Source organism: Myzus persicae, unplaced genomic scaffold (genome assembly GCF_001856785.1).
Source record: "Myzus persicae strain clone G006 unplaced genomic scaffold, MPER_G0061.0, whole genome shotgun sequence".
Taxonomy (NCBI): Eukaryota; Metazoa; Arthropoda; class Insecta; order Hemiptera; family Aphididae; genus Myzus; species Myzus persicae.
In genome coordinates this window covers 348440-420528 of record NW_019104067.1, presented here as the reverse complement: position 1 = coordinate 420528, position 72089 = coordinate 348440, and the positions used below count along the sequence as shown (strand labels likewise).

Below are 72089 nucleotides of genomic sequence, written 5' to 3'. Positions count from 1 at the left end.
CTAAAAAAATGAATGCAGTCATTGGGTTGTTCATTTAATTAAAATAAGTAAATATTATGATGTAATATATTTATTTTTCACATTTAAATATTTAAAATACATTAATATACCGTTTTAGTTACAACTTACGCTAATATATAAAATAAAATAATGTACCATCTTTAAGCACATGCTTGTGTTGGTGGTAGAGAGTCAAATTAGCATTATGAATAATTTAATTATACAATTGAAAAAACATAAAAAGTATACAAAACCCTGAATTTTAATAACATATTATGAACGATTTATTGTTACATATAATTAATCAATGTATTTCAAACATATATTTGTTAAATTGTAAATAAATTGAGAGTCTTAAAAATTGTTCAATTCATTGAAATATAAACATTCACATTCAATTTGAAAAAAAAACGAATGTTGGTTGCGTATCGTTCTCTAAGTATGAATTTGAGTTCCTGAAGGATATTTTTCCCTGATACTATTTATATTGTATTATAATCATAAATGAAATCTTAAAATATCAAATGGTTTTTAAAAATAAATTTTTACAATAAAATTTAATTTATGTGTGGGGGAAAGGCTTCCCTTATCCCCTTTTATCTTTAAAAAGTAATTTTGTTACAATTGCGTTACTTAAAGTTAAATGTAATGAAATTACTGCTGCGTTACTGAAAAAGTAATTGTGTTATAGTATATTGTAATTTGCGTTATGTTACTTCCCAACACTGCAGTTTTATAAAATTGTATGGCGGAAGAACTAAAATGTCTATTTTCCTTATGTAATAATAAATCTATATATACTTGAAAATTGTGCTGTACTAATGTATAGTTGTATGATTATTTTTTGTTAAGGCTTGCGGATTTGAAATATTGGTCAGTCAAGCAAAAACAACTGTCAAAGACGACACGCCTATAGATTTAACCTATGACAAACGTTGGCATCATTACAAATCTTCTTTAGCCGAAAAAGGATATTTTAAAGTAATAATTTATTTTATTTATTAGCTTATTTAACTTATTCAAATTAAACTCCACTATGGTGAAATTAGTTAAGTTAAATAATCTAAATAAAGTACCAATATTTATGTTTTTAATTTTCAATTTGGGGGACGAGGTGACCGAGTGGTCTGACGCGTCCGCTGCGATGCAGTCGGTCTCGGTTCGATCCTCGGCTACCGGGCGGCATTTTTCTCCGGACAAGTCGCGGTGACCGGAGAACAAGTGCTGCCATCCCCCACCCCCGGGTCATGGCAGAAACCTACGGGTGCCCCATTCGAAATTCTGCCAAATCAAACACACACATGTACCCCCTACCGTCCCAAAAACCTACAATACAAACCTTACAATACCTACTCTACAGCTAATGGCCACAGTTACCTGGCTCAAGATCAATAAAAAAAAAAATTTCACTTTATTTTTATTGATGCTTTGAAATAAAATTTGACCATTGATTCTAAGATATATCCTCTTATAATTATAAATATTTTAATATTAAGTTTCGTCTTGAAAGAAATTAGAGTTAAACAAAAAATATATTTTGTTTGATAAAATTAATTTAACATAGTGCAATTATTTAAACACTTAAATTAAAAATTTTCTCTAATTATTCTTGATTTACTAATCAAATACAATACTATGAGGTTGGAACTCAAAATTAATTTTTATTTTATAAAATTACCTCTTTTATCACAGATACAATAATCTCTTTAACACTATTCTTTATTTTTAATGAAGTAATTTTTCATTGAAGTCGTCTTACTAAAAAGTAAATACATATAAAAATGTAATTCCTATATTGTTATTAAACTCATTCAAAATATTTGCGAAACACAAAATTATTATAAAAAAAATGCCTCAAAAATCAAAATTACTTTATCCTTTCAGAAATATCTTGTTCCCTAAAGGCTTAAAATATAATTATAATTTAATGTTTGTTCAGTTTAGCTTATTATAATTGAATACTTATAGTCTAGCATTGAATATATATTATTATAAATGATTAAGCTATTAACACATTTGTTTACTAAAATCAGATTTATTTTAAACTATTATTAAATAATTCAGTATAAATTCAGTAAAAATTATTTCATAATAAATAACAATTGTTATGAATATTACAAATAAATAATAATATAACGAACAGAAAATAATAATATCTTTTATTGTGATTTTGTTTTTTGTTTATCTTTTAAAACTATCATAATAATTTATTTCTAACTGCATTTTTGTGCAATTATGTATGATGTAATTACATCCATTTTGGTTTTAAACTCTAAATGTATTGAGACTGTTAATTTTAACATCTATACGGCCTATTACTGGGGTTTTCCAACCTTTGGAATTGGATCCACGGCTTTACCAATTTTGAAAACAATTTAAATAGATCCCATAAAAATGATGATAATAATAAAATAAATAAATTTACAATTGTTTACTGCAGACAATTCTCTTAATAATAGTGCCGAAGTTACAAATATTTGCACCCTGAGCAAAACTTTATAATTGTATCTCCCTCTCAAGAATAACCAAATTAAATTTTGCTGAGGACTCAACCTTATTGTAGGTGGCGCCTGGTCACCCACCCTTAACGCTGGCCCTGTTTGATGATAACCAAATGCCTAATACCATTGACCCCGGGTATATTCATTCATTTAAGTATACACATTTACACTTTAAAAAAAAAACTGACAATTTCTTAGGTAAATTAGTTTAGCTTAAATTAAATATTTTTTAGGCATATTTTGAAATGGCAGATTTTAAATTTAAAAACTACACCTGTAACATACCTCAATCCTGGTTTCTTAAGAGGAAGTGTGTGCACCTGTATGTATTGTCATCATCCTACAAATGTACAATATAGAAAAAACTGTTTTGTGTGGGATAAAACCACTCAGGCTGTAGTGATAGTTAAGACCCCAAATATTGATATACAATAGAGTTGACTACATTTTCTGTGAAATTGTTTCAAAATCCATTATTTTTGTGTTTTTCAAATTTGAGTACATTTTTTGTAGCTCCGGTATCAAAAAAATAAAAACAGTATTTCACATCCAATCCAAACTTTTTTCTTTTTATGTGATAAAAAGTTGTAAATTCATATTTTGTTATGTGTGTTACAGAATTTATACGAAGGTTCAAATGGATACAAATTGTTAGAAGATCAAGCTAAACAGTATTATCTATCAAATGTAGATGAATATTTATCATCTCCATCAATTAGTCAAAGAATTAAAAATATTTTAGATGGTGTTACTGAACAAGAATTAGAACAGCTGAAAAACGATACCTCAGATTTAGAACCAGCTGATGATGAAAAGTGGTTAGATGTATCACCATCTGATTTAGATCGTATTCTTGAACAAAAGTTTGGATTGAAAAATTCTGAACAATCCTCTGCATCAAATTTTGCTTCCTCTTTTACTGACAAGATTAGAAGCTTTTTGAACCAAGCATCTGATATTAATGGAGCAGATTTTTCTAAAAATCATCTTAGGCAAGTAGAGATTATGATGAAGTGGAATATTAATTATTAACTGTTTGCATTATCTGAATACTTAATATCTAGCTACTAATAGTACATATTTTATATACTTGTATTTAATGTTTAATATTCATTGTAAACTTAAAAAATATTGTTTAATTGATAATTTAATTGATACAACAGTGACGATTCTGATGATTCTGATGATCAAGATAAACCTGATGATGATAAACTTTCCAACTTATTAGTTTGTGGACCAGACGTTATGCGTCCGACAAATGATGATAAAGATGCGGTAGCTGTTAGATACAAGAAAAATAAAAATAAAATAAATGAAAAAGGTAGTGTGAATTTTGAACCTGAAAAATATGAAGCTGCACTCAGAAGTATTTTAGGTATGGTTTAAATTAAATTCATTAGAACTATTAAAATATAGTTTTTACAAATGTTCTTGGTTTTAGATTTTAAAATTCCTGAAGACAATTGGGATGAGTCAAACAGTTCTGACATGGATTCATATGGCAGTGATTGTGATGACATAATGTCAGGTAATAAAATAGTTATTAATATCATTTTTCTCAAACATATGTTCTTTATAATCATTTTCTGTACCTATATTGAATTGAATTATCTTATATACTTAAGAGTTCATTAAATTATTATAGTAATTCTTGAATGCAAAACTAAACTTTTTCTTATTATTGATTTATAGTTGTACATTTAAATATTAACAATCAGAGAGACAATACAGATTTTGTTTAATTTTGTAAATCTTACTTGATTGTGTTTTTTTCTTGATAATCTAAATTTATAGGATACATTTTGATTTGTTGGGAATGACATTGAATTTTATCGAGAAAAAAAACATTTTTAAAATATTGACTGCACTCTTCACGATTGTTAGAATCTATGTTCAATAATGTAATTTGAAAAATGTTTTCATTGGGGATATTTGTAGATATTTACATTCATATGATTTTTGTAAAATATTTTCTCCTTTGATTACTATTTAGCTACCCTGGACGGCTGGACTTATACATCAAATCATAGTTAGCCACTTGCATTGCATGTTAAATAATGAATACCTTATACTTAAATAATATACTTATAACTTATACATCACTTTAAAATTAAAATATCAGTAAGTCTAAGATATATCTTATACAATTAAAATTTTTTTTATAACACTAATAAGTAATAATATTTGAAATAATACACAATATTTCATACAAAATGTTTTTGTGTTAACACATCAATTGTAAATAATTATTCAGAGTATTATAAGCTCACAATATACCCTAGATATCCTTAACTTTAAATTTGATTATATATCAATTCACTGTTTTATTAAAATTAACGATACAAAATAAATTCTGCTGAAAACAAATTTGCTAATTTGAATGTTTGTAAGAGGACAACCTAGGTTAAGTGTCCTTTAAGTTAAATTATATACTAACAATTGAACAAAATTTTTCATTATTGATGTTTAGGAAGTCAGGCTGGTGCGAGCCTTTCTAGTTATATGGCTCAAATGGATAAAGAATTAGCATCAACATCTTTAGGAAGTAGCTTTGTGAAAAAACCTGCAAGTGACAAAAATAAATTAAAAGTATGTAATAGACATTGTGTCCTCAATTATTTTGTTTTATATTGTTCTTTTAATTTCTTTCTTACAGAAAACTGTAAGAATAGACCCTACAGTCCAATGTCAAGACAGCGAAGAAGATAATTTCTCTGATGTGGAAGATTTTGAACCTGTCGACATAGATGTGAATACTTTTCAACACATTCTCAAATCATATCAAGAACAGCTTGGTTTACCGGGACCTGCTGGCAACCTCTTAGGACCAGCTGGTCTAAATTTGGGCCAAGAACCTTCTAAATAATTTTTTAGTCATAAAGTACAAATCACATTCTTCTCTTTTAATATACAATTTTTTTTATACATGCATATATATATATATATATTTAATTTACTCTCTAGTTTTTACAAATTAAATAATTCCATTTATTTTATATCTTTTAATATAAGTAATTGTTTCATCTTAATTAAGTTTTACAGAAAGAATTACAAAAAAAAATCAACTTTTTACGTCAGGTAATGACTATTTTTTAAAAACATCCATGATAATGTTTATTTACTCTAGTCATTATTTGTTTGGTCGTATTATATATGAATAAAATCAACTAATTCTATATGAAGTCTCTAACGTGTTCTATTTAAATGAATCACCTTTTGGATTCTTTTTGCTTACAGGTTATACACCAGCTAATTATAATATTTATACTGTTCTACCAACCTCTAGTCTAAACTTTAAAGTCTGAGCACTTTGTGTGTGGATACTTTGCGGAAATCAACAATTCAACTTAAAAAAATTTGTTTGATTTTTTTTATGATTTTATTTACACAAACATGGTAGGTACTATAGAAGCAATTAAAAAAAATTGATTTTGGTTTTCAAAAATCCAAATAACATTTAAAGTTTCATAATAAATGTAAGAAGATAGGTAAATCAAAAATTGTGCAAAAAAATCCACTAACATAAGCCGTTAAAAAAAAAATTATTTCCTTTACGAATCACGCTGTTATGATGTGTGTTGACATTCATTGATTAAAAAAAAAACCAAAAAAAAATATTAATCCTTAATATAAACAGGATACATGAGTAATAAATAATGTAATTGTAATTATTATTAGTCAAACACATAACATTATGATATCTGTCGTACATATTATTATTACTAATCCCGTAGATCAGTTTCGATTTTTACCATATTATAAATTATCGCGACTACAGTATGGAATGTACTAACTTAAGGTATTCGTTAATAATATTCTAAATTTGATTTGTGTCGTTAAAATAAAATTATCGATAAATTACAGAGCGGAGAGCGTGGACAAAACGATTCTTAAGTGATGGGGACGGGCTTTAAAATATTAAATGGAATTTCGATAAAACCAACAGATGGGGTGACCCATCAGAGACGAAAGAGCGATCATGAAACTCTTACGAACAGGTAAATACGATATAACACATATAGGTAATAATAAATAAAAATTTGAATATATATATATATACTTAGTCCTTCGAGTGTGTTTATGCGATCGGCGTTAAAACTTAAAAGACGCTTCACTGATACGTGGAAACTACGCGGGCAAAGATCATCGGAAACAAAATATTATATTATGTGCGCCGATAAGCTTGATGGACCGAATGACTTATGTGTGTGTGTTAATTGATTCGGATAAATAATATAACCGATAATGTTACAAATCGCATAGAGAGGGCGGGTGGATGGGCGGGAATAAATTATTATTATTATTGTGATTTAGACGATTAGTATTTGGAGCAGACGAGCAGTATACCTATTAAGTTTATATTATTGTAATCACCGTTTCAGTTGGTCGGCAGTTGTGCGTGCGGTAGGTTTAGTATAATATAATATTATATTGGACATCGATTTGCCAGGGCCTGCGAATGGTTTTGTTTTAAACATTTTAAACCGATTTTTGCGCGCCATCACCCGATTATTTTGCATTCCGTCGCGGCCCTGGCGCAAACGATCGAAGACGAAACGACGACAATATATTATAATATAAAATATACCTATCATGGACTTGATAGAAGTGGCACTAGATCACAACGACAGTGCATTGGAAATTCAATACGATTTGGAAGACGAGCCAGATATTAGGAAGCGTGTCGATGTTTGTCTGGTATACGGCGTCAACGGAAAGCCGCCATCGTACCTCACACCGCTGTTGGCCGTACAGGTAAAAATATGCTAACATTAAGAAAATATATTATTTATTTAGAGCTCAATTTTTCGTACGATCTCGTGACTCCACTACTTTAAACGTGAAAGTACCCATTTAATTATCCCGCCGACAACGATGCCAGTATTTTAGATTCTAGTTTTACAACAATGTAGATATATCGTTTTCTCATATCTGAGATCATTTTAAATTTCTTTTTAGGGTAAAAACATTAATCCTTATACCCCTAGCGAATACTCAAATATAAATAGGAATATATTTTGAAAATAAACTTAGCATTTTTGCGGTTTTTATGCTGGTATATATTGAATAAAGTTCGTAATATTGAAACAAGCAAAGATTTTCAAATGTTAAATGTTAAAAATATTTAAAGGTATAAATTTACTTAATGGTATAGAAAAGTTTATTTTTTTAATTTTAATGTACTTTCACTATAAGTACATTTATTTTTAAACTAATTTTAATCTGTTAAAACCTTAAAACTTAAAACAGTAAAAATATTGACCACATTTTGTATAGTCAACAATAATTTTGGTACAATTTTTTTCAAATAATCTAATATTTAACACTTCTGCGATAGGGCGACTCGTTAACTAATTATAAATACCTGTATATACTTATGCCTTACTAGTTATTCCTGTAGTAAAATAGGTACATATATATATATATAATGTGTGAAAATATGAATTAAGCAAGGACACACAAAAAATATGTATGTATTGTTATTATTGTTGTAAATATTTTTCAGAACGTAGTTACCACTTTAAGTTGTTTGATCTTCGTGTATAATATTTTGGCCCCGAAACTGTGCATTTTGCCAGAAGACCCAGCACGTGCACACTTGCTGGCCACAGCCGTCATGATGGCCGGCATCGGAACCTTGATGCAGACAATTTTGGGTGTCAGGTGAGCATAAATATTTATTAATTAATTATTTTCACCGATCATGTAAATTTAGGCCTACTAATATATTGTCATAACATTCAAAGGTTAAGCAATATAATTAGCGACATATTTTAGATTTTTAGAGGAGCGATGAATGTATTCATTTTTTAAATTATTTTTATATTTATTAATTTAGTTGTGTCAATACACCAGGTATTTTTACAATGTTATATTAATTTTACAATGATTTGTGTTTTTCATTTTTATGAAACGAGAATTTTTTTGCAAAAACAGTTTTTCACAAAATCGAATTAGTTTTTTTGGTATAACTCACAAACGTATAACCGTATACGTTGTTGAGCTATTTATACGCATAAGAAAATTTTTTATTTTGAAATATTGTTGATAAAAAAATTCACTTGGTTAAAATACTTGAACATTTATTACGCATGGTTATTCATAGTTTTTTTTAGTGAAAAAATAAAAAAAAGTTGAATATAAATCACCAAAATTTTTTTTATGAACATCTGAAATTAGAATTTTTTAACGAAATTTGTCAAATTTACTCAAATTTTCAAATTAATTTGAGTTCGAAATTCATAAAAAAATTTGTATTTATAATTAAGATTTTAAAATTGAATCCAAGATTTCTCATTACTATTCTTACCTTTAACAAACAAAAAAGTCAAATAATTTTCTTTTATGAATGATTTTTAAATTGGAAACACCTGTAAATCAACTAATTTTGAGCTAATTATAGATTAAAATTGTTTTATTTCTTGCTTAAAAATTTAATAGAAGGTTACTTATAAGTTGTTTTAATAGCGTATATAAACTATGAAAGATTCATAATCATGAGTTCTAATGTTGACAAAATTTATCAAAGTATCGAGAACTTGAAAATTATTCTGTAGTTAAAAATGCATTAAATGTTCAACTTTTATACCTGAGGATTGAAATTTTAAAACAATAGGTTTCTCAGCTTTTATAAGTAGTTCATACTGTAACAAAAAAATCTAAATAATAAATAAACATTGTTTTTTTATAAATATTTTAAGTTTGAATTAGGCCGAATAAGTTTGATATATAACGGAGAATAACAATTTTAATTATTTTTTGTAAATTAAAAATAATATTTGGGATTCTTACATTTTTTAAAGTAGGTATATTGTTATAGATATTGAATACAAAATAACATTTTCAATACTTATTATAGTTAGAATAACCCCATATCAGAACTAACTGCTAATTGCATACTGACAATTTTTTTATTTGTTAATTATGGTTTCCATTTATAACAATAACGCCCCTTGCCCAAAATACATATTTTATAGCATCAGGACTGTAACACCCTCTAACAATATTAGAATCTAACTGAGAGGTAATAGATTATTTTATGAAATTTCATGTGTCCTGTGAGTTGCGATGAAAAAATTTGATTCGTATATTTGTTAATATTTATAGGTGACTATACCTATTATATTATGTCTCACGTGCTTTACTAATGTTTGTATAGCCTACTATTCTTATGGCACTTTTTAATAATATGATTACTCTAATAGTCATGCAGGTACTAGGTGTCGTTTCATTGGCAGACAGGAGAGTTAATACCAATGTAGTTTTTGAAAAAACTAGTGAATGGTCGCATTGATGCTCCCTCACTTCTTGCATTGGTCAATTTCAAGGTTCCTTCTCGCACTACTCGACTCCATGTCCCTTTTTTAGTTCCTGCGCACACTACCAATTATGGCAGAAATAATCCTATTGATCGCATGATGCGGCTGGTTAATGAGAGTACCATTTATCATCATATATTATAATTTAGAAAATTGTTGGACTACTATTGAATTATTATTACTTTATATTAAGTACCTATTATTTTTATTATTATTATTATTATTATTATTATTATTATTGAATTATTATCATGTTTAAACTTTTATATTGTATCTAAATTTTAATTGTTTTGTGTTAAATTGTTGTAAAGGGCTTCGCCCGTTAATATATATAAATAAATAAATAAATAAATAATATCAAATAGGCTTCCGATCGTGCAGACCAGTGGATTTGTGTACCTTTCTTGCACTCTACCCATATTGGATCTTCCGAAATGGCAGTGTAATAGCAACATCGATCTGTTCACTATGGGTCCCGAGGCCCGTACGCAAGTATGGAATCTCCGTGTTCAGAACATCCAAGGTGCTATGATCATCATCGGTCTCATACAAATGTTTTTGGGGTACTCTGGTAAGAATATAACTAAAAAATCCGGAAACCAAAATTGTAATAAATTATAATCTTATTAATGGTGAGGGGAAGAGGGTGACATGCTCGCTATAACAAAGTGATTCTTTTAAAGACACTCTTTGGAACACTGGAATACTGTGTATGGTATTATACATTTTGTACATTAAATACAAGCAAAATAATAAATTACCACCATACATAATATTATGTCTAAACATAGCCATCACACCGATCTTAACCTACATCAGCGTTTCTCAACCAGGGGGGTCGCAAACACCTTGACTTGGGGTCGCGTAGGTCAAAAATAATAAAACGCTGATTTACAAAATGACCTTTTTATTTAAATATTTAAGACTTTTTATTGAAAAACAAAAATTTAAATAATAATAATAAAATTATCCCTAAAGGATATACATAAATATGGTATTTATAAATTGATATTTAAAATGTTATATTTAGTTTGGTTATAATGATAGGATATTTTTATTGTTCAAATTTGTACCTAATATAGATGGAAGTCGGGTCGCGAAGTGATTGACCATATTTTGTACCTATTTTGGGGGGTCGCGACACTAAAAAGGTTGAGAAACGATAGCTTAGATGAAACAAAAAATCTATAAGTACTTCCAAGCTTTAGAACTTGCATGTTCTCCACTATCATCCTAAATCAAAAGCTCATCAACTAATGAAACACCTGGAAATCCTGCATGCTGCTTGAAGCTCAGATGATGTGAAGACTATTTGATAAACTAACATCTATCAGCTAATTTTTTTCAGCTCATGCTCTTATTTTACCGTCTTAACCAGATTAAATAAAAATAATAATAATAATTGAAAACTATGTTAACCATTATGTTGTCCACCCACACAAATATCCGCCTCAAGCTGCGTCTTTTAGTACTTACCTTTAATTGCATCATAAATTCAACTTTTAAAATACGTAAGCATAAATGGCCTGGCATAATTTGAGATATTTAGTATGTAGAACATCCAAATAAGTGTAATTTTTGTCTTAGTAATGTGAGTGTCTATTAAAAGGAAAAAAATAACCCTACAAAATACTGTCGGTTATTTCGAAAAATTTACCAATTTACCAATTTCACCAGTTGGTGCATTATAATTTGTTATTTTTTAGTATCGACTAAGCCTCATTGAGTATAAGCCGTTATTGTTAGTACAAATAAAACTGGGTAGACAACCCGAACATTTGACAGGCATCTTTTTAAATTTGTATCAAATTGGTGTGTTTAAATATAGATTTTCTCCATACAATAATTTTTTCTCTATTAAAAATAAATATTAATTACTAGATTATTATTTTTCTGTTGCCCTTTGGCCATTTCCGTCCCATTTAATTACATAAATAATTATTTGGTGTGATATTAGTCATCAGTTATTCTACTTATATACAGAAAACATTAAATTAATATTTAGATTTAATAGTTAATACCATTGATCGTCTTGACTTTTATATTTATTGAAACTATGATAATAGCAGTGTCCTATAACTCATGAATAAATTATTATTGTAAGTAGGTTTTTTTTTAATTTTAAGAAAAAATTGTTTTTGGACTGCAGAAAATGTTCGATTATTCCAAATTATAGGTGTAGCTGATGTTCCACTGTATAATTTATTTTGTATTATAATATTATAAATATATCGTAATCGAAAAACGGAAACCATTATTCGGACGTCAATAATATTATAAATATGTACTTAAGATTACATATTAATATAATATTATCAATATTCATAACAACAGCGTCCAAACGATTTTTTTTTTACCGATTTAGAAAATCGTCTATTTGTCCATACTTACTCTATGTGTTATATATTTATATGAGTTGAACTGATCGTTATATCATCATTGTCGGTAACACGTTGTACCTGCCTATATCCGCCTGTTACACGTTGTTATAGCAAACAATATTTTAATTGTGTGCCTTTGACAACCAATCTGCAGACATCCAGACAAGCTTAAGTATGGCGGCAACGATGTTATTAATAAAATATTATACGACCTCAGCAATGTGCGCATACGATAAAATATATTTATACACATATATATTATATTGCATTCAATATTAAACCTCTTTCCGGTCATTAGGAGACCTCACCCAATAAGCTAACCTGTGTCGCCAAACTAAATAACTAATATAATAATAGGCACGCGATTAGTGATGGGTGGGTGGTTAAAGGTTAAATAGACATCTTAATATTTGTGACATAAGAAAAATAATCTTTCATCAAAAGAACATAACTATATTTTTTTTATCCGAAACTAAAAATTTTAAAATTAATTATTTGTTACATATTACGACATTAAATCTTCAACGGTACCGACCACAGTCGCATTATTTAAAATAACCATAGGTACCTGAGTATCCTACACGAAGTAAAATGTTTATTTATTTTTTATTATTAAAAATTATGAAAATAATTTTAAATTACAATTTACAATAATGCACTAACGTAAAATATGACGATGGTCTGAATTTGAACTGCGGTTCGCCACTTGCCCACCCCTTCTATAAAGTAATAATAAAAAAAATTCACAATTTGTATGTGAATCTTAGACTTAGTTATTTGATAATGTGTAATTATGATTGGTAATGAGCTGTTCTCTTGTCTTCCATTATCATGAACTTTTTAAATTAAAATAAAGAATAATTGTACATGGGTGACCGGGGTGTGTATAAATAATACCATATTGATTAATGATTATAATTAATACCAATTTGCGACATTTATCCTACAATATTGTGTCCAGATTTCGAAAATGGACCTATTTCCGACGCCCTGTATACCTTTTTATGTACCTACCTATATTATATATTTTATAGACCACATAAATTACATCGATATTATAATCGTTGACTGTCATTTTTATATTTATCTTTATTACCTTTTAGGAATTGTCGGAAAATCGCTGAAATATATTACGCCACTGACCGTAGTTCCAACCATGTGCCTCATAGGGCTGTCGGTCATTGAAAAAGGAGTGTTTCTCATGTCGGGAAATTGGACTACGGCCATCATGTAAGTTATATTTTATACATAAATTATATTTTACCATGTTTAGTTACCTAAACTTACACGTTAGAAGTTGATCTCTACAAACTATACTTTCTGCTCGATAAAATATAAAATATCGGGTTATCGACAAATTGTGTGTCATATCAAACACAAAATCAAAATGTTCGTTTTTCAAATTTTAAAGTCTTTTTAATGATGTTTAATATAATCAAAATACCACGACTGCATGACGTCAAACCTCAATTAAAAATCGTTTGGGTAGGATTGTGATATTAATATATCATTCGTATTATAACATATTACAACCAATTACTTAGTGATAAAATTCATAATATGACTATTTTAATGTTTAAAATTAAACCATTATTTGTTTCCATTGAAAACTGTTATTATTCCATAAAAAAAGTTACAACTTTATTCCTCGCTTATTAAAATATTTGAGTTATTTTTTTGACGTTACTTTTACAATTGTGTACCTATTTAATACCTCTACCTAATTGAAAACTTATACCCCCCGGCCCCCACATTTTAATAGACATATCAAGGCTACTAGTTAGTAGGCCAAGTCGAAATTTTTGGTATCGTGTGTAAAAACCTTTTTTTAATCTCACTCCAGTTTCGTGGACAATATTTTCAAATATTTATTTTCTAATTTGAGGGCCAGACTAGAGGCAATTTGAATAGCCTAAATAAAAAATCTATAAATCTGACTCGATCATCTGATTTGTCCGAAAGTGATAACCTATACTGCCATTACAGGAATTTTTACATTATGTCCTATACATGTTTTCCATAACGTTAAGTTGCCAATAATTGTTTTACAATCCTTATCGGTGTTCGCTTATGAAGTTTTTAATTACTTATAAAATTGTTTTAAAAGTGTATAAAAAAACAATTATCAGATAAAACGAATGCATATACGAGACACATAGAAAATATTGTAATTATTTCTTAAAATTTCAATATCATATGAAAAATAAAATCTGTCTTATAGTGTTTTTATAATTAACTTCAACCTTGAGCATTTTTTTGAAAACTTTAATTGTGCGTTATCAAACTGTAATTATAATAATTTTGAGTATTATTAGGTCTATATTATAACATGCTTAAATTGTGCTCACAAAAAATGTATTATCATATGATAATTATGTATCACGCTGTGTCCAGTGTACTTTATAAGATAATGCTGTTTGGTTTGTGGTGATGAATAAGGAATAATATTATATGTAATAAACTAATAAACAAACAGTATTATAATAATTATTGGTATAACGTAACTTAATACAGCACTAAAAACGAATAATAAGAGTTATTTTTTTCAAGACTTTAACCGACGACCTCAAATAACTATAATCGTATTAATTCACATATTTTATTGTGTTTACAGGACACTATTTTTACTGACATTATTCTCGCAATATTTACGTAAAGTCGCCATTTCCTTGCCAGTCTACTCGTCTAAAGGTGGACTCTTCAGAGTGCGGTTGAAAATTTTCGCACTGTTTTCGGTAAGACGGAGATGAGCTTTCATGAACTTTGTTCTTTAACTATTAATTTAAATTTTATAACCAGATATTACTCAGCGTGGGTATTATGTGGATCGCGTGTGTTTACATGACTTCCAAGAATAATCTATTACCAACGGATCCGGCAAACACAGAATCGAAGGCTGGAGTATTGCGTAACGCACCGATATTCCGAATACCTTACCCGTGTAATAAAATATTATTGGGAATTCGTTTCAACATTTAAGAGCTCTGTGTAGAAATACAAAACGCGTTTCGGTTTTATTATGACAGGGGTATATAAAAAAAATTTAAACTTAATTTTATCTATGGCACATTAATTAATGAGCTGAAATGTATAAAATTTAGATGTCACACAGTCCACCTCCCTGATAGATCACTTGCAAATTTAGTTAAATTAACCATTACACCCTTAGCACGCCAATCGATAAGAAAAGAAAAATAACTCGAGCTCAAAATTTGTTGATGCGAGTTGTACTCGAACCTTTACGGCTACATTATTATGTCAATACTAATTACTATACCTGTTTTTATAGTTCAATGGGGTTGGCCGACAGTTAGTTTGACATCGATATGTGCCATGCTACCAGCGCTTTTTGCCAATATTGTAGAGTCTGTTGCCAATTATTACACGTGTGCGAGATTTGCCAGTAAGTATATTATTACATTTATTATCGATGATATACACGACAATTTTCAGCTTACTCCTCACGTATCCAACTAAGATTAATAACTACTGATTTTTTTTGAATTATGAACATTACCAGTCACATGCTATAAACTATAAAGCAATGGTGTGCATGGTATTTGAACAATGGTTGTTGAATTAAATAAATGTCAGCTGTTCACCGTTATTTGTAATAATTATTTAAACCGTATTTAACCACTATTAGGTTAATCCATTTTACCGAAATTTGACTAAAATATTTTACCATAGTTTATTATTTTCCGTCCAATTCAATAAACTATGAGTTGCGATTTACTTGTGTGGGCCCGAGGTTTATTTGTACAATTTGATATAGATTACATCCTTTCCCTCCTCCCCGTAACCGAAACCCTTGTGTTAGTCAATATTATGTTATGTATAGCATATATGGTAAATTAACTAATTAATGCCTAAAACGGTGTAAATAATTCATTTTTTAATTGTTATAAATAATTAATAAGTGGGTATGTTATACTATTTATACATATTCTCTTAGTATTTAATGTGCATTGGTGGTTTATATTGTTACAGATTTGACAAAACCTCCACCGAGTGCGGTGAATCGGGGTATCGGCATCCAAGGTATCAGTACGATTTTTGCCGGTTTCCTTGGTACAGGTTCCGGCGTTAGCTCATCCAGTGAAAATGTGGGAAATATTGGCATCACCCGAGTAAGTATACTATATATTAATAATAATAATATTTAATAACACGACATCATCCAAAACTCATGCAGTGTTATTTCATTATATTATCGTTTAAAATTAAAAATATACAATGGACAATGGACATCGGTGCAAATAGTGTTGGTCTTGGCCCTCCTGACGGATACGAAGTCTCCCTTAAACTACCAATGCAGCTAACTACATTGCTAACCAAGTCCGTCGACTGGAAACACATTATTCAAAGAATACAAATTATGTGCTTTAAAATATTTAAACTTACATAAGTATTTGGTATCATATAATAATATTATGTAGTATAATTACCAACAAATTACTAAATATGTAGGTACTAAACAATTTATTATGTTTACTCGTAATCCAAAAATGTTGTTGTTAGATTTTATTATCACTTATGAGTTGGTGTGGAGTAGGGGACGAAAGCCCTCGTGGAAGTCTTCTGTTAAAAAAAATCATATGCTCCAATCGGTCACATAGATTTACTTGGTCTTTTTGCTTATCTGACGGTCCAGAAAATAAATGTATTAGTCTTGAGTTTCATACTATACCATAGTATCATAAGAGCGTATTTATTGTGTGTCGTTATTTGTTGTATAGATATAAAATATAAACGTAATCTAAAATCACATGGAACGATGGAACTATACATTAATATCGTCCGACAAGCATATTATGCTTATGATATATAATAATATACAATTGTAACAATATCCATGTCAATGGTTATCGCTATATATTATTTAAATCCAGAATAACATAATACATACTGTTTTTTCGTGATATAGAGTACAATATTGAGGACCTCATATTGTATTTTTAATATAGTCAGAAACGTCATGTTTCAATAGCCACCTGCAACATAATCGATACAATAATAATTTCAATACTGATTTTTGTTTCGTTTGTTTGCTTTTAAGATGTTAGAGCATTTAGAATAATAATTAGATTTACGGTCATCATATTAAGCAAACGATTTTTTTTTCCTAAGACTCGGTTAAACAGGTCCATACATTTTTAATTCGCTAATTTACCAGTGCTCAGTGCTGCAGGTTTTAGTCAACTTTAAAAGGTAACACATATGTTTTTTTCAAACATTGTTACAATCGGTGTATAAATAATATTATCATATATATACAACAAACAACACAATTTATTTAGTCAAATAAATAATGACTGAATTCTTTAATGTGTGTGATAATATATCTATTCGTGCTTCACAGTGGTCCTTAGTTCACGTCAAGCGATAATATTTTATCGTCAAATAGGTCAACGTTTATCACATATAACTTTGCAAAAATAATAGATTGTGGTCGATAGGTACACTCGATTTCAAACGGTCTTTATTATTATATTATTTCAATTCCATAATTACATGCCGACCTTTAAACGATTTTAAAATATACTTATAATTGTGATCTTTAATATAATATAATAGGCTTTACATAGGTAATGTATATGTATTCATTATTTTAAATACTTGTCAATCTATTTATTGAATTGCCTCTATTCCTAAATTAATTTAATTCACTTACTTAATTAATTTACTGCAAAATAATAACTACGAACAATGGACGCTTTTAGTGGGCAACTAACGTCCAACATAGTTAAAACAGAATTATATTTTATTTCATTCATACACATAATAATAAATTCAAAAATTAGAAATAACCTTTATAAATTAAATTGTACACGTGATGCTTTCATAAATGGATAATATTATAATATATTGTTGCGATTGCCGGGTTAAACAATATGAACATAAACTACGAGTACAACAGTTATTTTACGAATGTAGGTAATATTATTTATACGTTTATTTACTTGTATTATGCAAAACAAGCATCTATTTATTTTACTTCATAATAATTGAATCTTATGTTCTTACATAATCATATAATAGCAGTGTAATATCGTTAGTGCATTTATCATCTGGACGGAACTGGAATATTCTCCTGCTATATCGTCAACCATTCTTGCACTAGTGGTGTTCTTTGATTCGCCTACACGTACGGCGTTTAATTTTTGTAGCATTAAAATATAATATTAAATTTTACAATGCACATAGGCGCAAGCACAAAGAGGCACGTAAAATAGGTATGCAAAATAAAATTAGTTGCGTTCACAACAATTAATTTTACAAATTAATACATCTGAAATTTTTTTATTGTGTCGTACGTATGGTTAGTCTCTAAGGGGGTTATGTATAAGAAGTTTTTTATACGAGTGTTTACTAGAATAAAATACTTGAAATGTTATAAATATTAAAAAATGTACAATCAATAAATAATATTTAATAGAAATATGTTCTCCAACCGACGGTGTTGTTTATAAGCTTGTTACACACTTTTAAATTTTTAAAATCGAACAATAGGATACACAGGAGTCATTAAGTACCCACATATTTTTTATGCATTTAGGTCGTTTTAGTGAAAAAAGTACGAGGTTTGCATTGGTCTCGTAAGTCATTTAGAAAATATGATAAGTATGGCGTATACCGTGGTGTTTCAGGTGTGTAGTAGAAACGTGATTGGACTCGCAGCCTGCATATTGATCGTTGCATCCACGTTTACCAAACTAATCGCATTGTTGGTGACTTTGCCTGATCCAGTACTCGGCGCAATGACATCCGTACTACTCGTGTTGATCGGAGCCGTAGGCAAGTATATTTAAATATATGTTATAACTTATAACTTATGCCATGTAATGTCTATGTACAATATTGTTTACTAATGGTTACCATATCATACGGTACCAGAATTAGGGGTTGCTGCTCGTTTTCAAACGGGGACTTGATAGTAGGTACTTTTGTGCGTTTACCGATTGGTTTTTTCCACTGATGTGGATGGAGAACTGAACTTTGGCATATTTTTTTTGACGAAGTTTCGTTCGTGGGGTGTATACAGGATCATGACAAAACCAAACCACGCATACAGATGTATCTTAAATTGACAAAATGTTAACGGTTATAATACCATAAAAGTCAATGAAAATAATTTTCTTGGCATTGTATATGCAATTAATAATTTTTATGTAGCAGGCTGTGATTTAGCTAAAAATCACTTTCCCAATGTTTACCGTGGATGTTCTTTCCCTTGTTTTTTTGCTGTAAGAACTTGGTATTGTGTACCTTATCAGGTATACATAAATTGCCCCCACACGTGAAAGATAATAAACTAAACCTTGGTGCATCTTATTACGTTGATTATAGATAATAAGTATTAACATAAACCACCTATCCTAACGACGTTTGTGGACGCACTCTTTATTATATTAGTAAGTTATTCTATTGGTTTTTTGTGCTTAAATATTATAATATATAAATGTTTATTAAAATAAACACATTTTATATTAAATAAAACGGTCTTGTGAGTCACAACTCACAACTATGTATAATATACTAGTATACAAAATTATGTACGTATACCTATCTACTTTAACACAATACTTAAAACTAATTGCTTGAATATTAGTTACACAATTTAAATGTTTTTTTCATCGTATTTGTTTAAAATTTTAATTTTCTGAAGAAAATAAATAATAAAACTTAAAAAAAACGGAATATATTTTCAATTTTTATCCGAAAGAAATACATATTATAGTACAGTTACTAAAACCTACAACGTCTCTTTGTTATCGAACAATCAATGTTTATTTTATTGTTGATAATTAATTGTTTTATTTATTTTTATTGTTTGTACAGCGCTGTCTAATCTACAGTTCATAAATCTCAACTCGTTAAGGAACATGTATATTCTCGGATTGTCAATATTTTTTGGATTGGTAATAATAATTATAACTAAACTAAAAATATGTTTAACTGTAATGGTCAAATAGATGGATGGACGTCTAAATTTTAAACTATTATATTAATGTCAATTTTGAATTTGTTTTACTTGTAGGCGATTCCAAAGTACGTATTGGTACAAGGTAATACTATTAATACCAAATACGAAACCGTCAACGACGTCCTTATTGCGTATCTGTCCTCTGGAATATTTATCAGTGGATTTATTGGTTTTATTTTAGATAACACTATTCCAGGTATCGTATACGTAAATATATTATGGTGTATTTATATTTTATATACATAGGAACTAGGTAGCCATGATTGGAAATTGGGAGGAGGTGGGGTTGAGATGGTAAACTCTCCTGATTTTTATATTTAGTTGACTTTTCGGGGTCAACATTATGCTTACTTGAAGGAATTAAAACTTTATTAATTTATTATTAATTGAATGATTGTCGAAGTGTCATAGTTACCGACTAAAAGCCTAAATAAAAAAAAAAACTTTATTAATTTATTATTATTATTGGTGCTATTTAATTATTTATATACGAGACATTTTATTATCCTATAATTTCTTTCATAGGTCATAGTTGGTTTTTTGGAAATAAAGATAAACCAGTGTTGTTCTTTGTTTCATATAATATATAACGATAAACGCCACCCAATCTGCTATAGTGATGTGTCCAATGTATACCTATATAGACTCTATAGGCAATAGAGTTTAATAGTATAGTATTAAGTAATTACAAAATGTTGTTCAAAATCACATTTTTGGATACACAATTGTTAAGTTCAGATGATATAGAACTGAAATAGACCTAGGAAAGTTTACTATCATTCCAAAATTTGTGAGGGACGTGACTACGGCGAGAGTATATGAGAATATGACCCTAGAATTTTTTCAAACTCATGCTTCAAGGATCAAGTAATTCATGAAGCATTACCAATCATATAAGGGTTATAAATTATTACTAATATATTCATCGGTTATTATTGATTAGTACTTATAAATGTCGAATCCTCCCTGCAGCTGTAAATATCCGGCTGTGAAACTACACTTTAAAAATTTGGTGCTATAATTAAAATTGACTTGGATGCATGGGCGATTGTTAATGCGACTCGACAATAGCAACTTGTAAATTGGTCCAAGCTTTTTTTTCAACTATATATATACCCCATTTACCAACCCATAATCGTATTGAGGGCAAACATTGATTATTGACCTTTTTATAACCTGCTATTGCCGAATTTAATATTTCTACATTTGCACAGGTACCTACAAACTTATTATGTGTCTCTGGTATAACTTATAAATGCTTTCTGATATTGTTTCAGTGAATTTTAGAAACTAGTTAGCTAGACGACACGAATGTCGCACAGTGAAAATATTGTGTCACCTAGTTGACTGTACTTGTAAAGACTGGGTGACACAATTTTTTTTAATGTAAAATTTTTATGCTACATATGTAAAAAAAAAATAATTAAATAATGAATGAATATTCTATCTTCTGTGAAATTCCATCTTATTTTAAATAAATTATAATAACCTAACCTAACCTAACCTAACCATCTTCATTAACTTTTACTATTTAATTTTACTTTCTAGTATCAATATCTATTTTTAATAATTAAGTATGACTCATGAGAGGTGAGCATAAAATAACTCCATCATTCTATAATAGTATAATTTAATATTTATTTTGAGAATATACTTTTTGTCACCCAGTGGAAATTCCTTAAAAAATTCACCAGATTTTTTTTTATACATAAACCATTTCCTTATACACAAACCATTTCCTTATACACATACATTTCTAATATATTTATATTAAATCACCTAAATCGTTTACATTTTTAAAGCACAAATTTAATAGTGCAATAAGCGGAATAAAATAATAATCTATTATTTCATGTTTATAATAAAGTGTTACTAGAATTTTTCTAGCAGAAAAATCCTAAACTAGCCCCTTACTCCCTCAAAAAAAAAAAAAAATGGAGCTACTGTATTCGATTTATTGGGAAGGGCGGGGAAGGGAAATGAATCTTTTAGCTTTGAATTTCAATACTAGTTGTACAAATATATTATAACGAGAAACATAATAAACTCGTATTTAATTAATATTATATTCATGTATTTTAAAATAAACCACAGTGGATAATGGGATTATATATATTAATATTTTTTAGGTAATCACTAATCACTAATTATAGTTATAATAACTAGGTACTTTATTAGAGATTTTACGCATTATTTTACACATGCATAAAAATCTATCGTTATTTAATTTAATGTTTTTGATGTACTGTATTTAGTTGATGACGATGACGCAATGAACAATAACGGGTACCACAATCCCGGAGACGAACTTATGATATCCAACAAAACCGTAGACGAACAAGTATACAAGATTTCAGATTGCCTCTACGATAAAATTAATTCTTTTTTAACATTTTTCATGTAACACGTAATATAATAATATTATTACGTTATACTTACATGTTTATCTATAAAGCCTAATACATATATACTATGTATATTCGATTGACTGATCACAATTTTTTATTTTAACTTTTTCATACTTACATTACTACTGTATTTTGTTTGTGTATTCATTTTATTTTTTTTATTTTTATGATGTTTATTTATTAACTATCTGTAATAGTATTGTAAAGTTCGATGACTACGCGCATTTGATTCGTTTCATGACGTGACAGAACTATCTATTTCCTGTGTCTATTTAAATATAATATATAATTTATATATATATATATTTTGATTGTGATTGGATTTATGTATTGTTTTGTATAGCCGTATAGGCTAAAAAGTCATGGTAGTCCACGGATCCGACGTGATGTTTTGTGCCGTTATAATAAATATCTAACTCAAACGTTTCGGTAAAAATTAAATTATCCCGTGTGTGCTTGTATATTTAAGAAGTCGAGGAAAAACGTTTTGAAGCCTTCGAGTTGATAATTCTGGAACCTCTCCTTACAACGGTGACTACCGTATTGGTAAAAACAAAATTAAACATAGAAGCTATATATGTTTGCAATATGTGGTCTGGACATGTTTTTAAAATCGTACAAAAACATCTAATTTCACTGCCTACATCTATTATAACGTAGTATTGAGTATTTGAGTATATATTATTATTTATTACGGTATTATATTATCATCAGATGTTGGTTCTAACATTGACAACATTAACGTACCTATTATATTATATTATATATTATTGTTTAGTTATTAATCAATAATCATATTACGTTTTATGCATATCATCGTGTTGTATAATAAAGCGATTCTTTTACATCTTAGAACCAAAACACTCGATATTTAGAAAACGTGGTTAAGCAATAGCTTGTAGGTAACTAGAAATTATTTATTTTATTATTTTATTAATCATTGAACTTAACTTTAGGATTACCTAAAGTCCTAAACTAGGTATGCCTATATATGTTACGATTATTGTACTATGTAGATTTTGATTTCATCAATGTCTGCAGTAAATCAATTTGTACAAAGACATTCGATTTTCTTCGTTTGCTGTACTGTTTAATAATTTATTGTATTATGATACAACACTGCAGTGATTATTATTTTATTATTTCACTGTAAAAAATAACATATGTGCGTGAGTCATCGCTTCGAGCAAATATACATACATTATTATTAATTGCAATATACTTTTTTTTTAAGGATGTATTGCAATTTTTTCACTCCAAAATGGACGCTCATATCCGTTTAAATAAATTATACACTGCATATATGTATAAAAACCTATATGGGTATAAATGTTAATATGATTTTCAAAACGTTTATATTATCATATTTGTATCATTCATATTTTTTATTTATCTATCTATTTTATTTTTTTTTAATTATCTAAATCGTTGCATAAAAATATTTATTCGAAATTCTTCGAAATTCTACCGATGTTTGTTTAATATACAATATTATATTTGTATACTTTGTCTTTATTTTTTGAAAAGGTTATGACAAGACAATTCATTATTTTTGTTAAAAGTCATGGTACATTGCAAGTACCTGTATGACGGCCGACGAGCACTTCTTACTTACTATGCTGCCCTCGAGAATCGTTGAAAATAAAAACGTTGTCCTCGGCGTCTAAAAAAGATCGAATAATAATTCAAATAACACAACGGAAACCATTGCTACTGTAGATAGGTAATAACTAATATTATTTTATTAGTAAGTTATTACATAGGTTCGTGCCGTTATATTATAATATATAGTATTAGTAAGTATATAGTAACTGCAGTTTATAGGTACGTCGGTAACACGTTTTTTTTGTTTTCGTGACACTACAGATTTGTGATCATATTTTATGATCGTCCTGCAGAGGACATGACGGTGAATATCTAAGAAAATATAGACACGTCGACGAAGACGATGAGTATCTCTATAGCCGATACACTGACGTGGGTTTAAACGCTCAGTTTGTCGAAGAATATTAGACATTAAAAATCGATGTCGGAAGGTGTACTGCATCTATATAACAGTATTATTATAACAAACAAACATAAAGGTATATGATCGATTTTATCAGCAACACAATATCGCGAGTCACTTACAAAAAGTGTCACTGTCGTAATACCTATAATATAATATCATACCCGTTTTTAAAACTTTATATACTTCTACAATCTACAGAGTGATACTTACCGAGCATGCCCAACCCCATTTTTCCTTTAATAATTAACTAGGTAATTCAAAATTCAATTTCCTGATTTTTTGACGATTACTTTATTTAAAAAAAATACTTAGATTTTTATAGTTTTATACCATTCAAAAAGCGTCCTTTGGCGATACCGCGCCTTCCTCTTCTTAATCAGATATTAATCAATATTAAATCTATCAGCATTTTATAATTTATTAAGATTATCTAAGTTTGACATTACCCATTTATACTTGATTAAATATTACAAATTACAATATCTATTTTAAAGTTTTCAAGAACTTTAATATTATATTATCCTAAGACCTAAGTTATATACATTTTAATAGCTACGAAACCACTAGTTCAATTTTTGATTTAAGTACGTTAATATTTTAAATAACCATCTGCATAAAAATTTATAGTAAACAACGTTGGTTCTTAATTTACTAAAATAAGTTAGTATAATCCCACAGGACATAACTTATAAATGGAATAATAAATCTAAGTATTTGAAAATAAAGCCATTATAACTTATAAGTATACTTAGAAGTTTCGAAAATCAGAATTTGAATATGTTATTTTTTAAAGGAAAAAATGGACGTGATCATGCTTGGTGAATCACTCTGTATATTGTATAATATGTAAATGACATAATGTGGCCAATTCCCCTTTACCCACGTGTCACTATATTTTTGTGTGTATTTTATAATCTCGTAGGGCCTAGGACGTAGGCGTTTACATACTGTGCAGCATCCGCCAGTGGATATCATAGTAAAATTATATATTTATATCATTCACTTTTATTGTAATATTATATTAAAATATAAAACAGTTTTCGTACACAACTCATCGTATTACCTATGTAGTAAACTCTAAAATGTGAAAATTGAATGCAAAATTCCTATTATGAGTATGGTATATTTTTTTTTAGACATTTTAAGTTCGAATTTTGATGAAAATAGATATTTAAAATTTAAATGAGAATAACGATTTTAGTGATTCTGTTGTACCCGATTCTAAAAATATTATTCGCAAGGGCATGACACTTTTTGTCCATTATGTAATAATATAAATAAAATACATTAATAAGTAAAGGTAGGTATACATTGTTGTCAACTATAAGCGAAGGCACAATGTACAAAGGTACACGTTCAATATATTTAGACTGATGTTAAGTGATGGATGTACGTACCATTTCACGCCATTCAACCGCATTATATACGTCACATGTCATTATCGCGGCTTAATAGTTAAGAGTTAATTTCGGTAAAATAATATCTTTCATAAATTAATTTTACATATCAACAGTATTTGTCCAGTATTGCTGATCATAAATTAGAAGAAAAATATCGATGACATTTACCGGTCCTGACTCAAACGTAGGTTACCTTAGATACCTTAGTATTTACTAATGTAATGTTTTTTAGCAACAATTGGTGCAACCTATACCGTACAGTGTACACTATAGTTACAAATTATCCTTGAAAATTCAGGTGGATCATCTCATTAAAAATCATTTTTCGTTCATAACATGGTTTATAATTGGTTTCAAATTTAATACGCATCTATTACAGTGACTTATAAGGGCTTACCCATTGACGAGGTACAATCCACCAATTTTGAGGTCTACTTTAAATTAATTAAATACAAATTATGATATTATGTCGTTTTAGTTATCTATAATTTTAATGAACGCTTGCTATTGTTATAAAGTATAGTACATAATTTCACGGAACATATTGGTACAATACAACGATAAAAATAATTATTATGAGTTGAAAATCATTTAACATTCTAAATGCTATATCTTATATATTCGTTAACATATTAAATATGGAAAGATAATAGGTTTTTTTAATATAACATAATATACACACGTGGCACTTGTATAGGTAGAAGGATTGGACTTAAACATAATTAAATTTATATCATAATATATAATAATAAATAATATTAAATAAATAAATGTGTATAATAATTATCAATTAGGTACCTGCAGGTAAACCTAACCTGCAGTATATTAAAATGTATTTAATTATAAAAGAAAACAGAATTTATATTATCATTACTATGATCCAGTAATAATTAATAATGTATATTATTATAATTGATAAGTATCGATGTAAATATTAAATATATTTTTTTAATCCATCTATTAATCATATATCTATGATATTGATCATAATTCATAATCACCTATGCATTATATCTATGCAGGTCTACCAATAATAGACTTTGCACTAACACGTAGTTCAACTCGATTTGTTTACCTATAGTTGTTAATTATTATAATTATGATTAGGTCCGTATAGAGGTAATAGGTACTCGCCAAATGGTTATAATATTAGTCATTATATTAAATACATATACATAAATATATTAAAATATCATATTTTTGTTTATATTTTTCTCGATGGCATTTCTTTAAAAATATGGAGAGTAATATTATAATAATTAAATAAATTTAAAAAAAAATGACATTTTTTTTGTTTATTTAAGATATTCATTATTAAAAACACGAATAAACGATAATCGATAAAATAAAAATACATAATATTTTATTAATTTATTGTAAATGTAAGAGTTAATATTGTCATCGTATATTCCAGGTACCTGCTACCTACGTACCTATATTTTATTATATTACAGCAATATAGCATATTATTGACAATATATGTTATACAATTTACATAATACTTTTTTCGTTGGGGCAGTACAGTTGTATAGCGTATACAACAGTTCTTATAATAAGTTATTTAGAACAATAATATTTCATATATCTAAAAATATTATATATTTTTCAGTTATGAACTGACCATGGTCTATAATATTACTTATATCTTATAAGTTTATGAAAATTATGACGGGTCGATGGCCGTATTATACAGTATACGATAATATAATATAATTTATCAATAACATTATGGCAATAATACACACGTGTTATAGGTATAGAAACAATTATTTTATTTATAAAATACTTAAACACAATATCAAAATGTCCAAAGTCAAAATGCGAAATCCTGTCAGGTGACTCAATATCGTGATGCGTCACTACTACATTCAGCCATTAAGTTGTAGAATACTAGCTGCTATGTTGAGATAACATTCTATAAAATAATTTTTCAACCACATATGAGTATTATTGGTGAGTAATATATATTGGTACACTGAAGTACAAAACACACCCCAGTAATTGGTTTTAAAATTAAATGATTAAAAATGATGATTTATCTATAGCACGTCAATGATGCAGCTGGTTGTCGCAACAATTAAAAATTACTAATTCATTTGAAAGTGTTGGAACTTGCGTATAATGTCATAAACTCATAATTGTATCGTTTACATGACACCATATATAATATAAATTATAGTATCGATGTCTTGTTAAAATTCAAGGTATATACCTAAACAGGTAAATGTATTATATTGATACATATTGGGTAAACTCGTACTTATGCATTAATAATTTTATGGAAATCAATTATAACAATATTTTATTTATTATAAGTTGGACAAAAAAAACATAGATACTTATATTTTATATTTTACAAGATAGATACTATCGTATCGTGAAAAAAATTACAGAATATTAAATTTGTTCTGCGTTTATATATCACGAATAAGCGGTAACTGGTCGTTACATACTTTAATTTCATACCTATACTTCAAAAAGTGTGAAAAAGTTATTTCTATTTAATGAAATTGCTAAATTTTCAGGAAACTTACGATTTTAGTTCAATTACTTATATAATATGTATCTAGATAGATTATAGGTATTAGTTAATAGTTATTATATTCGTAAAGGGAACCTATGTAGAGTTAGTATTTAAATTAACATAGGTACTCTGATTAGATTCTGCCTATACGCAAACACAATCATACTTGATAGGCTTTCGAAGAGATGCTGTGTTTGAGTATAGACAGAATCTAATCAGGGTACCTGTTTTTAAAATTTAAATAAAAGTAATACATGGTAGATATTTAAATCAGGTTAATTTTATTGTAAGTAATTTATACGTGTCTACCTATTCAATTTACTTTTTAAATTCAAATTACGAAATTACTCGTTAGTAGCTTATATTTTTTAATGCATTTTAAGAATAATAAGAACCAATTGGTAACATATGTAAATATATAGAAGTACCTACGATTTTCTGACAGTAACATTTTTGTAATAGTTATTTTAACAAATAATAAGTTTTAGTTAAAATAAGTAATAATTTGGAAAAAGCACTGTAATAAAAAAAAACAAAGAATCAAATGTCTTAAACCATATTATTGTCTTATTTGATTCATAAACAAACATTTTATATAATTGCATTTTGTTGATTGTCGTCGTAATTATCATTAATTACCTAATGAATATGTAAACAACTTATTATAACAGTTGTAAAGAAGTAACTTTTTAACTCAAAAGTAATGTAACTTGATCTAATAAAAACAAAGTAACTTAAGTTTAATTTAATAACAACTTTGAAATGCAATTCGTAAGGTAATTTAATTACCAAAAAAGGAACTTCTCCAACACTGAAAACTCTAAACACACGAAAGATACTATTTTTCCAAAACCTTATATAAAAGCTCTTTTTATGAGTTAGGTTAAATTGTTGCTAATCATTTTTTAATGCACCCAAATAACATTATGTAGCAAAAAATATAGTATTATTATAAATAAGTAGGTATTTAATACAACTCATAGACAATATTTGGACATTGTTTCGCTTTCAATTTCGAACGGTCAGGTGGAAAATGTACATTTTATTACTTACATATTATGCAATGCGATACTTTTAACAATAAGCCACTGACCATTTATTATTTCTAAAAGTAGTCTATTTGAATCAATCATTTTTAGTAAAATCATCACTGTTTAATTCTGATTTTCAAATTTCAATCTAATAATTGTTCTAATACATTTGTGTGGATTATTTTTCTAAAAATGTATAATAATTTTTATCAAACGATTAAGTATTTAAAGTTTAGATGATTGAAATGGTGCATCATAAATCATAATAATATTAGTGAGACAAATCTATCTATTTCACTCCTCTCATTTTAATTTAAAAATGTACTATTATTTAGTTCTTTGATATTTAGATATACATTTGTAGGAATAATACACCTAAAACATTCTTCAAAATTATTCTGCTTAAGTTTATGAAATTAAAAATGCGATGCTATTTCAAAATCCAGAATTGATCAATTTTCAGTTGCAGACGTTGCAGTATATAGTTAGTGATGGTGGGTCGATCGTCGTTGAGATATATACCTAAATATATTTCGTAACAATTGATGCAGTTGTGTTTAACGAATTAATAAGGATGTGTGTGGAAATAATGATTATATGTAAACGCCTCTTAAAAAGAAAATAAACGAAATATATAACAGACAAATCAATAGGAATGACTTATGCAACTTTGTCTGCTTTCCTCGTTCTCCCAGGAAAGTCCAAACTTGAGTCTGAGCTGTCGGTTTTCTGTGAATTTCAATGTCATACCGTTTCTGAGATAACCTATAGGGCTATAGATCGTCAAAATAACGTTATCATACTTATAAATAAAATTTATCATATTTAGAGAAAACTTAAGATCATTCAATTTAATAGATGAAAAAAATTAATTCACAGGTAGCCATTAATATATTATGTATATCTGGTCTATTTTATAACGTTTGACGAAGCTGATTTTGAAATACACTATGTTTATACACATGTATTGTTATAAGATAACATTTTATCGTTTTAACGCAACAATTCATTGCAAAATAACATTTCGTCTATAGGTATTATTTGTATACCTATGTCCTACATATACACACAAATAGGTCACGATACTGGTGTGTATATATATATATATATATACGTACATAAATGAAAAAAAATAATACACGAAAATAAATTGTTCGTATGTTGGAATTGTATATATAGTAATATGGTGTATTATATAATACGTGGGTATTTAAATGACTTACGATTTTCAAATAGAATATTTTTGCAGTTTCAGTAGTCAGTATTATGGTTTTGTGCCGTCTCATTAGAAGCTGGTTCAAAAAACATTTTCATATAATTATGTATTTAAACGAAATGATCTATTACCCGATTAATATAAGCCGTTTTACTGTTTTTTTTTCGTCAGGTATACATCAAAAAATGTTTTTAGGCCATGCGTACATTTGAGAGGGATCCCAAGAACCCACCTATATAAATAGTTACAACTATATTTATGCATCATCATCATTTAATAATATTATGATATAGTAGGTATACCTATGTCCTATATATACATACAGGAGCAGAGCATAGGCGGTGGTCATCTGCAAGTATAATTTAATACGATGCGTGTTTGGGTGTTCATACATCGATATAATAATATACATATATTCATATATATATATATATATTGTGCAGTAGATATATGCATAATATAATAATATATGCGTGGATAGTTGAAGTATATGAGTGAGAAGACGTGCCGTGAGATTAGCAGACTTTCGCGTGTAATTATCATAATTTTTTTTTTTTTAATGAAATTGTTGCTACATAGGTATAATATATTTATATAATACACAAACATCAAATGTGTGTGTAATATACATATTTATACAGCATTATATGGTCAGTTCAGCGACACTCTATAGGTAGGTATAGATGTTATTCTTGCTTGTAAATGGTTATGTAGAGCGTGCAGCTAGTCACGTATTAAAAAGCGTGCGAGTGCTGCGCCAGCAGTGTTTGTACAATGCTTAATAATATTAATATATATAAGCAATATACATTATACACATACTTCTAAAACACGAATCAACATAATAATCTCCGAATTTTGAATAATAATACATAAGTAGCGCAGGACTACAGCGTATAGGCCCATTGTGCCTACTGCCTATACATTGTACGCATTTGCAGTATTAAATTCTTCGCGTTATTGCGCAGTATTCGACCTTGTGCACCTATATATAGGTATACATTGGACTTATTTTTTAAGGATTAGATTAAATTAATATTTAATCGACAGACATCATGGTTAATAATAATATTACTATTTATTTATAGACGTTTATAGGTACCTATACAATATAACATATATGTATTCGCACGTAGAATATTACCCTGTTCTATATAATAACTTAATTATTACCATAATGCAAATACTGCGGAAATGTGCTTTCGGCTTATCACTACATAAGTGTAGATAGTATTATATATTATACATATTTTACACCAATGAGCAGGTATATGACACATGTTGAATGCGGAATAATAGTTTTTAATTCTGGAACAACTTTCGATTTATTTAGTGGTTACATTTTTTAGTTGATAATTCATTGTTATAGCTTCAGCATATAGGTTCCTACTATAATTAAAGATATAGAGCAATGATGTGCTACAATGCAAAAGGTTTAAAAAAATAATAATTACTTATTTACTCACGGAATTGTTTGAAAAATATACAATTCCAGCTGTGCAGAAGTCGTACATAACAAAACTAAAGTTTAATATTTACTACTATGATATATTTTTGTTTGTTTTATAATGTTGTAATATATATAGTTTTAAATTAGTTAACACATACTTTTTCATTCGTAATTTGTGGATTACGAATGTAATAATCGTATATGTATTTCAGTAGGTATTTGATTATACTTAGATATATAGTTTATAATATGTGTGTATGCAGTAAGTGTAGTGTGTCATAAGTGAGTTGTTATAATAGCTAGATATGCAGAATGATAGCCAAATTTATATGGTGTATAATACAGGGTGATTCAAATACATAATTTATATGCTCAACCTAATTTTGTCTTTTAATTATTTATAAATATAACTTAACCTGTGCCGATGTACAAACTTATTTTCTTCAAATAAAATATAACCACTATTTTTATCGTTAGGTAGTTTACTTTTTTTTAAATGTTAATATATAGGTGCATTATACATTTATACTACAGGTAGCTGGTAGGTAAATTTAAATTCAAATAAGTAAAGGGTAATAAATAATAGAATAATATATTGTTACATGAGGGTTTTAGAGTTTTTAATTTCGAAAACGAAAATTTGTTTATTTACACAATTAGTTTATGCTAGACATAAATATAGACATATGCTAGAAATAGACTGTCATTATGATGACACAACGTCTCTAGGCTCAGAATCATTTTTTGTATGCAATGATTTACCATTAAGTTCAAATATACCACATCCACTGCAACGACATGCTCGACAACTACTTGCTGTACAGCAAAGTGGCACCAAAAAAGGATGACAATTTAATACAATGTTCTTCGTAGGTAATATCATAGTATAACCAGTTGAATAATTTCAAAAATACACAATTTTTTTATGATCATTTTAAGTTCAAATGTTGACAAAATGAGATATTTAAACGACGAATAATGATTCTAGTTATTGTGTTGTAATTTAAACATTTAATCGTGTGTACTCGAAACTTTTAAAATATATATTATTATGTTAGTTGTATAGTGTATTAATACACACAATGACATTTTCAAATGCAATTTTTTGGACAAAAATTAGTTCAATCTACTGTATTGTCTAATAGTAAAATAAATTACTTTAACAGCAATACATCAAAAAGTATACTTAATGTCTTAGACTCTTAGTGATATGGGCATTCGATTCTTATTATTAAGACTTAAGTGAACTCAAATATTTGAATATATTAGAATTTGAATAAATACAATAATATATAGGGTAGAATACAAGAATTTTATTGTATACGGCGTGAGCATATACGTTTGGCGAATCGCACTGCATATGATATGCCTATATTCCGCTATTTTGCAAAACACTCATCTCGAGAATTATTTGAAATCAAAATCTAATACGGTTATCAGTGGCATTATAGTTTATTTTGCATGATGTATATGGGTGTTTACTATTTAGGCACACTACATATAGATTACATGTTATATACATCCACGCCTGATTTCATAATCCTCTTAGAGTGCCTACTATAATAATAGGTACGTATATATTTATTATATATGTATATATGAACTATTTAGGTAGTATTATTAATGCATCGCATTTGATGGGTAATATAATATATCTCTAACTAGATATTAGGTACTTAGGTATGACTGTATAATATGTATAATGTACATAATATTATAAATTATGTTTTAATAATAAATTTATAATATAATAATACATATTAGGTATATTCACCAATACATGTGTTGTATTCTATTATCGGTCGACGGTCTTATTTATTTAAAGCTAGTAATATCATTAAAATTATAAATCCTCTTAAACTAATAGAAAACTAAAAGTTATTAAACCGTTTAATATAAGAGCATAATATCATAATATACATGTATGCGTAGGTATGTACTTATACTTTTTACAGGGACACTGCGCAGCTAGGGTGTCTGAACGCTGCACCTTCCTTTTCATCTCATCATAATATAGGTATCACATGACAAAAAAAAAAAATTAAAAAAAACGCTTAACTTTATAATTACGTGAGTGGTACTTTATTACATGTTGTGCGCAGACCGATGATTTTTCAAATTCCAACGTTATATTAATTAGGGAAACGAAATGTTATTTATCGAACAGCTGCATGAGACATATGAGACAGATACACTCTTTATGACTGACGACTGCACAACACGTGTATGTTACAATATAATGAATATATGGCAGAGGTACGTTATTATATAATGTTTTGTCATCATAAGTACAATTTCCGCGTGCGTAGAAGTGGATTGATATGAAGGTGAGACGCCGGGATTGCTGAAAGTTGCGAACGTCCTTCGGAATACAATTTGTATACGGTGTCATTAACAATAATATAGTATTATAGGTATATGCATTTGATATATAACAGTCAATACAAATTATGCGTTTACATTTATATATATAAATGTTTATGTATGTACCTTTGGGAGCTTACGAAAAATCTATGTCCAATGTGACGTGTTATATATTATGCGTATAAATATGTATATTGTATATATATATTAGGTATACACCTAAATCTATTATTACAGACTATGTTTATATTCAGGTATAATAGGTATAGCATTTATACTGTAATTTTTATAGTATACCTACCTAACAATAATCGTCACTGCATGCAAAAAAAAAAAATAATGTCAGCAAATTTCATTGTATTATATGATGTTATTATAGTATGTAGGCATGTTGGGTAAGTACAGGTTGTAAATAATATTCTTTTAATAATAATAAAAAAAAATCTTCGCTGCATCTATTATACTATAATATATATTTTGTGATATAGGTACGTGTCATACATATATGGGTTCACAATTTCACATATACGCTTTATTACTACATGCACATTGTAAATCATCTGTACATTTCCTATAGCTGCAGGTATAAATATAATACGATATTTTGATGAAAGTAATAAAGTAATCATCATTCATTGCCAGCACCCATTTGCAATCCGACTTTATATTATAATATCTAATATTATATTATTATTATTATTATTTGCAGCTGCCCGGAAGTCAATTCGCATTTAAATGTTGTTATTGTATAATATTATGTACAGGTGCATGTACAGACACACCGGATGGACCAAAGAAACTAAAATTTCATTTGGCATAATATATTTTTTCAAATGGTATAAATACGTAATATATTTTATGAGTTATAATGTTATAATCCCAAACGTGTAATGCATTAATTATTTTAGGGTGTTAGGTATTATGCCTACAACTAAAGCTAAAATATAGAATTAGGTATAGAAATATTATACTACATTATTTTTAGCTGAATATGAATCTATTAAATATTTAAATATTATTGCAATAAGACATAAGTACTCGTTATAGTATAAAATGAAGGGGTTCTTATAACCGGTGGTTCATGGAACCTTTAAGGGGATGGAGGGGAAGTCCGTATATGATTACTCGGTCGTCCACACAGTAGAGTACATTTTAATATTTTATTGATGTGTGTGCGTATTTAATTTCATAAAAAAAGTCAAAAAGTATTAAGTACTCTTATAAGTATACCTATATAGGTAATTTCTGAGACTTAGGTAGGTTTAGTTGTAATAATTTTAATTTTTCAAATGCCCATTAAAATATTAAATAGGTATTAATCAAAAAATGAAAAAAATGATTTTTTTTATAGATGGGGTTCGTGGATATACTTTATATTGTAAAGCCGCAAGGCCGTAGCCGGGGGGTTCAGGGTTCAACCCCCCTTGAATTTTCTGTCTAAGGCCTTGATTTTCATATTTTATTATATAATTTAACAAATTTATACTCAAAACCTCTCCCTAAATATTTTTTTAGCTATACGGTCTTGTGTAAAGGTATCCATAATGCAGAAAGGGTGAAGAAGCGACCCTGGTATAACTGTATAGTAATAATAAGGCATATTATTTAGTTATAATTTACATTTTAGAGAACTATAGCTGTTATATTATAGTTTATATACCTACATATTATTATATATTATTACATACGTTCCACTTCAAGGTCGTAACTGAAATTAAATTTAAAGGGGGGGGGGGGTCCAATGTTTTTAGTATAGCTGGTACCATTGATTATGTATGAATAATATATAATAAATACTGGTTCCTAAGCACTACACTTAAAATTGTAAAAACTCATTATTTTCTATTTTTTTTTTTATAAAATTATCCTGACAACCAGCAAAAAACTCGCGAAGTCTAAAATCTACGCCTCTTAATCGTCAGTATACTTTTTTTTTGTAAACTTATCCTTACGTAACCCATCATAATATTATTATAGATTTCAATAAACCTTCAAAAACGACAAATTAAAATAATGTGTGCTAGTGCTAAAAGAAATATTTTGGTTACGGATAACATATTTAAGTGTCTAATTTACGGGTTTTACAAGGTAACTTAAAAAATTTCAATATAATAAAATAATATATGGTTAATGGCCAGTAGGTATAGCCGTAGAGGTACTTAATTTTGGAAAACTCTAGGTAGGCACTTAGTACCTAATATATTATCCGCGGGTGTATCAATAATATTTTACAACATAAATCACAATATCTAAAACTTAGAGTTAGGTAACAACAACCCCCCCATGGCGTGTTAAGTACAACTACGCCACTGCTCAAAAATTAGAAAACAATAGCAAAAGAATAGGTACCTATACTCGATAATAATAATATACGATAACAATAGCAGTTCATCCGGACGGATCACGGATGGATTTAGCCGCCGCCATCGCCCGGAGCTCGCGGCATCTGGCGGACGTCGGCGACAGGTGGTGCCAACCCGAGAAACGAAAATCTCGTGGTGATGATAACGTCGTCGCGTTCACTATCGCCACAAGTTGACTATCGCGGCCGCTCACACTACATCACTGTCAGACTTCTAACTATAATGTAGATACGGATACTACAACTACAGGCGACGTGACCGCGAGACCGTGCTTTTTTTCGGGGCGGCGTTTTCCTCTCCGCGCCCGCGGCCCTCCCCAACCAAAGTCTGACCGCCGCCCGACATCGACGACGGCGACGACGATCGCGGTCGCCACTCGTCGTGCAACCGTGTGTCGCGCGACTTCAGTAGCGTATCGGCCTGCGCGCCCGTTCGCGTCGTGTACCGTGTGTTAAGATTGTGATTGCTTTACAACGTTTTTCCGCCGACGTTCCTCGACGTTCCTTTTTTTTCACTAGAGACTCGGTGAGACGGACAGACGGCAACATCAATGGTTGATACCGAAGCCGTGCCCCTATAATTATTATAAAAATCCTCGAACGACTCATTAACATCACCGTCGAAGTCGTGGTGGACAGACCGTGTCTCTGTGTTTGAGCCGAGTTCGCGATTCGAAAATCTCGTTGTGTCGCTTTTTTCGACTTTGTCGTTCGCCCATGATCCGTACGCGATTCGCGTCCGAAATGTCGTCTGGCAACAGTTCTCCGCAGCCGCCAGTGGTCATCTGACAGAGTTGGATGAAAAGTTGACCCCTCGTCGTGTCTTCGGCAGTCTGGGAAATGGAGTCCATCCGGAAATGGTTTTACAAGCCAAAAGTGAGTGCTGGGTTGACCTTATTATGAATTACAGTATTGTTTTTATATATATTAGCCAAGTTTCTGCAGCCTGATGGTTCCTACTATTGGTCCTGTTAACGCTTACCCAGACACTCACTATACATAATATTAAAATAGGTATGTTAGGCAAGTACCTATGGCTGACAATGTCTCCGCAAACACTATCTGCTATGCCTGTGTTCTAACTGCCAAGTGTGGGTACAATATCTTTCACTAATGTAGCCATTCTACATAGTTCCCAGAGTCTTAGATGTCTTAATTGTCATTTAGATTACATAGTCCGATTGTATCTTCTTAGCTTCCTTATCTTGTGAAAAAATTATGATATGTATAAATATTAGTGTAATTATAGCTTTTATTTTTTATCAATCAAGTACATCAAACTGTATTATAGGTAGGTACCTACCTGAACGCTATTCAAATATTTTGACGCTAAAATAGATAAATGGGGAAGTTATTCTGCAATCGACTGTCAACTGACCAGTATGATTGTGGTTACTATAAAGTGTCTCAATGTTCTGATTGCTTCCACCAAGGTTTCATGATTGCGTTGTCTATTTTGAATGCATACGCATTAAATTATTTGAATAGTTAGTATTTAATCACCAAGATATACAACTTGATTATTTTTTTGTGCAGGACTTGGTTTTTAAAACTAGTTCAAAAGTAATTCAATGGTTTTTAAGTATTCCAAAATGTTGATTACTTATATCTACCTATAAAACTTACCTAAAACTATCTATTTAACTTGATAAGTGTTAGCACTTTTCCAACTTACTTACTCCTCTAAGTTGGAGTAGGTAGCTACACAATTGGACCATCATTGTCACAGTTGTCACATTTTTAATTGAGGTTATGTAATTATGAGATCCAGTTCTAATATTATTTAATATTATTGTAGGAACATGTTGATCATTTTCCATTTTATTTTAAGGTGGGTAAATCTGGATTAACACGTGAGTTAATTTCTCACTTGAGTTACACCATTAATAAAGGCAAAAAATAACTTTTATAGGTAGATACCTACCCAGCATTCAATCCAAGTGGTTAATAACTTAACTAATTATTTTAGATAACTTATAAGTCCTAGGGAAGCACAAGTCATAATACTTACCTAATATGATTTTTTTGTTTTTGTAATTACAATTTTAAACAAGGTAAGATAGTAGGTACTTCATTTAAAATACCTAATTCATTTATAGATAAGACTCAATATATGGCTACCTACCTAACTAGGTACATAAAAATAGTTTTTTTTTCACATATTGATCTAGGTTTTTACCAATATTTTTACTTTTTGATAACAACTTTAAATTTACCTAGATGATAATTTTAATAATTAGAATTTATTACAGAGATACATAACTACTACCAAAGTTTATTAGTTAGGTATCAGTAATTGTTGCATAAATGCAAAATATTGGAATTATTGTTAGTATAATGATAATTTTGAGGATAATTTGTAATTTGATGTATCCAGAGATATATTATTATAATATTATAAATCTACATAAAATTAAAAAAAATACTTTACCATTATATATTATTATTATGATATATATTATATTATTTCTCTAATTATTACTACCTTAGTAGAATCCTATTCACTAATTTTGATTTTTGAATAGGTTCTAGCTTGGGTTCTAGTCGAGGTCTAGTTATGTTAAAGTACATATCGGTATTTGTGTAAGTACCTAATCAGGTTGAATTAATTTTTTAATTTTAATAAAATAAAATTGACATAAAAAAGGTTACCATATTTAGATTTTAGGGGGTGGATAACACAATTCTGAAAAAAGTTATATCTTGATGCACCTGAAAAAAATCTCTTCTTTAACACTGGGTCTGGTTCAAGATTATTCATTGAAAATCATAAAAATAAAGTAGGTAATACCTAATTCGTAAAAGATTATTACTTTAAGATTCATATAACTTACCTACCACCTACCTTAATTATATCAGAGGTACCTACCTAGATTTATTATGAACTTAATATCTTCCAGAATTTATTCAACAAAAACATTTTAAATAATTTGTGATGTCTTAGTGCTTATTTATTATTAACAAGTATCTCTCAGAAGGTTTTATAATTATAAAAGTAGAAAAACCAATCCCAATTCCTCTTTTTACTGCCTCTGTCCTTGTGGTGGCCCTGGTATTGTCAAATATATAGGTAGTTAGAGTTGTATAGTATTTGTTTAAGAAAGACTTAAATTCAAATGTAAAACTGTAAATTGCCATGAGTAATGTATTTATTCATAAATAGAAAAGCTAAATATATAGAAAGGTAAGTATTTTTATCCAATATCTTAAAATATAGATTTTATTATGTACTTATCTAGGTATCTATTAAATTTATTTTGGTAAAATAAAATATATTTATCTAGTATAGAACTTGAATTTATTATATTATAGGTAGATGGATTTAATATGAGATAATATTATGTAAAATAGGTACCTACATTCTAATATTATTATTAATAATTGTGTGCTATCTTAAATCATTGATCTGAGATTAAAAAAAAATATCAAAAATGTTTACTCAAGGACAACTCGCGGTCTTTTACATAATTTATTATGCCAGTTTTCATGTGTCAAAATCAATGATAACTTTAGTATTGAATGAAAATGAACTACTGTTTTTAGAAATAGATTGAGTTTAATTACCTATTATAGTATAAACGTAAAGTAAAACCTCACGTATAACTAAGCTCTGGTTTAAATCTGGCTTAAAATAAAATATACCATATATAATAAAATGCCTGGTCAGTTTGGCTTACCGAAAATGGTCAAGGTTCTATTTTAAAAACTGGTTTCTTGTTTACATTTTTTCTCTAATTTATTTTGTCGTTTATTGCCATTTCTTCGAAAATGAATGGGAAATTCGCAAAAATGTAAATTTTGTATCCGCGAACACTTTATTAAGATGTACCTTGAACATAATTTTGGAGTTGAATATTATAATATTACAATTGATAAAGAAAATTTAACTATAGATGTAAAACGTAGATCTACGTATAATTGATTTTAAATTTACGTACTCTACTATTTATGTAATTAGTTGAGAGATCGCGCACAAACCTTTTTATGGTTGGTATTATCAATAATTGTAAATTATATAGGTAGGTATTTGGTAATATAATTTTGTATCGTTTGTACTTATTATTAATATTATATAGGTACCAATTAATTTCTTATTTAATGTGTATTGTATTGTACAACGTGCATCCTGTAATTTGTTCCCTCAGGCTTAGTAGTTTGAACTTCCGAAAATTGAAACAAAATACCCATGTAAATTTTTCATTATGACAATGTCTCTAGGCAATTATTATTTGTATTTAGACTTCTTTAAGTGCAAATATATATATTTATTATAGGTACCTATCATACAAGGACAACAAACAACAGAAATACCAGCATCCTTGATCAAACTAATGTATTTGAATCAGAAATCCAATTAAACCCGTTAGGTAAAACTTTTTTCCACAAGGAAATTACCTTGTATTTTTGTTTCTTCGTGCCGTTTAAGGTTAATAGGTGCGACAACTCTATTTTAAGTTGTAACAAAACAAAATTAGAAAATAATCAAAAAAAAAAATTTTGCTTCGTTTCAATGTTGACATATTTATTAATTAGACCATAACTTAATGGTTCACAGATAAATTATCCAAAATATTGCAACATTTTAAACCAAAAAATATTTGTTATTTACCAATTATCATTTAATAATATTGATATTTGATTATCTGAACTTGACGCTCAATTTCTCTGTATTGTTCGATAATTAAATCAAATGATGTATGTTTACGAGAAATTATTGTTAATATAAATATTATTGTACCTTTATGTTATCTTTTATTCCAAAACAACTTGCTTACTATGTATATTATTCCATAAACAATTAGTGGTAGAAGTGGTGGAAGGATACGGAGGGATGACATCCCTCTACTTTTTTGTATTAACATTTTTCATCTCTCTACTTATTTTGTCTAGAATAACGTATTCCTCCTAAGACTTGTGTTTTAAAATGAAATAATTATTATGATTTTTATATTTATACCTATGTATAAGAAAACCTTTTATTTTTCGTATAGGCCTAAATCTGAATTGTAAGGCATCCCTCCACTTATCTTAAGCCATTTCGACCACTGTAAACAATAATATTTATAAGTTATAACTTGTAGGTATACTAACTATATCTACTTATCATACCTTTATAAACACTTATAAATCAAAAACACCTACCTATCGTTTAACTTACTTACTTTATTGTACTTATTAAAAATATTTTCGGCAATGAAATTGGTCGATTTGTAATGATATTACTTTAAATATCTACGAATTAATTTAGGTACTTCTTCTAACTTTTCTAAGTACCAATAAATATTTTTTCGGATGTTTTGTTGATGTAATTTTTATGTTATCCATATCTTTGTGAACAAACTATTTTTGTTACAGTATAGGTCCATCCATATAGTCATATAGGACATAGGTTTATGACGTATATACACACTTACCGTATCAAGGTCATCCCGAAGTTGAATGTAGTACCTATATAAACCTTTATAATATAATATATTATGTGTCTATTGATGAACGGAAAATTGTGAAGGCTATTCGGTCAATTCTATGGGTTGAAGTTTAAATTTGTGTGTATTAATATTTAAATAGAATTCGTATAGGTACCTACATTTTATTGCAGTTTCAATAGTATAATCGTGTTAGGAATAAATATTATGAATTTATGAACTTGAAGTAAATAAATACATTTTAATTAATTGTTGTATAAAATTAAAACGAAGGCTACTTTGCCATAATATATGATGACTATGTTCTCTTGGTCGTGGGTCCCACTGAGTTGAAACCTGCTATTATTATCTATATAAAAATTAAATGCTTGTTTACATTGTAGCTCTCGTCCCACGTATTTTTTTAAATATAAAACACGACAAGTAGTTTTAAGTAGCACTAGAATAAAGAAACAAAGGCTGTTTTGTGGAATGTTGAAAGGTCAATAGGTTTCTCATCAAAAGTTCAGGAAACATAAATTTGTTATGTTTACACGAACCGATAAATAATTTATGAATTGGCACATATCCGAGACATATCTGAGATTGTTTTTTGAAAAAAAAAGTTTGTTTTTATGTTATGCACTACAGGAGCAAGTATCAGAAATTAAATATGAGTAATATGCCTTGATTTCACTTTACTTTTTACTTATTACAAAGTGAGTATCGTAGAATATGAAACACGTCATATTAAATATAATATACCAGTTGCGTATTTACGGGGGGATAGATCTCCCTTTGAAGTTTTTTTAGGTATTAACAATAATTTTAGAGTACTTTTGGCAATTTTTCTATTTATGTAAATATGGTAAGAAAAAATTAATACAAATTCAATGTCTTATCCTTTCCTTTAAACCATTCCTAAATACTCTCCATAATTTACTAAATAAGTAAAATTGGGTGTAGGTTTCTGGATTTGTGAGGTTATAGAAATAACTATGCTCCCACAAAAAAAAAATTCTCAAAAATTGTTATTTAATTTGGTACACATTTAGCTAGGTATTACATTAATAAGTTCAAGTTCGTGGTTAAATAATGCGTATCTTAGTTGTGACTTCTTAGTCACTTTTGGCTGTAGACATTATATTTTTTATATATTGTATCGTTATTATTCTCAAACTACTGAAAAAATGTATTTATGTACTATCAAGAAATTCAAATCATTGTAATGATGTTGGTGCATGTGATTGTAATTAAAATTACAATATGAGACATTTTAATTATATAATGTATACAAATTATACTCGAACGCAATATAGATAACATTTAATTTGTCACGCTTTTATAAATTTGTAAATGCGATACGAATTTCTCATATTGTATAGTACGTTATGTTATTTGTTTTGATCAATATAACAATTCACTGTTCAGTACCTATATTATTATCCTTAAATTGAAATAATTGAATTATTGTGTTTCGTAATCATTTGTTCAATAATTTTGTTTCATTGTTTTTATGTTTGTTTTTCTTAATAATACTGATAAATTATAACATAGTGATGACGTTCTTAAGCATACAGGTTTTATAAAATCACACATGATAAGATTTTCATTGTTTCGATAAAAAAAAAAGCAATTAGTCTAATATGTAGTATATATAGTAGTGTTAGGTAGGTCTTATATGAAGATTTTCAATAATTTTTAATTGCTTTAAATATTTTACTGCTATGTTATACCTACACTAGTTAGGTGCTTTTATTTAAATGTATGTCTTGGTGGCTATTTTTACTTATTTCATAGCTATTTGGTTATAATGTCACTTCAATGAAACCTAGACTAACATGTCGACGATCTGTTAAAATGATATGTTGCTTTGTTTTGAACTGCTGGATTAAGCTACGATAAATAAAAAATGACATAATGAATAGTTGATATCTACAAATATCATTGGCATGTTTTCTTCATGTACCTATTCTTTTTAATTGCGTATAGACACCATAATTTGAAATTATGCCAAATGTATTCGTTTTGTATAGATATAGTAATCTATGATTTTATATTCTCACAATAGCTAATGATGGTATTTTACCATTTATACACACCTATAATTTATTTATATTTATAAGGTAATTAATTTGTGTTTGATATATACAGGTAACAGATACTTTGATACCTATATAAATATTTAAGTATCGCAATTATTATGAAATTTACATCCAAGTATTTATTTTATCTTTAAAAAACATGTCAATTTTGTAAAATCAATATTGATGACTTCCTAAACCATGCGAATCACGCCTGTCAATTCTTAGCCAAAAATTTGTATTGTACCTACCTATATAAATAAATTCATAATATCTTAATAAATTATAATTTAATTAATTTAAAAAAATGTAAATAAAAAAGGCATAGAAAATAAAAATATTAAAATTGGTGTACGAGTATACTCGTGTTACTCATCTAGTGAGCTATATATACTATATAATCCAAAATAATTATATTTTCTTGTTTGAACAAAATGTGTTGATTTGTTTAGTTGTTTTAGGTATGAATAAAATGTTTGACAATATTCATTACTATACAATCTTACCTAACCTCTAACAATAAAAATAATAAACACAGTTAAATTAGGTATAAATGTGCCAATAACAGGTGGGATGAGGAGATTGGTGTTTCTTATCTTTTAAAAAATACGAGAGAAAGCCATGTATTATGAATTATGACATATCATTATGTTATAGAAGTGTGCAAGTTATGATTTTATATACAGTTCATAAAATTCCAATTTTATTATTCTACAATTCTTGAACGAAAAAAATAATTCACAAAGTAATTGTTCTGTTTCTGTACTTATATTAAAAATTAATGTCATATGACGTATAATGAATGTCAATTTGTTTTTATTATTTGGTTTAGTAAGTACCAAAGACCAAACTTCTAATTTACGTTATAATTATGCACTGCCGCACCGGTGTAATATTCAAGTTCATACAGAAGGGTTATTAATTATTATTAAAAGTTTCAACTATCGTTGTTCCATAGAATTGGTACTTATTGTAATAGCGATGGAAAAAAATGTGTTGTGTAGTTGAAAACGGATGCAAATATTGCAAACCATGAGGGCCGAAACACGATAGCTGTTCATGGGGGATAAAATAATGTATAATACAAAATATAGTAGCTCTAGCCTCTATAATAGTAGTCTAAAGTAAAATGGCCAATTCCTATCGAAAATCATACACATCATATCGCTATGATACATTGACAAACATGTTTGTAAGTACTAAGTACATCGACGTGCGTTTTACATAATATAATATAAACTTTTATATATTTTTTGTATTGAGGTCTCTTTGTCGTGAAACATTTTCTATGTAGGTGGTACTCTTTTTCTAAAACACATGTTCCCATTTACCTATGTATATGTTATGTTACTACATTAGTATTGGTGTAGACACAATTGTGAAAATATTATAATTTAATAGGACTACACCAAGCTAACCGTTATTATTACTGTGTTTGCTATAGCATGTGTTTGTTTAATTTCCCCAATAATGTGAACATTTTTAATTGTTCGTTCTTTGCAATTTTTTTGTTTTTACCTCATAGTCTCTCACGTCTTCGCTAGTTAAAATATAGTCATCATACTGATATTCCGTAGGTAACATATTGCATTAAATAGAACATTTTTTAGGAATATTTGCTTATTTAGAAAATACCTAGGAAAACTCGAATCAACCAACCGAAAACAAGATTATCTATGTGGGTATTTTATTTCACTACACAAAAAGAAAAACAGTTATCTTAAGCTTTGTTTGTCACATCACAAACCATTAGCAAATAATAATACTATGCATTAGTCATTTTATTATTATAAAAATAATATACTCCAAAGTAAATGCGCATTTATTTACATGGTGCCATGGCAGCTATATATTATGCCCACAAACATGGTTATTCCTATAAAGTATACAGGCACAAATACAGTGTTGTTTCAATATTTTAATATTATACTTTATATTCTATTGGTAAACCCTATTTGCTGTTGCCTGTATTATACGCTTGCGCTTGTATTATTGCTAAATATTATCATTCTAAAAGTTTGTTTATTTATTTGTAACTACCATTTTGCTAGTTTGATCACACAATAAAATACTACGCGTACCGATTACTGATAGGTGATTACAGTATATTATATTATTATGTTGTATTTCAGACGAAAACTGCGCTTGCGCGATTACTGTTGCTTGGGTTCCTGTAGTTGTTGATAATCCTGTAATAGTCGCTGAATATCTCATTATAATACTTTATACTGCAGAAACACAAAGAACTGAAAAAACAACATATTATAATTTCAGTTTTTTTTTTCAAGACGTTCGTCTAGATAAAATATATAACTGGGTATTATAGTCGTATAACAAGCATCAGATTATGCCTTTAAATATTGTATACTTTATACCTAATATAATATAGGTTATGCATGTATATTGTTTACTGTATAGTTATAAATATTTATATATGTTCAATTTAATAATTAAACATAATGCAAATGTAGTTCTGCTACGTTTACTTTAGAGTAAAAATATTCATGTACGTGCCTATGATTTATGATATTGGGTTTTTTTTAGTATCAGGGCCTTAGAGTATACTCTTATATACTCTGAGATCGGGACAATAGGTTATCTGAAATTTATAATTTATTTTCTTCAGTGCTATTCATTTTGAATGTAAGTTTATTTATACAACATATTCAATGCTATAATTTTTTGCCTGTGATCAACTTATGTTTTCATTGCTAAATTTAAACGTATTATAATTATTATAATCAGTATTTTTTATATAGTTTATTCACTGGTCCCTATTATTATTTTTATACACTATGCATAATAAAATATTATGTACAGATTGAGGTCCTAATGTTTTCTGTATTTCCCATGTACAATTCACACAAACGGCGGCTCTGTATGTGTAACGAATTTGGTTACATGCAAATATTTGTAATTTAATTAAAACGTGAATTAATAATAAAATATGGTGTGTGTATTTTATGTGGTTGGTCACTATAATATAGTATTATTGAACAAATTATGATTCTAAAAAATTAGACAGAAAAAAAGAATCCTAACTTAACCAGTCTTATTTTTTCATTCAATCATGAAAACCGTACGATTTTATCATATAACATGATGAAGTAACTTATAAAATCGAATTAATGTATTGGAATGGCCAAGGTGGTGTAGGTACTAGTTATGTATAGTAAACAACTAAACAAGTTGAATGCATTGTATAATATTTACCTATAATACCTAATACATTGTCCGTCAAGGACTTTAAAAAAAAAGTTTTCATAAAACTTAAGTATTTTATAAATGTATATAATGGTAAAAACACAAATACAGAGTACAGACATTAAATAATTTCTGCGGGGGTAAAAGTATACTATTTTTTCCTGATAAAAAAATTAGTTACACAATAGTCAATGCATATGGACATTTAATGTGATGGTAATTTTTTCGACCGCCAACTAATATGCTTACACTATATTTTGTAATCTATTGTCGAAAATTTTTTATTCAGTGTTGAAGTGTTCATTGTATAACATTTTGATGTAGTTTTACTTAATTGATTACAATTTTTTGTATTCAATATTCACCGACTCCATTATTGTTTTTATGGTAAAAATATTTAATTTTCAAGAGTTTATTGAAAAAAAAACCGTTGGTATACTAATATGTTTGTTCATTGTGTATAATGTATTTATGTATATTGTATTTATACAATCTGTGTTGGTACCTGTTTTCGTTGTCTATAATCATAATAATAATGTATAATAATGTTGTAGTATGTAATAATTGGGTTCACGTGGCTATTGATTACAGATAAATCAATTAAAAATCCACTATTAAACATAAAGTTGTGTATACAACGAAATAATTTTAATTATTATCGATTATCATTCAAAAACATCATATTAGGTACCTATATTATAAAATTATAATTAATTTATTTCCAAGCAATAAAGTCGCTACCACGTCATTATTACGGTTAGCGGATTATTCCGTTTACAGCATACACTTATTGATTTCACAAAAACGTTCAAGAGAAAATTTCACTTTGCAACAATCTAACCTAACGACATAATAATCAACACTTGTATGTGATAATATAAATTTATTTTCGTGTTAGATACGCCGCGTTATTGGCCACAGCCTTCTTCGATTTTCCGGAAAATTTCAGATTACATACATATATATAATATAGTAGTAGGGAATCAAGAAAGTGTCCCCCCCCCGATAACGTACCTACCTATAATGCAGTTTTGTATAGCCTTAGCCTACATTCGCGGTTGGCGATATTGTAATTAGGTTCGTTAGATATACTTTTTAATAATATGTTGTAGGCGCGTGACGTGTTGTATACATGGCTGCTGGTATTATCATAGTTTTGTTATCATGTTATAATAATTCTCGTCACTTGTATTTACTATAAAAACTAACAAAAAAACTTGTAAATCGGTATTTATATTATACAGCATACACTATACACACACAGTTAGTGTTAAGTTTAGTTGTCAACACCAACTTTCCAAATCAGTTTTTGTATTTTGAATAATTTGTATCATAATAACTGCTTGTGTTTAAATTTTCTTAATAACCATTTGTTAAAATAATTATTTGAATGTAAAATATTTTTTTTCAAATTTAGATTCATTAATAATGGAAATTAAAGAGTTAGTAAGTTAGTTAGTTTAGTTTAAAGTAAAATGTAGCAAAGGACCTATTATACATAGTGGACTTCAGCTTTTAAGAAATATTATAACTACCCCTTGGCATTACATATCTTTACATTTAAACTTTAAATGCTTTGATTATTAATATAAAAGATATTGTTAGTTAAATGTTGAATATTTATATGATTGTCTGTTTAAAAATGGCAATATGTTAGAAAACTATTCTGCTTCTGATTATGACAATAAAAATACTTTATAAATTGTACAAATGTAGTGTTATATAGGTAAACAATTGTTATCTTAAAAAAATAAAAAATTGACTGAAAATTAACGTAGCTGTTTAAATGGATATTGTTTCTGCATTATTCGGTTGGAATTTATTTTTTCCGATGATATAATATAGGTACTATAATATTATAGACGTCGTGTACGGAAACGACAACGATCACGTGGGATATTATTTTCATGTTTTTTAATATCTATATATTTTTTATTAGAGAGTGTCGGCCGAGAGTATATGTACACATAAAGTATATTGTATATAAATATGTATATAGTGACCATGAATATAATAACAGGTGCTAAGTGAAAGTATTGCGTTGCTGTATATAATATAATATTGTATGTAATATGTATAGGACGAGCGTTTCGGCGCGGGACCTCCGTCACTGTATAGTGCAAACAAATTGGTCAGATTTTTTCTTCCACCTTCTTATATTACCCCGTCGGTGTACTAGTACTTTCTTCGTGGTTTTTAACGAGGCGCGTACTTGTATTAACATTTCGGAGAAAACGTCGAAACGTTATATAAAAGGTATATTATTTATATTATATTGTACACCTACCGCCCGCCTACAAAGCAGCGATCGTTTTATCATCGTGCCCGTCGCTCGTCGTACAGATTTTTGCTCGGTAACGGTCTGTTTTTAACATCACGCATACCCTATAGTATGGTAAATATTGTAATACACCGTACCTTTAAGTCCGCTATAACGATATATTATTTGTTTAGAAATCCATTGATGGCGTACCTACGCTCAGTTGGAGATGTATCGTGTATATACCTAATGCAGTTTACATTTATAATATAGGTGTAGACTTTTTTCGATCTTAGAGAAAGCACTGAGCGTATTATAATATGATGAGTACTTTATTTTATGTTAATCCATATTGAACATTATAATTATGATAATTAATAATATAGTTCCGTGTGTAAATGGTAAACTCGACTATATAAGTAGATTACACTACTCGCATGGTGCTTGTTGTTTTGTTTCAAATGTTTTAAAAAGGGGAAAAAACAAATCGTTTGTCCTGTTTTTTTTTCACATTTTATTATTACACGCTCTTGCATCTTGTTATTTTGATATATTATATTGTGTATGCATATTTATGTTCAAATCTGTTATATCGACACAATTATCATACCGTTGCTAGCGAATTTAATACAAGTGCATGTTTGATATAATAATAATAATAATAATAATAACAATAACACGACGATGAAGCCACAAAATACATATAAATGGGACGGATACGTCGCGTATCATTTATTATAGCTATAGCGTCATTGTTGTCCACCAAGACGAAAAATAAAAGATAATTCGTTTTCTTTGTTACGCGGTTAGATTCAAAAGTGGGGTATTAAAATTATGTTTAACTCGTCGACCACCGCAATAATAATGGTACGTTTTTAAATTAATAATTAAATTACATGGAGAAAATATTACGTAAACTCGTCGCGCACCACGTTATTATTGCGCAATGTCGTTGCCGTTTCTAGATTAGCCTGTTCTGTTTCTTCCTTAGCACCTACAACTACGATACACCTATTTTATTTTTAAATGTATAAAAATGTTAATATCCTGTATCATTTTAATTGTGTGTATGAATGAAATTTGTTTTTTTATATTTTATGTTCCATTTTGATTTCAGAAGGGAGACCGTTCGCTGTTAGCGCAATTCTTTTACGCTGACGACGAATTGAACGCCGTCGCGGCTGAACTGGACAGTTTCGACGGCAAAAAAGATCCTCAGCGGTGTACTGCCCTCGTGAACCATTTGCGACAATGTCAGGACAAAGTGAGCAAAACCCTCCATCCCCGCCCCCCCCCACGAACACCTTAACTAACACTGTGCAATGTAGCAATGTTTTTTAGACACAATTAAAAAGCATCTGAATTCCGGCCCTATTTTATAGTTATATATAAATCTTGTACCTATAAAACAATGTATATAAACAATATTTTTGGTTTTTAGGTCTTGACGATTTGTATTAAAATCATGGACGAGCTGATACCTGGCGAACGGGCCAGTCGTGATTTTCGTGTAAAGTTTCCAGACGACGTAATTCAGGATAATCTGGCGGGACAGCTGTGGTTTGGCGCTGAGGTAATTATTATATTACATGTTACTATTATTAATATTATGACTTATGATGTTTGGCGTTCAATGAATATTTTAGACAAAAAAACAGTCTCCCACTACGTAATCGAATTTTGCAAAATATGTAGTTTGTTATTGTTCAGTCTGTAAAAACGTCTATTATATTTCAGCGTCGTGTGCTACCTTAAATTGCACACATAAATTGTTAGTCGGGATTCAAAAGTAGGTTCATAGACACTATTATAATAATTTGGTATAATATTTATAGTGTACGAGTTTATTATAATCGCTGTGCATCTATTTTGTATACATATATTAATTGTAATGTAATACATAGCTGATTGTATGCATCAACGTATAAATAACTGCGTATGAGATAGAAATATCGCCAAATCGGAATTTCGAAATAATTCAATTTTCATGTTATGAATTTTTAAAATATCGTAAGTAATAATCTTAGAAACTAAAAGTCGATAATAAACCTAATATGATGTGGGGAGATAAAATAGTTCAAATATTTTTTAAAAAATTGATATAATGAACTATCATTATAAATGCCAGTTTTATTGTACGGTTCATGGTGGAATATACATTCTTTATACTATTGATCATATTGAAAAAAAATAACAATTAATAGTATATAGGTAGGTACGTTAAAAACTCTACATTATTAATACCTAAAATAAAGATTATAAAGATTATGATAATTAATAGTAATGACACTAACAAAATATCTATTGGCTTTATCTACATTATTATTAATTAACTCTGTTCATGTATATGTAGTGTCTATCGGCGGGGTCGAGCATAATGAACCGGGAAGCAGAGAGCGGAGCTATGAGGCCTTTGGCCCGGGCACTAACCAAATCGCTGGAAAGAGTCCGGGGCCTCCTGAGGGACGCGAGCCTTTGCAGCGATCAAACTCCGCCGTGCCTGCGCAACCTAATATCTTCGTTGTGCACGTTCGATCATCTGTTGGCTGAGTTTGAGTTGCGTTACGTGTCCGCGATGGTGCCCGTCAAGACCGCCCACGAATACGAACTCCAGCAACTCGTAGTCGTCTTGTTCTCCGAGACCCTACAAAGGTGAGTGCGTTGATAGATAAAACATAAAATAAAACCATACTAGAGTTAAAAATAATAAAAATAATATAGTTACGATTTTTATTTAGTGTGCATGTTACAATTATAGTACTTCTAACAATATTGTGTATCAAAACAATAATTATGTTTTAATTTTTATTATTATATTGGTGTCTTTTAGAGCGCTTGTCAAAGGTCTTCTGACCCAAGAGATGGTTGACGACTATGATCCTGCCCTCATGTTCACCATTCCTCGTCTGGCCATCGTGTCCGGTCTGTTATTTTACCCATACATGTCACCCCTGTCCCTCGACCAAAACGCCACCGACATGTCCGATATGTTTCGTCCATTTCGAGTGAGTGTTTTGTGTTTAAGCTATATGTATTCTGTATACTCGTATATCGCGAGCGTTTGATGAAATGGCAATATTACAACAACAAAATTCTATTTAACGTTGAAAAAGTGACTATTGTCTTTTTAATAGAACGCCTACGATATGCATGTACATAAGAGACAATACTTAATTGGTCTTATCGATTTATGTTATGCCTAAATTAATGATTATATACTTGTTGTGTAGTCGTTATTGATGAAAATCAGAGAGCTCCTACTCACCCTGTCCGACAAGGAGCTGTCAACGCTGGAGAGGATGTTGTGTTCGTCCGATGAGGTTAAGTTTGACGAGAATTTGGCGGCAAAGAACCAACAGTTATCGTGAGTATATTATTACGATATAACGACTGTTGCATGAAATAATTTATGCACATTAAAATGGTATTCAATAATATTTTGTACATCTTTTTTTGTTTCAGGTGCCAGGAAACTAGCGACGAGGACTCCGAGTGCCTTTCGTCCAGTACTGCGGAACTGGTATTGGACAACAGCGTTACCACTACCACTACCACCACCACCACTCCCGTAACTACCATAGAACACTGCGGTACGAAAGGGTTTCCGCCGACGCCACCATCGTCGCCGCAAGACCTTATCAACAACAACAGCAACAGCAACCAATGTAATCCGTTGATTAAACGAGCATCGTTCGGATCAACGATCATATCAACGAACAACGCTGGCGATCTGCAGCCCAACATTGAATTGAAAAGTTCAGTAGGAAACCGTCAGCAATTGCAACAATATGATTGCGGGGGTCTGGAGTCGTCGTCCGGTTCGACGCCGGATGCAGACCTAACCGAGTCGCTGGCCACAGCTACAGAAGCTCTGACAGAGATCCTGGTAAAGTCAACGAATTTGGAACGTGAGATCAGCAGGAACAACGGCGGTGGCGGAGCGTCTGTGGTTGTGGTGGTGGTCCAAGACGATAATGGAAACGAAAACGTGCCATCGCCGAAGCTTCATCCTATAAAACAGCACCAAGCCCCCCCAAATGTGTCAAGTAGTTCGACGCAAACAGAATGTCCGCCATCGAGTTCATATCGGTTGTGTTGTTGCAACAACTGGAACCGATGGCGGTCGGCTGCAGTAGACAATAAGAGATGCCTGTCGCCGTCCAGTGGTGGAGGTGGTAGTGGTCGTCGTTGTTGTCATCATCATCACAGAAGGAAAAAGACAAATACCACAGCCGCTGCTTCCAACCGGAGTGGTGGTAATGAAAGCTGCAGCAGCAGCAGCAGTAGTAGTGGTGAGACAAAAGCCTGGGAAAAGGTGCCTGTTGTCACTGCCGTCTCGACTAAGTACTCAAAGAGCTGGCGGGAACTGCGCAAGGCGACCAGCGCTGATGGCAAACGGTCAGCAGAAGTGGTGATTTGCCGCCTCCAAACCACAAGTTGTTGCAATACCTCCAGATGTGGTAGCGTTAAACCCGTGTAAGTTTTCCAAGTATACTTTTTTTAACAGAAAAAAACTGACAAGTGCTGAAATGCAATTGACGAATATTATGTAATAACTAATAACTCTTAATCAATATAAATTTATAAAAAAAAAAGCCTAGCGGTTTGTCAGCCTATGATATTACTTGGTTTATTTGATGTTATTGTGACTTAAAGGAATTTATTTTACTACTAGGATATGCCAAGATTCACTAATGGGTGGCTGCCTAATCACACCTTTCGTGTCATTTATTTTTTGTTTTAAATTTTTTTATGTACTCTTATCAAATAATCTTGTTGTGCTAATATTGTAAAAATTGTGTATGTCAAATAAAAATTTAAAAAAAAAAAAAAACTATTAGGATTTAGTACTACAGTAGGTTACTTCATTTACTAAAAAAACTACATTTGAAAGTTGCATTGCGTGTATAAAATAGAATAGTATACTCTAAAGTTTTTATATACCCATGAATAATGTTTTTAAATTACAACAAAATAACTTAAATCATTATTCTTGGAAATTGAATATGTAATTTCGTCCAAATTTGAACGCAAAATAACTATAAAAAAACTGTGTTAAAATATATCAAGAGCCTTGTATTAAATTTGCATGATTTTGACCCAACTAAATAAAATTGTATTGACATTTATAGAAAAAAATCTAAAAAAAATTGAAAATTGAAAATGTGCTTAAACAGTTCAAATATAAATTTAATTTGACTTTCCGGTAGACATTTTTTTTTTTTGATAAAGGAAGACAAACCTATAAGGTATCCTGTATTAAATTTTAAAATTTTAGATTTAGAAAGAAAAATATTTTTGAATTTCTATCCTTAAATAATTTTCACATTTTTGTAATTTTTACATACTTTGTCAAAATTCAAACTTTAAATGCTTATAAAAAAAGTTGTGACTGTATTTTTAATATTTTTCAACTGCCATTGTAACATTATATCAGTACTTGTACTTGTATTGTACTTTTGACCCCCCCCCCCCAAGTACCAAATAGATTTACTTTCCTACCAGAAAAGATACTGTTGAAGAAAATTGAAGCATTTTTACTGCCCCAAAAGGTGATGACAGACATAAAAAATTTTTTTTAAAAACACATCATTGTAAAATGTATACATTTATCCTTCTGCTCAGAATCTAATATTTAATTTTTCTATTATAATGTGATTAGTTAGTTGTATTTAAAAAAATTGTATAATAAATGTTCATAATACTATAAATTAGAACAAAAGTAATTATTGCGTAGTCAGGTAATTACATTTATCAGCTATTTTTGTTACACTTATTTAATAAGTAATAAATCGCTCCAAGGACATACTTGTGATAATAATAATTGCATCATTTCATCCTTTAGGATCAAGAAACATGAAATTTGTTCAAGCTGTTCTAGTTGTACGTCCTCATCAGCAGATGAGAGTGATGAGAGCTTGACGGACAGCACATCAACGGACAGTTCCTGTAATTATTCGTTACGTCGTCAAAAAGCTCGTGCTAAGTTCAGGTGAGAAATAACTATATATTTAATGGATGAATATAATTATTATTATGGTTCTTATTTTCTAGATCTGATGAAGACTTATTGCATCGACTGTTTGTATGCATATCGGGAGTGGCTGACCAACTGCAGACTAACTTTGCTGGAGACTTACGTAATATACTTAAGGCAGTGTTTCTCATGTCTAATTCTAATTGCGGCAATGATAGTCAACAGAACTTGGGTTTGTTTAAAAATGTGCCATTGAAATACATGTGGTTATTTTTTATGCTTCAATTGATAATTTCAGAAGTAATTCCTGTGATGAATAACCCAGCTGCAGTGATCGACATCGAAAATGGAGAAGAGGCGCTTGTTTGGAGAGGTGAAGCTATGATTAATGATATGTTATCCACTTCAACAGAAACTCCACCACCCTGGATACCTGACAATGAGGCTCCTGTATGCATGTCTTGCAAAGCTATGTTCACTGTGGTCCGAAGACGTCATCATTGTCGAAATTGTGGCAAAGTACTTTTTTACTTCTAAATATACCTAATATACCTAACCTAACCTTAAGAACTTGTCTTATTTCTCAATTGTTTTTTCTTTGCAGGTATTCTGTTCTCGGTGCAGTTCAAACTCTGTTCCTTTGCCCAGATTTGGGCATTTGAAGCCAGTGCGTGTGTGCAATCGTTGTTTTATCTATCAGGTTACACCATTCACATTAGAGCATTCAATTGGACCAGTTCCGATTGTCATGCAGTCTTAATTAATTATAGTCCATCAATTTTTTGTGATTCTCCTCTCCCCTCGCCCAAAACCTCTTCTCCCAAACATTCCAAAAAAATAAAGAAACATCTTTATTTTTTGTGTTACCATTTTATCCTAATTGACTGTTTGTTTCTTCCCTTTTAATCTTTTGCTTTATTTACTTTTTTCCCATCTATGAATATTCTGTTCCTAACAGTTATAATATTAATTAGTTGTGTGCAAATAAATTGATGTCTTGAACAACATTTCGTTGTTGATTCAACAATTTAACTTTAATGAATGCATTTGTTATTGTATTTTCTTTTATAAAATTAATTTAATGATAATATTATTACATGTAAGATTCATAACAATGATACTGATAACTGTTATTGGCGTGTATTATAATGTGTTGTTAGACAAAACAATTCTATTATAAATACTTTTTTGATACTAAAATAGCTGCTCAATAATGTTTTTTTGCCCACATTTAGTCCTGTTGTTTGAACTTTCTTATCTTAAACTTATAAAAATCACAAAGTTATATCTAATTATTATTACTTACTATCATAATAATTAATATTAATACAGTTTTTATTATTATCATTTTTTCAAATTAGTTTTAGAAATCAAACTTAAGTTTCCTCTATCAATCTTTATTTAAATTATATGTTTTAATCATACCAATAAACTTTGTTCACTCGGTCTATCAATATTAGATTAATGATCAAAAATGGCTGTGGATTTTATTCTTAATGATCATTGTTCTATAATATCAATACACTATTGTAATGTGTACCTTGTATTAAGCATTTTTAAGTTGTTTTTTTTTATAGTTATTAAACATTAGTACAATGGTAAAAAGAAACACTCTGATTAAGAATAATAAGGATGAATACATTTTCAATCATACATGCATGGTGTGACTTGTACATTTATAGAAAATAAAAATCATTAATGATTTATTAAAAACATTCTTTTATTGTTAAACTACAATTTCTGTGATAGTTTTTACCTAAAAATATGATTATTCATTTCATGTTCATAATTATTTACCAATGGAATATTTATTTTTATGCTTACTAATTATTATCTCATACAACAGTAGTGTATTGCGATTGTTTTACTGCTATTATATAATTGAAATATGTGAAAATAATTAATTATGTCAACAAAGTTATATTCGTCCATAAACATTGTCGCCAAATTATGTATAATACTGATCCGCTTACAATTATGTTAAAAAAAAAAAACAATCAATTAAAAGTATTATTCTAATTCGAAACTTTGTTGTATCCAAATTTTGATAAGAAGTTGTCAAATGTTATATTCTTATGTTTGTGCTAATGAAAAATTGTTGATAATGTTGAAATTGGTTTTCCAAACAGTTAATGAGTAGTATGTAATGTTTGAGTATGTCTGGCACTGTGCATTTAAGTGTAATATGTTAAGCACATTTTATTTAAATATTTTTTATGTGCAATACATCTTTATTTCATTATTGTAAAGAAAAGTGTGTGAAATATGTGTTTAGTGTTACATCGCCTACTCGTTTTGGTTGAAATCACTGTAAGTTCTTAAATAGTTTGTGTGCGAATATGTCAAAAAAATTTGTTGTAAGTCCATAAAAAAAAGTTATTGTATTTTTTTTTCTTATTAGGTATAACAATAAAAATTATTGACAGTCATTTTTAAATTTATTGCAGTGTTTGATAGTATCTTACCTTTGATTCTTATTCCTATTTTTATAATTGTAATTCTTTATAATCTGTAGGTACACAGGTGACAAATCATATAGGCAGCTCATTTTTTTTTTATATAAAACACAGTTTTTCTATTATTACCAAATTAGATAAATATTATCTATTAAGTACAGTAATTAGTAGGTACCTACCTATCTAGACCACAGATAAATACAATAAATATTTGTTGTATGTTATTGTTTCTGGTAAATGTTTAGATCTAGTGTTATCATTTATCAAGTATCATCAAGCCCAGATAACAAACAATATAACTAGATAAAATAATCTTTTTGAGCTATTTTTAAGCATAAAGTTTAGGACTCATTGATTCAAAGACTCCATTTTTTAAGCCACTTGAAAGTTAGGTGTATTTGATGCTGAACTGCTGATGTTAAATGGAGGCAATTCGGGCGTTACGATGTTGTTTTCGTTTGCTTATAATATCGGGTTTTGACTTTTTGTATCCGAATGATTTTATTGGGTTTTCTCGTGTTGTATTTGATCGTTAGTTGCTCTGATAATGGCCATTTCATATATCACTTAACTTTTTTAATTTGTACTTTTTTCGATTTCGCCGTCTATTCAATAAATTATATTAAATTGCCCATTTGCATCTCTTCCTCAGTGCAATTATCATCAAATATATAGCCCGAGTGTGTTCTTGACCAAAGCTGTAGGTAGATACCTGTAAACAATCAGCTAAAAACTTTTAAGGTACAGATCTGACGATATACTATGAAAGTTTAAATGTTACAACAAAGTACTTTACCCATGAAAACAAAAACTATATGATACTTATTAGTAGAAACCTATATAAACTTGTAAAATGGGTGTCAAATTAATAGTAACAAAATATTTTTGGGTTGCTGCAAGCCAGTTTACCTCCTCGTGGTTAAGTTAGGAATTCTGGATTATTTTAAAATTTTAAATGGACCGGCGAGGACTCGGGCTTGGTAAAAAATCATTTTTTTTTCTTAGGATGCACTCTGGAAACTTCCCCTAAAAATTATTTTGTTTTTGTGTGTGTACTGTTTCAAACACATACGGCAGGTAACTGGTGAGGTGAACCGCAAATTCCTACACAAGACTGGTTAAGAATTGCTTAGGTTAATTCCTACATAATATGAGTGCAAGTATTGCTACGCGGCAAAAAAAAATGTTACGTATTTATGTAAGTTATTAAGTTCCTGAAAGAAAAAAATTATCTATTTATCAATCGTATTGGTACCTACACTAATCTTACACCGAACGTTTATGGTTATTACTTATTGCTTATTGGAATATAATAGTGTGGAGTATTTTTTTAAAGATATTATCAGTTTGATTACAAATTAGTGTAGCACCTATATATTTTTTATTATTATTATTAATTTTAGAAATGTATTGCGATAATTTTTTTTTTTGTCTCAAGATTATAACAATAAATTTGATTAAAATTAATTACATGTAATATATAAAATATAATGGTATACCTATTATATTATGTATATTACATTATACATAATAAATTAATAACATCAACGATTAGTGTAGGGAATTAACGTACGTACCTTATGTACGTATTTTGTATCAATGCTGCATTGCTTAAAACAATGTAGCGCTTTTTAACTTGATTAGTGATAACCTTCAAGTTTTTATGCTGCGGGAAACCTCATTGTACCTATATTAGTCCTTAATAGTTGCAGGCAGGATGTGCACCCGTATCATATATTAAGCGCTTTATATTTTGAGGCATACGGCAAGTTTAGCCGGTAACTAACAATTTAATTATTACTGCTGTGAATTTAAAGTGAAGTAAGAAACCTTAACAAATGTATTTAAATTTTTTTTAAATACACTTAAAATTGTTTTTAATTTTATTTAAATATTTATATTGTATTAATACTAGCTGATCCGTGCACTTGTTGCCCGTTAAAAATGCTTATTATATATGAGACTCTATGGTGATAATGCGAACAGTATATTATGCCTACCTGCTGTGTATTGCGGACCCCGCTTGATGAGTACTTTATATAAATAATAGGTTTGATTTTGATTACGGATACGCCGATGAGTAGCTATAAGTGCAACTCAGCCACCTTGGTAGGCAATATGCGAAAATTAAATTGTATGCATGTTTATACCTGATCTGTCCGATGAACCACTGCAGCAACCAATAAAATAAACAAAAAAAAAAAAATACCAATTTCTCCTATAACCAATAACAACAGTATATAAACAAATATTTCCTTCGTAAATCTTAAAATCCCTGTCAGAGCAACTTCCCGGGTTGGACCTATCGGGTTCAATTATGAATCTAACCCATCCAGGGCGTCACCCAAATGCATTCAAATCGGTCCAGCCGTTTAGGAAGAGTTCAGTGACGTACACCACGTACAATAGAATTATATATATAAAGATAGTTACATACAAACTATTCATTTTTTGAAAACAATCATAAAAATGTTGTTCGAATTTGAATTTTGATTTGGGAGTTGATAGCTTCTGTAGTACCTACATCTACTCTTCTGGAACAATTTTTTTTTAATAAAATAATAAAATATATTTACTTGTGGTGCCTTATTCGTGTTTAATTAGCAATAACTAATTATTATACCTACCTAACCTACTATATATTTTAAATATGATACCTTTAAGCCTTTTGTAAATGTAATTACAACATGATTTATCTACGTTTATATGTTATACTTTCTTCAACATGTTCGTTTCTTTGAGTAGTTGAAGAAGTATGGGTGTCGTCTCTGGGTTGGGTGTGTTGGTATTTCACACATAGGTTGTAGGGAAGTATCAGTTAGCAGGTATTAAACCGTAACTGTAGTTGTGGTGTTGCATGAGGTACATTTTCGTTGTTTGTTTTTGCCCATTAGATGTTCCTAAGAACCTATATAAGGTGTGACCAATTCTTAATCTGTCGATTGTGATTTAATGTCTGTAAAGGATGAGTGATACGTAGTGTAGGTGCCCATAGATACTTTCATTAATTCAATCTTGATACCTACATGATAGTTAAGTTTCTTCCTAATATTCAAAATGAGTATCTACCAGCAACCGTCGACCCGTAAACTTCTCATTTGGCCATTTAGGTAATAATGTATGATTATCATATTTATATTTGATACGCACAAAATTTGATGAATTAATTAATAAAATTACAAAACATGGACCTATACTAAATATTGAAGTATCTTTTTGTATAGATAGGTCTACAAAAAATAAAATTGAGTATTGTCAAAAACTGGTTTCACATAAAATTCCAGGTTTTTTTCCCCGACGAAATTACTGGAAAATTTCAATTTTAACTTCTCAAAAAAATCAACTGGATCCAATTTTCTAATAAGATCCAGACTCAACGTGGAATTGAAGCATTTTTTTGACTTCTTCTTGTGACAATTATTAATATTGGTGTAAGTACGTACCTATTTCGGATATAACTATGGCCTATGTATAATATATTAATATATTTTCAATTATTTATAATAGATGATATGTAAAAATCAAATATTAAATATCTACTATAATTAATTGTCTAATTGTTCATGTTATTTATTCAGGTTTTATGATTGCTGTGTAGATTTATCAGATGCATGTTTCAACAATTTAAATCAAAAGTGTGGCTCAATTTATGCATGCCATTTCGATTTCTGTCATGGCATGGTTTACCAAAATCAATATTTAGATGTGACGCAAATTACATGTGTTTTTTTATGTTTACAGATAGATTACAGACAACATAATACATAATATATATGTACTGAAAGGAAGTGGTGTGCCCAGGAGTGATTAGGGGGTATAATCCTCCTTGAAAATTGTTAAACAGTAACAACATTTTCATTATTAAATCATTTTTAGATAAAATTTGTCAAACTAATATTTACTCCCCCCCCCCCAAAAAAAAAAAAATTCTGGGTACTCCACTTCTGAAAGGTTATGTGTACACGGAACTAAAAATGTACCTATATTGGCGTACGATAGCTGAGCAAAATACGATATCCCAAAACTGCCACACCTAAGATCCTTAACATTTTGCCACCCAGGTCTCAGACCTAATGGCCAGGAGCCATCCTATTTGAACACTCTCTTTGAATACCTTTAAGTAAACCACATTTGGTAAATTGGTCTCAAATGACCTTTACTTGGTAAATTGGGTCCCGAAAAAAAGTTGACTCAACTTACCTACTACCTTTTTTAGTTCAAATTAGTTAATAACACCACCCCTAACATTATACCTAACAGGCCGATGTCAATAGTACTGCTCAATTTGATTTTGGATGACCATTATATTTTCACGAATATTTCGTGTAACGTGTTTCGTATTGTCTGAAATATTTTAATTTATAGCATACCTAATGTCAGCTATTGATTTATGTCTTGCCATTATTGTGCTGAAACTTAAACTAGTGTTCAAATAGGTATACGGAAAAAAAACCAAAATAAAAAAACCAAAATGATAATATAATCAATATTTTTACGATATATCTTTTTCTTTATTCTATAACTGTTAATATATAATTTCAGTATAATAATAATTGATAAGTACTATCACAGAATATAATATTTAAATGTTAATAAATTATTATTAAATAATATTTCCATATTTTAAAATATTAAATCCAGAACTTTAAAAAAAACAATTTGCAAGACACAAGACACAATAACACAATACAGTAAAGTCACAGTCAGCACAATGATCAATAGTGTATTTTTATATGATCTTCATATTCCCCCAATTTCAACTATAAATCTTGACAGATTAACTTATCACTTGTCAGACTTGTCTGATTATATTGTTGAGTTCTTTTTAATTTTCGAAACCAATAGTATATCTACAGGGAATTTCTCAAACTAAAATGTATGTAATAGCATACATAGTGTTTTGTATTATTATTATCTCTATTATTATATTACAGTCGATATATCACTCATAAAATTGATACTTTTAAAGTTGAGTAAGTGAAACACCAAAAAGTGACTAACTTGCTCAGCTTTGAAAATTGGATGAAATAAATATAATATAATTAATTATATAATATTTGAATGTATAATTAATTTATATATAAATTTTATTCGTTATAATATTGATAACACAGCAATAGATTGTATATTACTATATTTTGTGATTATACTAATTCTCTGATTATATTATTATCATTTTGGTTTTTTTCCTTGGTTTTTTTTTCCGGGATTCTTCAAATATTATAATAAACATTGTGTTCAAAATTATTCAAATGTGGTACCTGTCGTGTTATATTGTTCAACGATCGCAGTCGTAAATATTACACTAATCTGGCACGTGGATTTGTTATTTAATTAAATATTTGATTAAACCCAACTATTATCGCAGTTTTTTTTAATAAACATTTTTTTAATATCAATTGTGCTGTCATATTAGTTAACTTTTAACACATGTTGTATATTATGTACAACGGTACCTATGTTGTTTTGTGTACATTTTACATATTATATAGTGATTAATTATATTAGTAAATTATTGTTTTAGTATGGCTCATGGTTAACCTACCTATATAATAACCTAATTTCACATTACATAATTTTACTATACATTTTTACATGGATTGCCTAAGAATAATCATTTAAACATAGGTTATGTAAAAAATGTACATATTTATATTTAATGAATTTATATTACATTATTGTTCAATTGAATTTTAAAAAATCAGACATAGCATGGAAATCAAAACCTATACACAGCCTACAGAAATATATACATTTTATGTAATGATGTTTAGTATTCATTATTTCGTAATTAATATTATATGTGACGCTCTGCTCATTTTAGCGCTTGTGTATTATTTGAGTACTTGAATAAATATTTGACTTAAATATAGGTACAACAAATTTATAATATAATATCGGTACCACATGATCGGCCCGTCAAACGAGGTAAACTCGAGTTCATTTAAATTATGTAGTACCTACACTTGCTGATTACCATTAAATAAATTGATAAGTTACAACCATATTTCATATTATACTTCTTATGTTGGTGTATTACATTTATTTTAGTTAATGTTTGTTTTATTAATTTGCTTATAATTATTGCATCTTGAACATTATTTCATTTATGCTTATTATTTTTATACTATTTGTTTCTTTATTATCTGTTAGTTTCAATTCCACAATATTGAGACAAAATTGAAAATGCCCAGCCTTCCTCTGGTCAAAAACATGAATTCATGTGGCTTAGAGACACATTTCAACTTTTTTATTGTTGGTGCCAAAAATTTTGCAGGCCATTTTAAATCATTACCGGCCACAAGGCACCTTTTTTTTGAGGGGAGGGGGTCAGTGAGGACAAAAACTATAGGATATTTGTATAATTTATTTAATATAATGTCACTTATATGACTTATAAGCAGGGTTCGGGACTTAAAGCAATTGCTTATTTTTATGGATTGACTTAAAATGTAGCAGATCGCTATGGAAGGTTTGCAGGCTAAAAGAAGGCATTTAAAAAAAAGTTGGTGAAAGTGTACATATATGCATCCAAATGAATTCTCAAAATTAAAATGCCTGTACAATTTAGGTCCCGGATTTTTTAAGTTACTAATTACCACTTACTACAGTATAGTTTAGGCTTGTAGCCTGTAGGGTACTGCTTTTTTTCGGTAAGCCATACATATGAAACATTTTCCTATCCATTTAAACAGACTTAAGAGTTAAGACTATCATTAATCTATTTTTGACACCACTTTTGAGTGTTCATAAAATTGTATAGGTAAGACATTAATTTTACAAAATCGAGTCGTGACACGAATTGTGTGACTTCCATTTAATTCAATTATTATTATTATAACACGACATTTCTAAACAAATTTTAATACGATGCAAACAACTAAAATTCTGTATTGAAATTATAAAACTATCAAACAATTATTATTTGGTAACCTTTATATTTTGGTGGGTTCCTATTATTTTGTATTGGTTACTAATGTCTATTATAAATCTATAATAAATACACATATTTTGATATTTCAAATTAAGCTCAATCCAAAAATCCACAAGTTTTTGTGAGGGGAGCTTTGCTCCCCTGGTCTAAGTCATTTGAAAAATAGTAGAAGCCAACATTTTCAAGTATTTTTATTTTCATTTTATTTTCTAAGTTATCTTCGTCAAGTTATATCCTATGGATACGAAACGTCACGAAGTGTGACGTTGAAATCTTGATGACTTTTGAAAGGAAAATACTGCTTCTTATCTATGGTCCTATCTTGGAAAATGGCGAATACAGAGTTAGAACCAATAAGGAAATTTACCTAACCTACCGAGCACCCAGTATAAATGTATATATATAAGAGCCAAAAGTCCATTGATATTGTTCAACATATTACATTCAATATAAAAGCCATATTTAATTGTCAATAGCCAATAAAGTCAACCTTGATATAACTTGACAATCAAAAGTTATGTATTTTATATTGTCTATTGGAATTTATTGTTCAAATTATTATTATTTTAGATGTATCTATATTACTATATAAGGCTGTATGGGCTGTGTCTTATAGCCAAGAGTTCCCACTTATTAAATTAAATGTATTTTGTATTTTATGTATTTTAAATATTAAATTAACTATTTTGGTTTTCGTATTTTAGAAAAAGAATATTCATCTAACATACACTATTTTATACTTACAATATCAAATCTACTCTGCATAATTTCATACTTAAAATTGGTTACGTAACCATTTTGACAAACCCTGAGTACAACTCTTATATGAATAATTTAATTTAGAATACGATTGGAAATTGTGTATAGAATGCAGTAGGAAGGTACCTAACTATTATAAATTAATAAATTACAATACAAACTATAGTAAAAGGTCCGATGTGGGGCGTCGGTGTGCTGCCGTCATTAATGTGTGCTGCGGTCGAGTATCGTCCGGCATCAATGGCTCTCAGATGAGTAACCAAATCGGTTCTTGACGAAGAATCCTTGCTCACTGCAAAAACGTGTATTCCAACCACACACCCCTCCCTCATTCCCATTTAACCATTTTTCTGGTAAAAAAAAATACCCATAAAGAATTGCTTGATTATTATTAAATATAAAAGTAATAAACAACGTTGACATTTTTCCGATTAGAGTATACTTTAGAAGTATGTATACAAACTATACATACATATATAATATATATATATAAATTGTATAGTACAGTTTAATGAAAAGTGAAAATTCAGTTTCGTTATGAGTAAATACTATTTTCAATGACGTTCGACAATGTAATCACTCTATAAAAGTCAATTCATTTTTTTGATATGGGTATTACCTACCTAGTACCTAGGTTTCATCAAAATTTATTATATCCATTAACAAAATCATATAAATCTTCTTGAAGAATTAATAGAAGAATAAAATAAAATATTGTCATACGCAGATACTATATTTCACCATAAAAATAACAATCTGCACCGCAATAAATCAAATTATTTACTTTAATTAATTCACTCATAAACCTACATAGACCGATCCGTGGAGGAGGAGTCATAGGAGGCCTAACTTTTAGCGACCTGGATTTGTATATCCATATACCGGGTACTCTTTTGTATCGAAACAACCGACCCCGCCACAATTATTCGGTGATTTTAATCGTACATGCTTACCATTATTTAGGTGGGCAAATCAATAAATTAGAGGGGTGGTTTCATTATCATCAACTATCAGTAATCTATAATAAAATTACAATTTTAAGTCATGGCTTTCTACGATGAATTGCTGTGGACGAAAAATCGACTCTACAGGTAGTTATTATCACGAATAGGATTAGACGCCGAGATAATTATGGTGATACTGGGCTTTTGGGACACACCGTACGACGAGAGTCGAGCATGGTAAATTTGCAGTGATCATTCGACCGCCCATCACACAGCCCTACCACAATTAGACCCGACCAATTAAACGGCGCCACGATCACGCACCCAGCAGCCGCTCGGATATAAAAACGAAATGTTCATCGATCGAAATGTCAGTGTCTCTTCATCAGCTATCAACGCACAAACGAATTATAATATTGTCGTTTGTCCTACACTCTGCGAGAATATACTCTACCCGTATAACATATACTCACTCATTGAACAGACTGCCGAAGCGCCGTCTCAAGAATCATCCGTCGTCGAGGAGCAGATCCCGAGACAACAGATACCGTATACCGCATAATATCGTTTAGGTACAAGTCGTGCGACGCACCTACCACACTCGAACATTTCGGGAAAAACAATTTGTGCACACCCATCTAAAAATGTTTCTGTCGTACGCCGTCGTGCCCGTGTTCGTTTTCACGATACTGTTGAACTTCTTCTGCCTGTACTCTCCCATCGGCTCGCAGGAGACGCCCGACCTGAACTTCACGACTTGCGAGGCATGTCTTAACTCGACATGTCACACGGACACGAACGGAACGTGTACGCTCAGCCAAGACAACTCCACGTTCGTGTGTGTCTCTTGCCCGAGCGATGGGGAAGTTCCTCAGTTCCCCAGCGAAGAATCCTGCCAACAGGGCTGCCAGGACCAGACGAAGGAGTGTGTCTGCGACGGGCCGTGTTACTCGTGCGTCGTGTCGGCGGGCTTGGACAAATCCGCTTTGGTATGCGACGTGCCCACCCTGATGGTGGACACAACTTGCGCAGTGCTTCCGTACGGCCCACCTTCCGCTTCTCCCGGTTCCGATAATGTAACCACCGGGTCGTAATGATGATTTAGGTAGACGTTAGATATTAATAAATTCAACTATGATTTTATTTGTTCGTAGATAATTAACTCCCCCCCCCCCTCCATTACATAATATTATAATATGGTAGGTATGTACGCATCCGATCACCGCCGCGATGAATATATTTGTATTGTTATTATTATTATTCTCACGGTTTTACGTCGCACAATATTCTCGCATAGTGACCGCCGCAGGGACCCGTCCTCGTGCATGATTATTATTATTGTTATGCCGGTGCAACAGTGGCTTAAACTATACACGAAAACGAGGCCTCGTGTCATAGGTAAGATTCCTTTAATAAAATGGACGATTTTTAAACTACCCCGATTGATAATACAAATATACAGGAGTATAACGGTCGCCCGTTACCAGACATTTTGTTTGTCTGTGTAAAAAAAAAAATAAAAAAATTCTTTGAACTATATTATTGTTACTCAATATTCTTTATGCTGTTTTATAAATTATCTATTGTATTTTTATTATTATTACTATTATTATATTATACATACCATATAGTTAAGCAGTTTAAAATACGTTTGTAATATTATATATTATGTAATCGGTGCACCTATACCAATACATGTATTATTTCATCAATATTAAACTATTACTCCGTCACCCATACACTTTGTGTTTTATTTATTTAATTTTTAGAAGCTCTGAGATCCGTCACATTAGAATTAATTAATTCACTCGTATACGAGCATAAACAGACCCGAGGAGAAGGAGTCATAGGTCTAACTTTTAGCGACCAGGATTTTTAACATCCATATACCGGGTAATACCGGATTTAATGTTTTTGTAAGTATTCTGCAGTAGTAACCTACCGGATATATAAAAGTATGCAACATATAATATTTCTTAAAAGTGTCTTATCAACAGTCCGTGATTTGGACATCAATTTATTTAGAGTCGTGGTTTTATTATCCCTATTTATCAGTAATCTATGAGTAAATTGCAATTTTATGTCATGACTTTCTACGATGAATTGCTATTGAATAAAAATCGCCTCTACAGGTTGTTAGAACACGCATTATTAGACACTGAGATAATAAGGGCCTGGTGCAATAACCAGATTTGCCTAAATTTTTTCAAAAATCATATTTTGGTATAGGAATACTCAGAAAAAATCTCGGACGTGTTCTAAGGTGACGTGTTTAAATGAGTAAAATTTAGGGATTTCATAAAGCGATTATATTTGAGCTGTGTTAATGTGTGTGAACTGTGAAGTAAATGAATGTTAGTGAGTGCAATGGCGTACACACGGGGGGGTTTTGGGTGTTCAACCCCCCCCCTTTAGTATTTTCGATAGTATTTTCGTACTATCGAGTTTCGATTAAAAATGTACGGTAAGAAAACCGTCGTCACTGGAGTTATTATTTAATAATAATTATTATTAGATATGGGATATTCCAAATTATACTCCCCATTATATTATAACATTAAATTTTAAACTGAAAAATAATTATTTACACAGGATAGATTAAATGGTTTGACCATTTTGTCGGTATACCGTGATATAAATTTAACTCCTGAAGAAGTCATTGATGTGTTGGGACAAAAACCCAGGGAAATAGACATTGTTTTATAATGAAAATAAATATTAGTTAAACAACATATTATTTTGATTTATCAATGTATAATATATATATGTATATAATTTTTTATACGTAATCCCCCCCCCCATTGAAAATAGCTGTGTACGCCACTGAGTGAGTGTAATTCGTAACATTTGTTAACGAGTACCCTAACCGATGGCTCACCGCTAGCATATAAATCTTCGAACGCTCAGGCACATGTGACATGTCACAGATTTTATTAAATATGCATTTTATGTTATATAACATTCAAATGACGAAATCTCAAAAGCTAGACAAAATTGAAGGTCTTGGTTTCAACTGATTTTAATTTTGAAAATTTATATTAATTAGTCATTATGTTAGTTAGGGAGTGGCCGAAGGGATTTTATTTATTGAAATTGTAAAAAATAAAAAATGTATCTAATGGCCTTTATAGTCGATGTATCTAAGAATAATAAAAAAAATATATTTCGTCGCCGTGGTTGGTATGATATGAATAGATAGCTACACAATAATATTATTATTGAGCTGCTGAAAATTATAAACAAAAAAGTGGGCAAGTGGGTACCACTCTGCTGTGCAATTGTTGTTGAGTGGGTCATTGTAATGGATCTGTTATATTTGAGTTCATTGATAAGTCATTGTATACGAAAACTGATTCTGAACGAAGACGGTTAGCCTATATTGTTAAGTAGATTTTGTGATATTACCTACGACAATTTAACACATTTTTACTATTACAGTAGGTTGAATTAATTTATGCCGGAAACATTGTATAAATTGTTAATTGCTACATCATTATGGGTGAAATAAAGAAGTATCATTCTTCTTCGATTAAATATATAATTTTGGTTAAATAAAATATCTATACAGCTGTGTGTATATGTTTTATTTATATAGTTGTTTGGTTACAGTATTGACTAGTTATGAGTTTTTTTTATACATTTATACATTTTTAATATTACAAAATGATTTGAAAATTTAAGTGATTTTGTCAATATTTGAATTTCAAATAATTATTAAAAAAAAAATATGCCTATGGATCTTTAGTATTTTGTAATAGCTACAATAACAACTTAATACCATGAATCTTGTATTCCATTTTTAACCTTTTTTTCAAACCGAACATTTTATCGATATTTTTTGATTAAAAAATAAAAAAAATTGAAATAAAAATAATACTAGTAACTCCAAATGAGTCAGAATATTTTGGAAATGTCATTATGAATAGAAAATTCTAATACATATAAACATGACGTACGTTTTCCCAGCCGCCCACATATCAATTTTCCCAAATTTTTTTCCCCAACATTTAGTACGTCATTTGTTTGTATTTGTTTGACCAAACTCAGAATTTGTTTGATGTCGGTTCCCCTTGGAAAATCGGTTTTCCGTGCGGGGGGCTGCAGAAACGATTCCCCAGCCCCCCCACCCCGTTAATTATTGACTTTTTGCAAATTTTCTTTTTCCAACATTTAGTACGTCATTTGTTTGTATTTGTTTGACCAAACTCAGAATTTGTTCGACATCGGATACCCTGGAAAATACGATTTTCCCGTGTGGGGGACTGAGGAAACGTTTCCCCAGCCCCCCGCGTAAGAAATAATGGACTTTCAGCGATTTTCAGCGAATTAATGAACTGGAAACTATAAATAAAAATGCAAATAAATCTATTTAATTGTTTCTTGATATTATGATATACATTATAGGTATAAGGTATTATTGCATAATATTATAATAAAGTTGTATATGATACAATGGTCTGTTACATAAAAATTAAATCATAATTAATTAAGTACTTACTCACATTCAATATACCATAGTAGATATATGCGTAATAAACAAAATTAATGTACGTACGTTTTGCTAGCCCCCTCCCCCCCTCAAACTTTTTCAACTTAACATTTAGCAGTCAATTAGCAACAATTTGCAAGCCTATTTTCACAATTTGCAAGCCTTTAGTTGAATTATAAAATAAAAAAAACTAAGTCTGGGTGGAGACACATGTCCCCATCCCCACCCATGTCATCGAAAACACATTTTTTAATTTTTCTTGAACCATCATTTAGCAGCCAAGTAGCAACGATTTGCCAGCCCCACCCCGTACCGAAATAATGCGATTTCCTACTTGCGATTCATGTCAACATTTTAACCTGATAAGAATTTAAAATTGAAAGTTTGTCAAAATTTATCACATTTTAAATTTAATAATAATTTTGTAGTTAAACATTTCTAAAATGTTCAACTTTAATAGCTAAGGATTGAAAATTTAAAACAAGATTCCACGTAAATAGGCTATATATAAATTACTTTATACAATTTTTAGTTTTTATTTATATAGATCTTTTTATTTAATATAGATTTTTTTTTAAATATAGATTTTTTTTATCAAGTTTATATTTTTTATTCAATAAAGA

At 29.4% G+C, this 72089-nt stretch overlaps 4 protein-coding genes across 6 annotated transcripts in view; all 4 read left to right on the top strand.

The window, feature by feature from the left end:
* LOC111038283 (protein ecdysoneless) overlaps positions 1-5412 on the top strand; it is a 7041-nt gene extending 1629 nt beyond the window's left edge. Inside the window, exons 7-12 of the mRNA XM_022321324.1 lie at positions 853-981; positions 3120-3493; positions 3665-3876; positions 3943-4029; positions 4972-5090; positions 5158-5412. Coding sequence (XP_022177016.1) covers positions 853-981; positions 3120-3493; positions 3665-3876; positions 3943-4029; positions 4972-5090; positions 5158-5367 — 1131 coding nt within the window. The 3' untranslated portion in view covers positions 5368-5412. The remainder of the gene's footprint in view (positions 1-852; positions 982-3119; positions 3494-3664; positions 3877-3942; positions 4030-4971; positions 5091-5157) is intronic.
* Positions 5413-5454: 42 nt separating this feature from the next.
* Positions 5455-22918, top strand: LOC111038284 (solute carrier family 23 member 2-like). 3 transcript variants are annotated; one of them, XM_022321325.1, is made up of 14 exons: positions 5455-5579; positions 5739-6499; positions 6884-7256; positions 8008-8165; positions 10186-10391; positions 13305-13431; positions 14816-14936; positions 15001-15142; positions 15491-15604; positions 16192-16331; positions 18852-18999; positions 20044-20123; positions 20243-20384; positions 22444-22918. In XM_022321325.1, the coding sequence occupies exons 3-14, from the start codon at positions 7095-7097 to the stop codon at positions 22590-22592; spliced, it is 1689 nt and encodes a 562-aa protein (XP_022177017.1). In that variant the 5' UTR covers positions 5455-5579; positions 5739-6499; positions 6884-7094; the 3' UTR covers positions 22593-22918. The 3 variants fall into 3 exon arrangements, with proteins under 3 accessions (XP_022177017.1, XP_022177019.1, XP_022177018.1); XM_022321326.1 differs by lacking the exons at positions 5455-5579; positions 5739-6499 and having other exon boundaries at positions 6830-7256; XM_022321327.1 differs by lacking the exons at positions 18852-18999; positions 20044-20123; positions 20243-20384; positions 22444-22918 and adding an exon at positions 16397-16815.
* A 14876-nt stretch (positions 22919-37794) lies between these two features.
* Positions 37795-57597, top strand: LOC111038286 (lateral signaling target protein 2 homolog). Its single transcript, XM_022321329.1, has 11 exons — positions 37795-37830; positions 51025-51171; positions 51349-51480; positions 52261-52559; positions 52738-52912; positions 53138-53271; positions 53370-54383; positions 55753-55899; positions 55962-56116; positions 56183-56403; positions 56489-57597. Exons 1-11 carry the CDS (start codon positions 37795-37797, stop codon positions 56642-56644), a joined length of 2616 nt encoding a protein of 871 aa, XP_022177021.1. The 3' UTR covers positions 56645-57597.
* A 9731-nt stretch (positions 57598-67328) lies between these two features.
* LOC111038291 lies at positions 67329-68716 on the top strand. The gene has a single exon (XM_022321337.1). The coding sequence runs from the start codon at positions 67622-67624 to the stop codon at positions 68069-68071; it is 450 nt and encodes a 149-aa protein (XP_022177029.1). The 5' UTR covers positions 67329-67621; the 3' UTR covers positions 68072-68716.
* Positions 68717-72089: the final 3373 nt, after the last annotated feature.

Excerpts from the sequence above, each read along its gene's own strand:
- LOC111038291 (XM_022321337.1), top strand. The coding sequence starts at position 67,622 with ATGTTTCTGTCGTACGCCGTCGTGCCCGTGTTCGTTTTCACGATACTG.
- LOC111038284 (XM_022321325.1), top strand. The coding sequence starts at position 7,095 with ATGGACTTGATAGAAGTGGCACTAGATCACAACGACAGTGCATTGGAA. Across the intron at positions 14,937-15,000 it reads AAATTTTCGCACTGTTTTCG|ATATTACTCAGCGTGGGTAT; the intron begins GTAAGACGGAGA and ends TTTTATAACCAG. Across the intron at positions 15,605-16,191 it reads CACGTGTGCGAGATTTGCCA|ATTTGACAAAACCTCCACCG; the intron begins GTAAGTATATTA and ends ATATTGTTACAG.
- LOC111038286 (XM_022321329.1), top strand. The coding sequence starts at position 37,795 with ATGGAGTCCATCCGGAAATGGTTTTACAAGCCAAAA. Across the intron at positions 51,172-51,348 it reads TGCGACAATGTCAGGACAAA|GTCTTGACGATTTGTATTAA; the intron begins GTGAGCAAAACC and ends TTTGGTTTTTAG. Across the intron at positions 52,560-52,737 it reads TTCTCCGAGACCCTACAAAG|AGCGCTTGTCAAAGGTCTTC; the intron begins GTGAGTGCGTTG and ends GGTGTCTTTTAG.